Source organism: Macaca mulatta, chromosome 6, assembly GCF_049350105.2.
Source record: "Macaca mulatta isolate MMU2019108-1 chromosome 6, T2T-MMU8v2.0, whole genome shotgun sequence".
Classification (NCBI taxonomy): Eukaryota; Metazoa; Chordata; class Mammalia; order Primates; family Cercopithecidae; genus Macaca; species Macaca mulatta.
Window position 1 is genome coordinate 112,674,013 of NC_133411.1, and position 72,089 is coordinate 112,746,101.

The 72,089-nt window shown below is 35.2% G+C and overlaps 1 pseudogene across 1 annotated transcript; it reads right to left on the reverse strand.

The window, feature by feature from the left end:
- Positions 1-37,483: 37,483 nt before the first annotated feature.
- LOC704012 (large ribosomal subunit protein uL23 pseudogene) lies at positions 37,484-38,041 on the reverse strand (annotated as a pseudogene). The gene has a single exon (XR_013418192.1). The product of XR_013418192.1 is annotated as a large ribosomal subunit protein uL23 pseudogene (transcript).
- Positions 38,042-72,089: the final 34,048 nt, after the last annotated feature.

Genomic DNA, 72,089 nt, shown 5'->3' on the forward strand with positions numbered 1-72,089 from the left:
TGCTGGAAGAAAAGTGATTGCAAGATTCTTCATACTTTGTAGGCATTTTCTTACTTGCATTTTTTCACTGCATTATTTTCTACAGGAGTTTGAACATTAAAACTATTTACATAGAACTTTTTCAATGATCCATCAGAAGGATGTGAACTGTTGATTGTACCATTTTCTTTATTTGCACAGCTGCTATAACCTTCAATCTAAGTTATTTTTTTACTCTCTTTCTCTTTTCTTTCTCTTTTTTTCCTTTTGTGAGCTAATTGTCACTTTCGTAAGTAAATGTTCGTATTCCACCACCAGAACTATTCTTGCACATTACCTTTAAGCCATTGCAATTGCTTATTAGTCAGGTTATTTTCTGTGAAAAGTTCTGAGTAAATGTTAAACAAATGAAAATTATTTACTTTTTCTTGAGTATAATGTCATTTATGAACTTGCATCTTTATATTTCCTTGATTATATGTGTGCATCTATCTGTCTATCTAATCTCATCTGTCTTTCTTATTTAGCATATGAGGTGTGTTAGTCTGTTCTCATGCTGCTAATAAATACATACCCAAGACTGGAAAATTTATAAAGGATTGAGGTTTAATGGACTCACAGTTCCACATGGTTGGGGAGACCTCACAGTCATGGCAGAAGATAAAGGAAGAGCAAAGGGACACCTTACATGGCGGCAGGCAAGAGAGTGTGTGCAGGGGACCTCCCATTTATAAAACCATAAGATCTCATGAGACTTATTCACTATCATGAGAGCAGCATGGGAAAGACCCACTCCCATGACTCAATTACCTCCCACTGAATCCCTCCCATGACACATGGGAATTATGGGAGCTACAATTCAAGATGAGATTTGGGTGGGGACACAGCTAAACCATATCATGAGGTTTAAATAAAGCAGTTGTAAGTTAAAAATGTACTCAATTTTATGAATAAATCTAATAAGTATTTTCCCCCTACAGCAATACACAAGTATAGTTTCTACTTATTATAATTGCCTTGCCCCTGGACAGTGATACAGTACTTATTGCAAGCTGCTAACTGATCCTTAATCTTTTATGAGTAAAAACATACACATTTTCTTCTTCTTTTGGCTTTTTGTTGAATGAAATGCAGAAAAACTTCAATACTGTTTTCTGAAACAATTATAATAGCTAGTTTTTAGTTTATAAAACAGATTACATTATTAATTTCAAAATGTAAGAGATTAAGTATAAGTAGCGGCATTTTGTGTTTTGTTTGTGGATTCTAATATGATACATAGTGAATTACATTAAAATATACAGAAACAGGCTTATTTATATTTTTCCCCAATAGTCTCAGCTTAACTATATCTACATCTATACCTATCAATGTATAAAATGCTATGCTGTTTGCAGAATGAATTTTATAGAACCCCTTTGAACTTGGCAGTAGCTCCAGAAATTGAGTCTGGAATGGTATGATTATGGAAATGAGAAATCAGCAGGACAGATAGCATTTTGAAAACGGAAGAGTGAGGTTCAGATTTCAAAGATGTTTGTAACAGGTTGTATAAAGAGTAAGTGCAAAGTTCTATGATTCTAAATATGCTGCTCTTTCTAAAATGGTGAGTTTTACTTTTTTAAAATATTTTTAAATTTCTTTGAGGTATTTTAAAACACAACTAAAACAATTTTATATGTGTATTTGAGCCTCATAACTTCTCAAGAAAAATAGGAGATTCAGAAAGAATTTCACTTTTGTATTGCTTTTTAATTATATCTGTAACATAGGAATACTTTATAAGCTATTCCAAAACCCAGATGTATATAGAATTAAAATATGAAAGCCCACTTTTAGGCTCTCAATAGCAAATTCTATTTCCTTCTGCCAACATAACTGCAATTTTCTTATCTATTTACCGGTATTTAATTTTCTTTTTTCACTTAAAATATATCTCGGAGTTCTTTTCCCACAATTTATTTTGTTCTTTTTAATTAATTCATAGTTTTCCATAGTAGAGATATGATATAATTTTGAGACGGGAGAGTTCCCTGGCCTTCATTCCAGGACATGCAACAGGTGTGTGGCTCTCTGTTCAGCCGTTGCGAGCTCAAACCCTTTATGGGAGGGGAAGCATGAAGACAGGGAAGTGCAGGAGCCAGGATGAATGGTCTGGGCTCCAGCCCCACGGCAGTGTCTAGGGGTGGGTGTCTGTGACTCCTGAAGGCCAAGTGGGCATGTGTTACAACGCATTCTCTCAGCTTTGCCATCCACAGACAGCTTGTGTTAACCAGCTCAGTGTCCTCTCCGTACCCAGGTCCTTGTCCGGCGTCCAGGAAGAATCAGGTCACACACAGGCTTGAAGGATGAATGAAGAGGTTTTATTGAGTGGTAGAAGTGTCTCTCAGCAGGGTGGATGGGAAGCTGGAAAGGGAATGGGTGGGAAGATCGTCTTCCCCTGGAGTTTGACTGCCAAGAGGCCGATCTCCTCTCCATTTGTCCCCAGCTGAACTCCTCTCGGCTTACAGATGCTCCTTTTTTCTCCTTCTCTGCCACGCTGTTCTGCCATTCTTCTGCTTGCCTTCTCCTGGAGCTTGGGGTTTGGGGTTTATATGGGTATAGGACAGGGGGCATGGCAGACCAAAAGGCAACTTTTTGAGCGCTAAAACAGAAATGCCTGTTCTCACTTAGGGCTGTAGTTTCCAGACTTGAGGTTGGAGCAGCCTATGCTGCGGAACCCCCCTCTTCTACCCAGTATTTCTGTCTCCTGTCCATGTCAATTGTATTTATAATTTCTTCATTGTTGAGAATTTTGTCTATATTTTTGCTATTAATGAACTTCTTTTTCATATCTCTGAGTGCACAAATGAGTTTTTGTTTGTTTGTTTGTTTAGAGATGGAGTCTCACTTTGTCACCCAGGCTGGAGTAGAGTGCCGTGATCTCGGCTCACTGAAACCTCTGCCTCCTAGGTTCAAGTGATTCTCTTGCCTCAGCCTCCTGAGTAGTTGGGACTACAGGCACCACCACACCCGGCTAATATTTGCATTTTTCAGTAGAGATGGAGTTTCACTGTATGTTGGCCAGGCTGGTCTCAAACTCCTGACCTCAGGTGGTCTGCCTCCCTCTCCCTCCCAAAGTGCTGGGATTACAGGCATGAGCCACTGTGCCTGGCCCACAAGTTGAATATTTCTAACAGCTCTATTTCTAGAGACAGGACGATTTGTTTGCCATCATGCTCACCTTTGAGTCTGATACATCCCGCCATAGTACTTTCTCCTATCAACAATGTATAGATGGCCATTTGTCTCCACCGTGCCAAGCCAGATATAACTAATACTAATAATTACATCTTATTTTATTTTTGATTTTCTTGGTTACTGGTTGTGCTGATTAGCTTTTCAAATATTTATTTTCTCTTAGAAGTACCTATCTCTATTTTGATGATTTTTCTATAAGATTTTTTTTTCATGTTGGTATGTAGAAATACTTTTTTTTTTTTTTTTTTTTTTTTTTTTTTTTTGAGACAGAGACTTGCTCTGTTCCCCCAGGCTGGAGTGCAGTGGCATGATCTTGGCTCAATGCAACCTCCGCCTCCTGGGTTCAAGCAATTCTCCTGCCTCAGCCTCTTGAGTGGCTGGGACTACAGGCGCATGCCACCACATCCAGCTAATTTTTATATTTTAGTAGAGACGGGATTTCACCGTGTTGGTCAGGCTCATCTTGAACTCCTGACGTCGTGATCCAACCACCTCGGCCTTCCAAAGTTTTGGGATTATAGGCGTGAGCCACCATGCCCAGTTGGTATGTAGAAATACTTTATATAATCTAGCTGAAATCTAGATATAAAGGAGGCAGAAGAGTGAGGTAACTTCCCAGTCCTATGTTTTTTCTTTTTTTTTTTTTTTTTTTTTTTTTTTTTGAGACAGAGTCAGTAAAGGCATCTGCTTCATAGTAAGGACCGAATAATTTTTAGCTATTTTTATTAACCTTCTATGACTATGTATTGAAATCAACAGTGCTCTTTCTAAAGAAGTCTATTATTAAGATTCTTTACGGAATACAAAAGTACAAAATAGGATAAACATGTTCCAAAAATGTTACCTGTATGTATTTCTGTTACTTGATGTGCAGATACCTAAAGGGAATCATTAAGAGGGTCTGTGGGCACTTGCCACATTTTAAGTAGGAACTCATTATTTGACACGTTTAATCAGTGTTGACAAAGGGAAGTTTTTCAGGTCTCCTCTCCAAATATATATCTATCTGATTTATCTAAATGTACCTATTGTATGGAATAATTTAATCAGATAATTGCTGATTTTTAATGAATTATTTGTAGATATAACTAATGTATGTAGAAGATTTATGAGAATTAACTTGAAATTTGTTACACTTTTTCAGGTTACTGGTAAATTTTGTGGAGTTCCACTATTGTCTATTTTATTTGACTTTCTTTGAAATTTTAGTTCCAGAGTGTTTATTTTATGTATAGGTATGTACACACACACACACACACACACATATAATATACATACAAAATATATATGTGTATGTGTGTATTTGCATATTTTATCAGAAAAAACATTATTTAGAGAAATAGAGGACAGATGAACCTAAATCTGACCAGCAGACATGCCTTTTTCTTGAAGAACAAGAATCTAATACTAGTGTCTATGCAGACAGATTTTGACAGGTAATTTTCTTTTATTAAAGAATATGTAAAGTCTTTTTCCCTTATAACTTTTCATCATTGTAATTCCCTAAAATTACTAATAATCTCCAAAGACTCTTGCATACTTTTATCACCTTGCTCTTTTCATCTTCCTTCAAGTTGCTTATGCTATTGCTATTTTATTTCAAAAATTGCTTCTTACCCACTTTATCTGCCAACTGAGGTTTTACCTTCTGAGGCTCTTCGAGTTGCCTTTTCTTGCCAGCTGACTCTGCATGCTCTCAACGTGCTTCTGTACACTCACTCTCTGCCTTTTCATCTTTCAGTTTATACCATCTCTCTCTTTCCTCTCTTCTTCAGCTGCACTGAGCTTGTTTTATTTTGTGTGCATAGACAGAAAATGCCCTTATGACAAGACATGCCACTGCTAATCTTATTTTCCATTTCTAGTGTATATTTTATTAAATGTTTTTGTTTCATTTTTTAACCTATGTACTGACACAGTGCCAGGCTTATTTCAAGATTTTTAACTCAGGCAACACCAACTGGCATGTGTTAAACTAGGAGAAAAAAAAAAAAAGAAGAAATCCAACAGAATAAGAATTCCTGGAAATCAACGGCACTTTCTGGATGAAGGACTTTGGTAATTGAATTGTTACATAGCCACTAGGCTTAGGGAAAGGAATACAGAATGCCCAAGATAAAACTGAGGAGAATTGCTGAGTCCGTTAAACTAGATTTGAATAATTTGTTCCTGTGATAGAACCTATTTCTATAGAAAGGCATCATATGACTGAACCTGAAAATAAAATTACCGTCAGATATAAAGCTCATTGTGAACACAGTAGCAGTGCTAGAAATGTAGAACATTAAAAAATGTAACCAAGTGCCCAGTTATGATTTACCATCAGCATCAGGAAACAAACATATTGCATAGGCATTAGGTTTAGAGCAACTTTTTTTCTATATATGTTAATAAGAATAAGCAAATGGAGAGATTAATTTTTTTTTCTGTTTCTGACATGCTACTGAATACATTGAGGCCAGCCTAGAATTTTAAAACTTCTTGAAAATATACTTTCAGCATTTCTATTCCAGGATAACTCTTTGAACATTTTGATGTAAATATTTCCTGGTTTAAATAACCCTACACATACATGTGTGTGTGCACTATAAGGTTAAAAAAAAAGGCAAATAGGATTGCTTTGCTCCAGAAAGAACTATTGATATATAATGATAAAAAATAAAATTAAATATTAAATGCAATGAGAAATACGGGTTTAAATTGGTTCGCAGTAACACATTGCAATTATCTTTTCCAAAGACAGAGGTCATTACTGAATTTATATTTGAAAAATTCTTTCTATTTATAGGCCTTCAAAATGGTGTACTCTTGTTTTGAAACTTGGAGAATGCCTTAACACACTATTTGCAGGCCAGATCCCTTGTTTCAGCTGTAAGAATAGGTTGGTTGGTCTTCCACAGAAATAACAACTTTGGTTCTTTAGGGTCTGATGTCTTACATTCTGGAAAAAAAAAAAAAAAGGAACTTTGAGTTTTTTTTGTTTTTTTTTTTCTATAAAAATATGGTAACCTTAAAAATGAACAAAACAAAGTGTTGGTATGATATTTAAGTATATAATTACACAATAAATTTAGAGTTTTATGTAGTCTAGATCACATTAATATTGATCTTTTTCAATCCATTCTATAAAGATGTATACCTCATCAAACATAAATTGCCATTTCTTTATATATCAGTGTAATTTGACTACTTTTATTCAAAAACCACAATTGTCCCATGGGTTTTTTCTAGTTACGTCTCCTGTGAAAGAGGAGAATTTATGCTAAGGCCATCCCAATCTCTGTGCATTTCTTGAGGATTGGAAATTATTTAGTAGATAAGTGATTCTTATGGAAAGCTAAGTGCACATTGAACTTATAAAGATATTAAAAAAAAAAAAACAAACAGGGCAGCCTTGGAATTAAAGTCCTGCTGCGTCTGCTTCAGGTGCTTTTTACTTTATCTTTATCATTATAATTAGGAAGACTCAAGACTGGAATAGCAAATGATTAGTCAAGTGCTCAATTTCAATTCAGTGTTGGAGATGTAGGTGAACATCCTTGTTTGCTCAGGGATTTTTTGACTCCAGCTCTCCTGTCATTGTCCTGTACTTTTTCAAATGTTAAAAACATACCGTTGGAATAACATTCAGTATGACAATATTTTGCGTACAACATGACAATGTCAATACAAAGAAATCACAATATACCAATGGCTGGGTCTGTATATTTTATGGCCAAGTTGAAAGAACAACAGTAGCTAAAGATAAATAACATATAGCTTTTGTTACATGCTGAATTATTGGGAACATTACACTTTCTTATAAATTCTATTGCACAGGTAGGGATTCCGAATACTTTTGATGTGTTTGTGGTTGGTGACGTGGAACAAAAAGATGCAGTTTTATGTATGTGTGTGTGTGTGTATATATATATATACACACACATATATATATATATATATATTTTTTTTCATTTTATCCAAACTGGTAAATGTTTCCTCTCCCTTTTCTACTGACAATAATAATACCATTTAGATCATTGAGGATATATATTTCCTAGGAGCTCAGATTATAATAATATAATATTTATATAAAACCTTACAATTTATACAAATCTTCATATTTATCATCTAGTTAGTGTGGTCTTTATTGTGTGTGCCATGCATTTTTATTCCTTAATATTAAAGAACTAAAAGGAAGACAGTTTACTTAATGTAGCCTAGTTTTCCTCAACCTATTTAATACTGTTTTCTGTAAACCAGGTAACTGATCCCATGAAAAATTCTAAAGGTAAAAATCATAAAGAAAATAAAAGGACTAATCAATAAAATATAAAAATAATTATTTTGTATTTATTCTGTATTTATTCTGAGTGTAGTAACTAAAACCCACATAGAGTAATGAGGAGAATAATGATGCAATAGCATTATATTTTGAATTGTTATCTGTAACATATTTTTAACAGCTTCCTTCTTCTACGGAAACTTTCTTCATTCAGAAGCTCAGCATTCACCTTCCTTGTTTCAGAAAAGGGATAAGACCACAGAAAGCAGAGAAAACAAAGCACATTAATTCTGAATTTTCACATTCAAGTAGCCAATTCAAATTGATAGCTAAGAGTTATGGCTCCTTTTTACCTCCTATACTCCAACAAGAAGAATAGTTGTGCCACAAAATAATAAATATGTAGAAGGATGGATTCCTAAGGAAAGGGTCTTGGGAGACATTGCTTGCCAGGAATGGGCCTGGGTAAAGCAATAATATTTTGGGGCAATTTGGGGACATAGAAGACTTCCCTTTCCGAATAAGGCACAGACAATGTCAGGACCCAGAGAAGGCTGTAAGACATATTTGGTCAGGGATAAACAGATGGAGTGTGGAAGTTTCATGCTTCAGTATGGGCCCCAAATAACAGAATGAGCCCCTGTGTCTCTGGCCAAGTCATATAAGTAAATGAATGGACAGGAGTTTCTGAAGAAGCCCTGCAGTTGGAAAAGGGCTGGTTTAATTGTACCTACATGGACTGATGTTTGTGGACCTACTGGAGTTAAATGTAGCTAAAGCTCTGTTTAGATGGTTGTCCTACCTGCCCTGGCACAGCTTCTTGAAATCTAATGCAATCCTGGGTGAAGAAGCCTAAAATGATTGCAATTATGCCTGAATTGCTGAGTTGAATCAGGTTAATAAGTAGAGGATTTTTTGATAATATAGATTTGGCAGATTAAAGTTCTTACCTAATATAAGAACAAGGTTTTCTTTCCCTGAGGCTAAAGAAGATTCTATAACAACGTGGTAAGGGGGCATCAAGACAAATATAGTAGAGTTTAGACAGTGGTGGGTGTCTGAGAAGAAGGGCCTCACACTACATCTCCCAGCCTGAGCTGGAGGAATGGAGACAGAAATTCTAAGTAGGGTGCATGTACAAGTGGTCCCAGGACTTTATTTTTTCCTCATTTCAGGGTATGCTCAAGGAGGTAGCAACATGGCATCAGGAAACAAGCCCTGAGTAGAGAAGGTCTTAGGAAAACTTGGCGGAGTTTATGGGCACCCGTGATAGCCTGGGAGGAGTGGAAAATGCACACGAGTGGCAGAGGAATAGATAGAAACTTGGTTTTACAGACTTTAGTGGTGCTTGTCAGAGAATAGTCCTGTGGACTGCAGAAGGATACTAATATATTAGGAAAAGCTGGGCTTGACTTGATGGTTTGGAAAGACAGATGATTTAGAATAATGTGCATGAACTAAGATTGAAGGCACAATGTGACCAGGCACCTCAGTCGATGCTCAGGGCATCCCTACCAATCCCGGCAAAGTACACCTTTATACTTTGCACTTCATGCTTTTGATCTGTGAACACATCCCAGAGATAAGAAATGGGAGAATGGGGAGATGGTGGTGAATTGCCTAAGATTAAGTTCTACCGCAGGGAGGAATCTGGACTCCAAATAAAATCATTTCATAGAAACCTATAATTACATTTCTTGATCAACTGAGTTTATGAAATGTGATTTATAATACTTTTTATTTACATGCCATTTTACATTTTTCAAAATATATTCTTTTACTTCAGTTGCACATCTGCAGCAGTAGGTGCTAGCAAAACATATTTTATTTTGCCCATGCTGTTAAAATAGAATCTTTATAATTGAGACCTACTGAAATCTCAGGCATTTTAAAAGCCTCTGAAATTAGAATCTTTGTTCTTTCTTTTTCAGAATTTCAGAATATTCTAGTAGTCTGAAAATATCTAGATCTTAATGTTCTTCAGACTTTTTTGATTAATGGTTGTTCTTGATCAGAGTAATTTAGGATATCAATACAAGGAGCTAGGCATCAAAAGTCAATTCTGATCCTTATATTGTCATTAAATGACTTTTAAAATAGATTATTGTGATTGTTTTGCTTGAATTTCTATTGCTATGAAAAAATTTTAAGTAATAAACATGAATAACTTTATTATAGGGAATTGCTAATTCATCATTTTATGCTTAAAAAAATACCTTCCAAAGCAGGAACATTTTATTTACGCCTGGTAAATGTTAAAATACAATCTACATAAAATGTTATTAACGGCCTGGCGTAGTGGCCCTTTATCCCACCTGTAATCCCAGCACTTTGGGAGGCCGAGACCAATCTGGCCAATATGGTGAAACCCCGTCTCTACTAAAAATACAAAAATTAGCCAGGTGTGGTGACACACGCCTGTAGTCCCAGCTACTTAGGAGGCTGAGACAAGAGAATCACTTGAACCCGGAGATGGAGGTTGCAGTGAGCCAAGATCAGGCCACTGTACTCCAGCCTGGGTGATAGAGCAAGACTCCATCTCAAAAAAAAAAAAAAAAAAAAAGTTATTAATGCCTTGATATATTTACTATTAATTCAAAAGGTTAAAAGGTTACATGAAACTAAATACAAATTTAAATAAAAAGCTGGGCATATGCACTGGGCCGAAAGAGTTACGAGTTACTTGTAATTAAATGTTTAATGTTACTTGTATTTGATGACTATGATGTAACTATAAAGGCATGCTACAAAAGAATGGATAATTTTGATAAGTTGTTTAAAGCAGTATTTTATTAGTCTTAGATATTTTAATGGTTTGGATATCAATTGTATGCTATGCTATAGTTCATACTTCTGAATTTTATTTCATGGCTTGTATGTGGAGTTTAATCTCATATTCTGAGGATAGTCTTAACTGACACAGAATTTTTTGTACTTCTGCTACTGCTAGTTATGCTTTTGTGGAACTGTCTTAAAAATGCACATTCAAATAAATTTGCTTCTTTTAATTGTTCCATATAATGATGTTTCTATAAAAGATACAATTTTAAAAAGGGCTGCCTATGACTTTCGTGTCTAATTTCTTTTCATTCAGCTTAGCTGATGATAGCATAATTTTGAATTTCACAAGAGTACCAGTTGGTTTATTTCAGTTGGAGGCTAAATTTACAGGAACTTATGGAAATTCACATCATTCAATTACTTGACTCTCCCAACAGCCACATCTTCCTCACACAAAAAAAGATTTGTGTAGAGTAAGAGCTAAACACCTGCAAATGGACATGAAAAGAACACGAAAAACAGATAATACATGCAGAAACCTGAGGGATTTTTAAAAAATTTTAAATATAATCATATTATTTCCCTCTTAAAATGTATTAGGCCTTTCCGTGGCTTAAGAATACAGTGAAAAAAAAAAATACTCATCATTACCTATAGGACCTGTCATGTCCTGTTCCCTGCTTACCCCTCAAAGTTCACTTGCCATCTTTTTGTCTCTTCCTGTAGCTTTATTGGCCTTTTATGATAACTTCAGTGTCCTATGCCCTTTTTAGCCTTTGTTCCTTTGCATGTACTGATTCCCAAAGCCTGAAAACTCTTCTCCCTATCCTCTTCAATCTGGCTAACTCTTATGTGTCCTTCAAGTCTCAGCTTCAAATATCGTCTCTTCTGTGAAGACTCTTCTGACACTTCAAACAGAATTAGGTTATTGCTCTTGAATAGAACTTTTTTTGTGGCTGTTCCCTACCACCTACCTCAGATCTTGACACATTAAGGGCATTCAAGAATGCCTCTTGACTGAGGAATCTTAGGAATTATGAGGCCTCTCCGTTTAGATTTAAGTATAGAAACATCTTTATGTGGGAGTTATTGATGTCTCTGCTGTTTCACTACTTCGTCATATTTCTACCTTACAATCGTAAGCTTCCATTCAGAATTAGTATCCAGGTGCAGTTCGAGAGCTCTTGATTATCAAATATGGAGCTGTAACGTTCAAAACTCAAATGCCAAGTCTTTCTTATTTTCCCTTTTCTTGATACCCATCATGAGGACTGATGGGGAAATACAGAGCTGGGAGGAGGTTGAGCAGAAGAGCTCAGACATACCCCTGAAAAAATGTCACATTTATGAGACCCAAACATGAGGCAATAGAACATGTCTCATTTTGGCCATCAGATATAGGATCTACTTCCTAACTTATTTTATGCCCTGATAAAAATGGGTAAAAGCAGTATGAAGACAGACAAGGTTAGATTAATCAGTCTGCAAGTCTACCCAGAGGCTGCATGATAAGCATTGCATCATAGTTTATTTATATCTGTTGAAAAAGAAATCATGATTTTAATAATAATACATTTTCTGTTTTCATAATTTCATTTTCTAGTTCAAGCTTATTTTCTCTCTTTCTTAATTCATTGTGTCATAAGCATCCTGTGAGAGTGGCCCAGTTGGCTAAACAGCAGTCTGGAAACTCAGGTGCTGCATAGCCTATCCCCTGCTGGGCTTTTAACTTGCTGTGTAACCTTGAACATACTTCTTAATATCTCTGTGCTCCAACATCAGGATTTGTAAAATAGTGGAAAAAGAGTATTAAACTGCAGGCATATTTGTGAAGAAACACTAGTAAATGTGGTTGAAAAGCTCTTTGAAAATATAAAGTCCTAACCATAAGAAAAAGAGGAAATCAGCCAAAAGAACAACTGAGAATGCCCTTGAATGTACTTAGCTGTTGATGGAGAAATTTAGGTCTGATGTGCGGAAAATTTTCCTGACAGTGGGTTGTTAAAATAGGCTACCTCTTTGGCTTTTAATATTTTCCTGCTGTTTCACATTTTATTATGTCAATGACAATCTCCCATCAAGGTATATGTGGAAGCTATAGAATAGAAACTGTGCCATACCTTGTTATATGAGACATGGCCAGGTTTTGAGTTAACGGTCTTCATTAGTGATCAATTTTCATCTGTATCTTAGACAATTACTAGGCAGAATCTGTCAAGTAAATAACGTTGTTTGGTGGCTCCAGAATTTCACAGCTTAAAGTATTGGTCTTCCTGAGAATATTTAGTACTTAACAAAATAGTCAACCTAGAAATCCGAAGTTGTAGAAACTGAGGCATTTGAGACCAGGGAAAGGGTATTTTTATTTATTTATTTGTAGTCAGAGGTCCTTCTTGGGGCTGCAGAAATCACATCCTAAGTGATCGCTTGTTTTCAGCTTAATTCCAAATTCGTTATCCGATCTATTTAATCTCTTTATTGAGTACATTTCTGGAGGGAAAGTTTAAAAGAGTGATTTAGGAATTAAAATGTGTACGTAAAATATTGTCTAAAGGGATTTTTAAAATTTACTTTTAGATGTCCTATAATGAATTCATAGAAACAGATTAGTTTCCAGAATGTTAATATTGTTCTCCTAAACTTTAATATTAAAATTTATTACAGCTTCTTTTTTCTATTTGGAACTTTAGTCTTCTATATGTGTGCAAAAACAAATACCCTACCTTAAAAATCAGATGTTTTTGCAGTAATACCCGAACATGATAAGGTAATAATATTGATGATATTAACAAGATATAAAATCCAATGTAAAAATCCTACTGCATAGTATATGGTTAAGTGGGTTTTTGTTGTTGTTGTTGTTGTTGTTTTTCTTCATTTTTTAAGATTTTCCTAAATATGTCCGCTGGGTATGGTGGCTCACGCCTGTAATCCCAGCACTTTGGGAGGCCGAGGCTGGAGGATCATGAGGCCAGGAGTTTGAGACCATCCTGGCTAACACGGTGAAACCCTGTCTTTACTAAAAATAAATAAACAAAATTAGCGGAGCATGGTGGCGGGCGCCTGAGTCCCAGCTACTCGGGAGGCTGAGGCGGGAGAAGGGCGTGAACCCAGAAGGCGGAGCTTGCAGCGAGCCAAGCTTGCAGGGAGCCGAGATTGCGCTACTGCATTCCAACCTGGGTGACAGAGCGAGACTCCGTCTTAAAAAAACAAAAAAAAAAAAAAAAAAAAAGAAAAGAAAAAGAAAAAGAGATTGTCCTAAATATGTCACAAACTCTGATGGATGTGCATGATATTACCATTAATTTATCATAAGTAAATATTGTGATGCTTACACAGAAGAAAGGAGTCTGAGGATTATGAGATCACTTTGGTTTATCCATAGCTTTTATTTCGCAATTTCAGTAATTTATCTCAAGTTTCAGTCTCTAACTTGTCCTCCCTTGATAAAGATTTTTTAAGGAATGTAAAAACGTTATTTTCAATACGTCAGTAAACTTGCAGTGTTTCCTAATTAAAATCTAAACCTTTAGGCATATAGCTTTTAATTATGACTATCGTGAAATAAAATTAAATTTGGCCTAAAGCTGCCTCTGTGGGTAACAAACTATAACCTAACTTACTATATAAGCAAACTGCAACCTAACTTAAGGATGTAAACAAACTGCAACCTAAATTGAAAGCATATTCTTATAACAAATAGCTGAGTTACAGCCAATCACAGCAGCCACGCTTCAGCTAATCAGAGGCCGCCAACTATTCAGACCAGGTTCATATAAGGGAAACACCTAGCCATAACCAATATACTTCTGTATGTCACTTTCTTTTTCTGTCTATATAAATATTGCCTGCCCACATTGCTGGGTCGAGCTCTATGAACCTCTTCTGGTTCTGAGTGCTTCCTGATCTGTGAATCATCATTTGCTCAAACTCTGCTAAATTTAATTAGTTTAAATTTTTAAGAGTATATTTTATTGCATTCTAGTTGTTTAATTGTTGAAAATGTAGTGCAGGCTTTCCTTAAAATCACCGACAGCTTTCTGAGTTATGGTCACAGCACAATCGGCTATCAAATTGAGACAGTTTCCCTTCTTATCCTCAGCTTTGAAGTTTCTTCTTGATAAGACCTTTGTCTTTCTGTTTTCAATTTCCAAATTTTTAAATGGCAAAACTACAATTTTTTTTCCTTTTCATTATGACATGATTGAAAAATCCCTAATCAATACTCAGTACAATATATAGCATTAATAACGTTTTAGGCTTATCATGGATTTTCTTTTGTGATCAGAGTAAGCATGTTATTTTCCAAGAGGAATATACAAACTTTTCCTTTTAAAAGCATAGGTTAAAATGAGGGAATCTTTATGAGAGTGAATGGAAGAAGAGCAGAACCAATGAAGCCAGAAGATATATTTTACTTAGAAAAGCAGACACAAAATTTATAGTGCCCTCTTTAAATAATATATTAGTTTGACCCTGCTGTGCTATATATTTTTATATATTTAATGTGAACTTGGGGACTCATTTAGGTTTGGACCAAGCTAGTCTTACCTGTATCTATACCAGTGAAGTTGTTGCTACTTACAGGACAGAAAGAAGCAGTGACTCATACATGTCAATCCTATGAGACAAGTTGAGTTTTATTAACTGTCACAAAACATTTTCTTGGTGTAGTGTCCAAAGCAGCATTCAATAGGTAGGAGCTTTGTCATATGGCATACGTTCTACTGGTCATTAATAATATTAATACTTCTATATTTTATATGATTGATAACATTGAAATTATGTGCTTTGTTATAATGGAAAGTGAAGAACTGATCATATTTCCTGAAGTATACTCTATTGGTTTAAACATAAATAGTCAAATAAATACCTTGCCTTCAAATTTAAGCTATAGAGAAACTCTTTTCTCTAGACCTGATTTACACATACCATCAGGATTTATTTTCTTTTTCCTTTTTCTTTTTTTTTTTTTTTGTAAGAATTGACTGGTTAATGTTTACAAAGTATTTTGAAGGTGTAAAGTGCTGTGCAAGTGCTAAGCCCAATAAAAAGTATTTCATATAAAATCTGAGAGCTGACTTGTACAGCATCCAGCTTTGTGAGTGAATAGAGCAAAGATGATTAAAATCAACATCATTTGTAATTTAAAATACCGTGAACAACAAAGAAGAGCCAACTATGGCTTTCATTTGGCAGGCTGCAAATATAGATTGCCGAACAGTGGTAGTCTGTCAATATAAAGCAGTTAGCACTTCACTAAGCAACTTGAGAGTTTTCTACTTTAGGAAAAGAAATATGAAATCAGATTTGGTGTAACATTATTATTTTAATGGATTAACTATGTCATTATTAAAAAGAAAACTACAACTCAACAACATCCAAGAAAGTCTTTGCTCTAGAACTTACCAGTGTGGTGAATGTTTAGAAAGGTGAAACTCTTTCCATGAAGCCTTTCCCTAGCTCCACCTGTCTTGAATGTGCAGAGGGATGATGACAGAATTCAACTGAACAGAAGAAAGAAAGCATTGTATTCGTAAGAAAGTATTGAGAATAGATAAAAAGTTGATATTTGTTGATCACAGACCACTCATGTGAAGAGGAGCTTTGGAATGCAGATTTCCACAATCCTAGTTTCATAAAATGAAAACTATTTTATATTACTGTAATAAATGTTGATTGAGTCCACAAAATATCCTCAGAACTTTGAGAGAATGCTTTTACTACTGTATTTTTATAAAACAACTTCTAAAAAGTAATTTAATTCTGCTCTTAGGGAATATACAGATGAATAAGACACAGCTCACGAACTCACAGAACTAGCAGTAGGGAAATTACAATAAAATGTGTAAGTAAACACCTATACTACAAAAAAGAATGCGGAAGTTAGATAATTAAGATATTAATTTGATATTGTGGGAATTTAGAGGGCGACATTCTGCCTTCATCAGGGGAAATCAAATAATACTTTTAATTAAAGTTATATAGTTCTGCCAATTTATATACCTGTCACCTTTGAATTATTTCAGATAAAAGGATTTAAGGAAACAGCAACAATAAAAAGATTAATTAGTTCATTAATTCTACAAGTATTTATCCTAACTCTGATTGTATTTATATTTTTTATGTTTCTGTTGTTGTTGTTGTTGTTGTTTTGAGACAGGATCTTGCTCTGTCACTCAGGTTAGAGTGCAGTGGAATGATCGCAGATCACTGTAGCTTCCAACTCCTGGCTCAAGTGATCCTCCCATCTCAGCCACTGGAGTAGATGGGACTACAGGTGCGCACCACCATGCCTGGCTAATTTTTATTTTTATTTTTTTCTGTATAGACAAGGTCTCACTATGTTATCTAGGCTGGTCTTAAATTCCTGGCTTCAAGAGATCCTCCCACCGCAGCCTCCCAAAGTGCTGAAATGGCAGGTGTTAGCCACCAAGCCTGGTCTCATCCTGACTCTTACAGTATTTAAAAACAAAGATCTTGGGTTTAGAGAAATGCATTGTTTTGTTGGTAAATCAAAGCTATATGTTTATGGTTCAGAGATTAATTAATTTTTTTTGTGATACATTACTTAGATTACTATGCTTGAGGACAATCCACTCATTTTTTTTAAAGTTGCAACAAGATTCATTTCCATATTTTTACCTAAATTCTGGGCAGATAGGTTATAGTCAGTATGTTTTAATCATCCCATTGGCCAATGGACCTTCTCAATAACAAAATGAGATATGACCTGCCCCCAAATGTAAAGAGAACTAGATACTATTGAAGTAGAAAAACTATGCTTTATTACCATTGTAATACCTTCTACTGATAATCTTATTCTGTAGCTTGTGGCCCTCTCACACCCAGGTTCCTCATGTTGCTTCTTAATCTTCTATCATCCATATTCCTGGGACCTTATCGATCACCAGTTTCTTTTCTGCTGCTAGAGTTTATCATAACTCTCTTTTAATGTGCACATTTAATAAAAAGTATTTGAAAATTTTTAAAGTATAAGGACATTAACAAAATCTCTCATGATCTCACTATCCAGGATAATTATTTTTCAAACTATTTTGGTGCATTCCTTCAAACGATTTTTTCCAATCCGACTTCTTTAAAAAGTTGTTATAATATTATATAAATACATATTTACTTAACATCATTTAATCAACTTTCTAAAGATTTATTCTGGAAGGTGCTCCAGGTGCCTTTTCTCCATTATTTAAATTTCAAGAAATAAGAAATACCAAATGCATGTAAATCTCCAACATAAAAAGAAGTTAATTCACAAAGCTCAAAACTAAGAATATCATATTTGAACAATGCCAACATTACTATTTGCCTAAAATATCTGAGTATGAAACCTGTATCCATTCATGAATCGATATTTGTTGAATGCTCATTAAATGCTGTGAGAAACACTGGGAGGAGCACAGTATTTGGCAATGCAATGGGATGTGATGGGCTGGCAGGAGTACTGCCCCATTGCATTACTTGTGTGATCATGGGGTAACCGTTTCTACATATGTCAGGTTCTTCACTAGACTTTGGGCTCCTTGACGTTAGGATACATAATTCATATTTGAATCACTAGCACCTAACACAAAACATAACACATACTGGGTGGCTAATGAATTAAACAACTGGACTATATTGGATAACTTTAATCCAACATAAATTCTAATTTTGATGAATAATTCCTAAGCTATATATCAATCATTCATCACTAAAAAGACAACTAACTTTGGTCTTTCATATATGTCAAATTCTTATACAGTGACAGCCAATGTGTTTTAAATACATTGGCTATAACCTTCACAAACTCTAAGGGGCAAAGGCCCTTGTTTTCACGATTTTATAATAACTGAGGTTTAGAATATTAATTTTCTCAAGTTCTTGTAGCAAGTGGAGAACAGTATGTGAATCCAATTTCAACGCCTACTATAGCAGACTGTTTCACAGATGATACCTTAAAGGAAGGCACCAAAGTTCAGGCAACTAGAACTTTCAGAACTTAACATCATCACTAGCTTAAAAGCAATCTGTAAAGGTCCTTAAATTTATTTGCAGCATTTTTTTTTTTTTTTTTCCGGAAGAGGGACCAAAAATTGTGACATGCTACTCTAGATGAAATAATTCAGCTTTGTTAACTAGGGGTAAAAATGCTAGAAAGTTTTCTTGTACTATATTAATTTCTCAATTCTGCATGTGAAGAAGGATATTTTAAAAATGGGACTTATCCCAAAAGACAGTGAATAAACTGAAAACAACTTCTTTTAAGGTTAAAGTAACAGGGTTTTACAAGCTTGAATATCCTATTCAAAATATTCAAAATATTCTTGAACGATGCATCTGTGAAAGTCTAAATGAAATTTATCACATGTGGCTAGAGTTCAGACTTAAGAACAATGAATGGGAATTCTTAGGGAACTGAATCTAAGTCTTTAAAGGAGTATAATTTTAACAATTATGGCTACCTGTCCCACAAGATGGCAGGTGACTGTGTCTTTGATCTTTATTACCAGGGCCTGGCATCATGTCTGACCTTGTAGTCACCTTTCAATGTTGATTTACTAAGTAAATGAATGGATGTTCAAACAAACAGCATAAAGGGCTAGTTGGTAAGGTAGTGGGTTCCTATTAACAGAAGATTAATTCTCAGTCTTGATGGGGACTTGGCAGTATTCTGTGGAAGGATTCCTGAAAAGCCTAGTATGAGAAAAGCCTGCGACTAGGTCAAGTACAGATACTCAGCTAGGAAAACCTGGCTGCCAGGTCAGGGTGGAGGTTAAAGTTGGACAATGAGCTAAGAATTCCTGCTTAGAAAGTAGATCAGTGCCAGTGCTGGGGGCGGGGAGGAGGCTGCAGAGCTGTACTAAGAGGTTCCAGCTGTCAGGGAACAGGCAGGCCATTTACATGAGTAAGTCTTAGATGCCTTTGAAATAAAAGATTTTAGCATTTTGATGAGTTAAGATTACTTGAACACTTGGAAAAATAAAATTGCAGATCTTTTCATAAACTGTTAGTAATTACTAAAAAGAAATCATTTCCAGAAATAGTATGTTCAAATCAGTGACTCTCAAATATGACAGTATAACTCCCAACTGTGAGTATTAATTCTGACTTAGGAATGGGATGAAATTATTTCTAAGTTAACTTTTTACTTATAAAAGAAAAAAAAAAGAAAAGCCCTCTCCTCTCTTCCTACTACTAATAAAATATAATTATACAGTTATTATAAGTTTTGGGTGTTCTTTGATATATAGAAATATTTCTTCACTTATATTTATGAATGTCAGCAAAATAGTTTAAAAGTGAAAATTTAATGAACACTTTTAACTTTGTTTGCATTATAGTAAATAATAGTCTGATTGTTTTTATAATAATTATATTATTAAATTATCTAGAATTTTAGTTTTTAGGAGCCTAAGGTACCTGTTTTAATAGTTTCTAAAGTTAAAAATAAAGATTCTCTTCACTTTAAATTCAATTTTTCTCCTCTTCCAAATAGTAAGAACCCCCAAATTTAGCTGACTAACTTGCTGCCCCCCTCAAAGCCTGGATTCCTCCTACCAATGACTATGGACAAATGAAAATATTTTGATCAATGAAAACTAAGTATTATATGTAACTTTCAGGAAATACGCTCAAAGGGAATGAGATTCCCTTTCTTATTCCCTTTGCTTTTTTCCTGGGATGTGGATAGGATGACTTGGGCACAAGCAACCATCTTGTGCAATGAGGCAGGACTGAGGATGGTGGAGTATCAGAAAGCTACAAAACAGCTCTGAGCTGTTAAATTTGAATATCTAATACTGAAAGTGAATAAATGTTTATCTTACTTGGCATCTTATACTGGTGTTGTTATTGTGGTTGCCATGGTTAACATCATATGTAACTGAATGCTGATATATCAGAAGATTCAACTGTCATGAATAAACACACCTACGTACTCTCACATTTGTGTAACACTGTTGTAACTGATTTGTATTGGAGGTGCTGAGCAACCTTTACAGCTCTGACAGTTATAAAAGTTTACCAAATACCTTTGGCAATTTGAACCATCATAAACTGACATCAATGACTGATGTATTTCTAAATCTTACCTTCTGGGAAACAGGAAAGCTATCTCAAAATCTTTCTCCAAACTTAGTACTCTGTAAGTTGTTAAAATATATATTTGGAAAATGAATCGTATCTAATTGAGGGAATTTTTTAAAATAACATTTTAAAGTTAGATAAATTGCCATATTGTCATTTGAAGTCTGTAATAATATACAAAATTTGTGATATTATTTTATTTTAATAACACTATAGTTTTGGCTATTCATTCACATGATGTGTAGTAGAGTGCTTGTATTGAGACCTAGCTCCTTGTTTTTGCTCTGTGGTCTGATATCTTTTTATCCCATGAGTTTGCTTTTCAACTTAGACTTGACTGCAATAGGTCAACTGAAATTTTGCTGAGTACCGTTTATGGAACCTGGAGTCAAAGGCTCCTTCCTCGCCTTTGGGTGCTCAGGGCATTGAGCCAATATTTTGATTTGAGGTCATGTTATTCCTTTATTCATGCTATTCACAATGTGGCTATTAAATGTATACCTATATTAAGAATTCCTGCTGTTATAATAGGTGTACCAAATAAAACTCAAATCATGCGTAAATGCTCCATAGGGAAATTGGGCAAAGTCTGTGAAACTGGTTTTTAAAAAAGCATTAGGGATGTTTTAAGAACATCTTTAGTAGAAGCATCTAAATTACTTTTCTTTTTAAGTCTTGTTTTAAACAATAGTTCATCTGAGGCAAGAAAAATGTGTAAAGATTTTGTGATTCTAAGAATATCTATGAAAGAAGATAATTGAGAAAATGCTTTACACCAAAAGTGATTCTAGATAATTGTTCTTAAAAGTCATGTGTTAAAAATAACATCTGAAAGAGTTATGTTGTAGAAAAGATTTGCAAATCACTGTTGTGCAAAAGTTACTAATACATGTATGATTACCATGTATACATAATAGAAGTCTGTACTTACGAACATTCATCTACACAAATGGATCCTATACCAGAGAAAGAAAGTAGGTTTTTCAATTATATTTTAGCTGATTCTAAAGTGGGACTAGGTGCACAGTTTGAAGAAATAAATTTATTTTTCTAATCATAAATAAGAGGTCAATGCCACAGATGTAGATATAGATAATATCTATATGTATGTAATTCACTCACTTCACTCTTTTAAGTTTTCAAATGTAATACACCTATATAAATGTGCATATATCATAAGTATACAACTCAACGGATTTTTGCAAACTGAAAATACTCAGGTAACTAGGACTTAAGGGAAAAAAAAAATGCCAAGTTTCTAGATACCCACTTTTGCTCCCTTCAAGTCACAAGTTCACCACAATGGTAACCACTGTCCTGACTTGTAGTAGCACAGAGATTTTTGCTTTTTGGCACGTTTTTTTTCATTTTGAAAGTTGAGAACTCAAATATTTTCAGCTAAGTGAAGAATGTGAAACAATTTTAAGAGTTCAGCTCAATAAAGTTTTACACATTTATACTTTTGTGTAACCATAATTCAGATCAAGATATAGATTTCTACCATGCCAAGATTATTCTCATGTTCCTCTCTAGCCAATAGTCATTCCCTTTCCAGAAAGAGGCTTTGTTAGCTGCTGTGCTGGCTGCAGAGGCTAGAAGTGGATGAAACATAGTCCTTGTCCCCAAGGAATATATAGTAGAGGATCCAGATCTATAAGCAGGAAATTTCAATCTTGTGTGCTAAGGGTTATGATGGAGATAAGAAAGGAGTGCCGTGGGGTCCCCTAGGAAGGGCAGCTAGGTCCCTCTTAAAACATCAGGCAAGTCAGTGAAAACAATGATTAAACTAAGAGGTAAAAGATGGGAAGGGACTAGCCAGGTAGAGAAATTACCGAAGAACTACATCTGTAGAACTCTAGAGGCCAGAAATCAAATGGCCTGGAGTTCAGGACGACTGTACCTTAAAATGTTAGGCAGAGAATGATAGAAAATGATCAGGAAAGATCATCAGAGACCAGGTCACATAAGAAATATGGACTTTGTCTTGAGGTTGTGGCAAATGTGACATGGTCAAATCTGAGCTTTAGAAAGTTCACTGGCTGTAGTTTAGAGACCGAATTGAGAAGAGCAAGGCTGAACCTAGGGAGAAGAAAGGTGATAGTCTCAGGATTCTAAGTGACAATAGAACCAGAGGCAAAATAACAAGAAATGTAGTCAACATTAAAGCCAACATTAATCAAGCGAAGTACTACTAAGTACTTGCACAACTTATCTCCTGTGAATCCTCACCACAGCAACATGAGTAGATTTTATTACCTCAATTTAACTGATAATGAAACAGACATATAAAACTGAGCAGCATGCTTAAAAATCACACAATAATTGATGGAGCCAAGATTCAAACTCAAAAAGGCTAACTCTAAGATTTGCCATCTTAAGTACTCTCAGTAAAATTCTTCTTTTTAACACATTTAATTCATTATTAGCAAATTTCTTAAGTTTACATGAATTATAAATTTATAGAACTTTTCTCCATGGGAAGAAACTTTTTAATTTTTCTCTTATTGAATCTGCATTCCCATCTTCACCTGTTCTTCCAAACATAGAAACATTTCTCATTTTCGATCTAAGGTATCAACATGGTTTGACTGTGTCCCCACCCAACTCTCATCTTGAATTGTGGTTCCTATAATCCCCTTGTGTCCTAAGAGGGACCTGGTGGGCTGTAATTGAATCATGGGGATAGATATCCCCATGCTGCTGTTCTCATGATAGCAAGTAAGCTCTCATGAGATCTGGTGGTTTTATAAGGGGCTTTCCCTCTTTTGCTCAGCACTTGTCTCTTGACTGCTGCCATGTAAGAGGTGCCTTTGCTCTTCCTTTGCCTTCCTCCATGATTGTGAGGGCTCCCCAGCCATATGGAACTGTGGGCCCATTAAACATCTACTTCTTTATAAATTACTCAGTCTCAGGTATTAGCAGCATGAGAACAGAGTAATACAGTAAATTGGTACTAGTGGAATTGGGTGCTGCTATAAAGATACCCAGAAATGCGAAAACGACTTTGGAACTGGGTAACAGGCAGAAGTTGGAGCAGTTTGGAGGGCTCAGAAGAAGATAGGAAAATGTGGGAAGTCTGGAACTTTCTAGAGACTTCGGGGACTCAGAAGACAGGAAGATGTGGGAAAGTTTGGAACTTTCTAGAGACTTGGTGAATGAGTTTGACCATAATGCTGATAGTGATATAGACAATAAAGTCCAGGCTGAGGTAGTCTCAGATGGAGATGAGGAACTTGTTGGGAACTGGAGCAAAGTTCACTCTTGCTATGCAAAGGGACTGGCAGCATTTTGTCCCTACCCTAGAGATCTGTGGAACTTTGAACTTGAGAGAGATGATTTAGGGTATCTGGCAGAAGAAATTTCTAAGTAGCAAAGCATTTAAGAAGAATCAGGACATAAAATTGGGAAAATTTGCAGCCTGATGATGTGACAGAAAAGAAAAAACCCATTTTCTGGGGATAAATTCAAGCCTGCAGCAGAAATTTGCAGAAGTAACAAGGAGCTGAATGTTAATCACCAAGACAATGGGGAAATGTCTACAGGGCATGTCAGAGAGCTTCATGGCAGCCCCTCCCATCAAAGCCCGGAAGCCTAAGAGGAAAAAATGGTTTCCTATGCCAGGTCCAGGGTCCCCCTACTGTGTTTAGCCTAGGGACTTGGCTCCCTGCATCCCAGCCGCTCCAGTCATGACTGAAAGGGGCCAATGTATAGCTCAGGCCATGGCTTCAGAGGGTGCAAGCCCCAACCCTTGGCAGCTTTCACATGGTGTTGAGCCTGTAGGTGCACAGAAGCCAAGAATTGAGGCTTGGTAACTTATGTCTATATTTCAGAGGATGTATGGAAACATCTGGATGTTCAGGCAGAAGTTTGCTGCAGGGGTGGCATCCTTATGGAGAACCTCTTCTAGGGCAGCGTGGAAGGGAAATGTGGAGTTGGAGCCCCCACACAGAGTCCCCACTAGGGCATTGTCCAGTGGAGCTGTGAGAAGAGGACTACTGTCCTCCAGACCCCATTATGGTAGATCAAACAACAGCTTGCACCATGCACCTAGAAAAGCCTCAGACACTCAATGCCAGCCCATGAAAGCAGCCAGGAGGGGAATGTTACCCAACAAAGCCACTGGGGCGTAGCTGACCAAGGCTGTGGGAAGCCCACCTCTTGCATCAGCATGACCTAGATTTGAGATATGGAGTCAAAGGAGATCATTTTGGAACTTTAAGGTTTAATGACTGTCCTACTGGATTTTGGACTAGCATGGGGCCTGTAGCCCCTTTGTTTTGGCCCGTTTCTCCCATTTAGAATGGGTGTATTTACCTAATTCCTGTACCTCCATTGTATTTGAAAAGTAACTAACTTGCTTTTGATTTTACAGGCTCATACATGGAAGGGACTTGCCTTGTCTCAGATGAGACCTTGCACTTCAACTTTTGAGTTAACGCTGGAATGAGTTAAGACTTTGGGGGACTTTTGGAAAAGCATAATTATGTTTTGAAATGTGAGGACATGAGATTTGGGAGGGGCCGGGGTGGATTAATATGGCCTGGCTGTGTCCCCACCCAACTCTCATCTTAAGTTGTAGTTCCTATAATCCCCATGTGTCCTGGGAGGCACCCAGTGGGACATAATTGAATCATGGGGACAGTTACTCCCATGCTGCTATTGTCATGATAGTGAGTGAGTTCCTGTGAGACCTGATGGTTTTATAAGGAGCTTTTCTACCTTTTGCTCAGCACTTCTCTCTTGCCTGCCACCATGTAAGACATGCCTTTATTCCTCCTTCATCTTCTGCCATGATTGTGAGGCCTCCTCAGTCATGTGGAACTGTGAGTCCATTAAACCTCTATTTCTTTATGAATTACCCAATCTTGGGTATGTTTTTATTAGTGAAGTGAAAACAGATTAATACAGGTATCATAATAATAAAACTCACTAGCAAATTTTTAACTTTTCTGCTACTAATTTGCTACGTGGACTTAGTACATCATTTAAACTTGATGGGCTTTATTTTCTTTGCAACAAACCAATAAACAAAACAAAACAAACTACATTTTTATTCTATGTTGTTCTATTTGTCATCTAAATTCAGTGCACACTCCTTAACATAACACTCCAGACCCTCTGAATTCCTGATGCAGTCTGTGACTACACTGCTTTTCCTCACTCCAAATGCCCACAGATCAGAAGATAAATCACCTGAAATTCTTGTTTTTCCTTGGACTTACCTGATTCTCTCATACTTGGTTTTGTTCCTGTTTTGAAAGCTGTCTGCTTCCCTGTTTAAATGTAAGGCAGTATTCAAGGCCTGGGTTTGGGAATTATCACCCTCTCCTCACACCTATCCTTCAGACTCCATTTAGTTTCCCTCCTCTGCTAAACCATTGTATTTCTGAAGCATTGTTTTTTGTTTATACCTTTATAGTGCTCAATGAGCCCTCTATTTGGTGCACGCTATGCTTTGATTGCTTCCCCCCAAAACTGTGTGTTGCCAACTCAGTCCTCAATACAACAGTGTTGGGAGGTGTGGCCTAATGAGATGATTAAGCCATGAGGCCTCTTTCCTCATTGATGGATTAATGCCATTATCATGAGAGTATATTTCTTATACAAGCCAAAGTTTGAAAGTAATAGTTCCATCTCTCTGCAAAGGTCAGCAATGTTACAGATCATTTTCTGATCTTGTAGTCAAGTTTCAGGAATTTGGTACTTTCCTCTGTTTCTGACAATCATCTGGCCTATTCTAATAACTGAGGCCCTGTTTTGTTTCCCCTTGTTTAGGTCCATGACTCAATTTATCCTACAGAGAATATGGTCTTGGAGGTGTAAAAAGGGACATATAGTTTAGGGAAACCTTTGACTCATACCTCTAGGAAGACTAGATACTGGATTGTTTAAATACATATATATGCATGCACACACAGAAGGCGAGAGCAAAACACAACAGCAACAAAAGACATGAGCACAACTGACAAAGTGAAAAAGGAGAATAATAAGGGGGCTGACTTGCTAAGAGATGGATGAAAGGCCAAAAGAATAAAATGCCTAGGAATACAGCTAGCCAGCAAGGTGAAATGTCTCTTCAGAGAAATACAAATCACTGCTGAAAGAAATCAGAGATAAGACAAACAAATGGAAAAACATTCCATGCTCATGGATAGGAATAATCAATATTGTTAAAATAGCCCTACTACTGGAAGCAATTTATGTATTCAATCCTATTCCTATCAAACTAACAATAACATTTTTTACAGACTTATAATCAACTATTCTAAAATGTATATGGAACCTAAAAAGAGCCAAAATAGCCTAAACAACTCTAAACAAAGCTGGAATCTGGAGGCATCAAACTACTGGACTTCAAACTATACTATGAGGCTACAGGAACTGAAACAACATGGTACTGGTACAAAAACAGACACATAGATAGACCAATGAAAAAGGTTAGATAATACAGAAACAGAGCCACACACCTAAAATCATCTGATCTTCAATAAAGCTGACAATAACAAGCAATGGAGAAAGAACTCCCTATTCAATAAATGATACTGGGAGAATTGGCTAGTCATTAGCAGACGATTGAAACTGCACCCCTTCATTTCACTATATACAAAAATATACTTAAGATGGATGTATGAGTCCATTTAATGCTGCTGATAAAGATACACCAGAGACTGGGCAAAAAAAAAAAAAAAAAAAAAAAAAAAGAAAAGAGGTTTAATGGGACTTACAGGTCCACATGGCTGGGATGCAAGGCACCAAATCCCTAGACTGCACACAGCATGGGGACCATGGGCCCAGCCCACAGAGCCATTTTTCCTCCTAGGCTTCTGGGTCTGTGATGGTTTGGGCTGCCATGAAGACCTCTGACATGCCCTGGAGACATTTTTCCCATTGTTTTGGGGATTGACCTTTGGCTCCTTGTTACTTATGCAAATTTCTGCAGCCAGCTTTAATTTCTCCTCAAAAATGGTTTTTTTTTTTCTACTGCATCATCAGTCTGCAAATTTTCCAAACATTTATGGTATGTTTCCCTTTTAAAATGAAATGCTTTGAACAGCACCCAAGTCACCTCTTCAATGCTTTGCTGCTTAGAAATTTCTTGGGTCAGGCATGGTGGCTCACACCTGTAATCCCAGCACTTTGGGAGGCCAAGGTAAGTGGATCACGAGGTCAGGAGATTGAGACCATCCTGGCCAACATGGTGAAACCCCATCTCTACAAATACAAAAAATTAGCCAGGTAGCCAGGTGTGGTGGCGTGTGCCTGTAGTCCCAGTTACTTGGGAGCCTGAGGCAGGGGAATTGCTTGTACCCAGTACGCAGAGGTTGCAGTAAGTCGAGATTGCGCCACTGCACTCCAGCCTGGTGACAGAGCAAGACTTTGTCTCAGAAAAAACAAACAAACAAACAAACAAAACAGAAAGAAACTTCTTTGCTAGATACCCTAAATCGTCTCTCTCAAGTTCAAAGTTACACAAATCTCGAGGGCAGGAGCAAAATGCTGCCAGTCTCTTTGCTAAAACATAGCAAGAGTCACCTTTGCTCCAGTTCCCAACAAGCTCTTCATCTCCATCTGAGACCTTCTCAGGCTGGACCTTATTGTTCATATCACTATCAGCATATTTGTCAAAGCCATTCAACAAATCTCTAGGAGATTCCAAACTTTCCCACATTTTTTTGTCTTCTTCTGAGCCCTCCAAACTGTTCCAACCTCTGCCTGTTACTCAGTTCCAAAGTCATTTCCACATTTTGGGGTATCTTTTCAGCAATGCCCCACTCTACTGGTACCAATTTACAGTATTAGTCTGTTTTCATGCTGCTGATAAAGACATACCTGAGACTGGGAGGAAAAATGGGTTTAATTGAACTCACACTTCCACGTGGCTGGGGAGGCCTCAGAATCATGACTGGAGGTGAAAGGCACTTCTTACATGGCAGTGACAAGAGAAAATGAAGAAGATGCAAAAGTTGAAACTCCTGATAAAACCATCAGATCTCGTGAGACTTATTCACTACCACAGGAGAGTATGGGGGAAACTGCTTCCATGATTCAAATTATCTCCCACTGGGTCCCTCCCACAACAGATGGGAATTATAGGAGTACAATTAAAGATGATATTTGGGTGGGGACACAGAACCAAACCATATCAATGGACTGAACACTTAAAAGTAAAACCTAAAAGTATAAAAACCCTAGAAGAAAATCTAGGAAATACCATTCAGGACATCGGCCCTGGCAAACATTTCATGATGAAGTCTCCAAAAGTAATTGCAACAAGAGCAAAAATTGACAAGTCAGACCTAATTAAACTAAAAAAGCTTTTGCAGAGCAAAGCAAACTATCAACAGAGTAAACAGACAACCTAGAGAATGGAAGCAAATATTCACAAACTATGTATCCAACAGAGGTCTAATATCCAGAATCTATATGGAACTTAAGCAAATCAAAGCAAAAACCAAACAACTCCATTAAAAAATGGGCAAAGGACATGAACAGACACTTCTCAAAAGAAAACATATATGAGGCCAACAGGCATATGAAAAATTTCTCAACATCCCTGTATTTAGTTTCTTTAATTTGCATTAGAGAAATGCAAATCAAAACCACAATGAGATACAATCTCATACCAGTCAGAATGGCTATTAGTAAAAAGCTAAAAAACAAAACAAAAAACAGATGCTGGTAAGGGTACAAGTAAAAGGGAACACTTATACATGGCTAGTGGGAATGTAAATTAGTTCAGTCACTATAGAAAGCAGTTTGGAGATATCTCAAAGAACTTAAAACAAAGCTACCATTTGACCCAGCAATCCCATTATTGAGTATATACCCAAAGGAATATAAATCATTCTACTACAAAGACACATGCACAAGCATGTTCATTGAAGCACTATTCATGATAGCAAAGACATGGAATCAATGGAATATATTCTGTGTTATATATATATATTTATACCATGGAATACGATCCCTGACAACATTGACGAATAGTTCTAATTGTTCTTCCTTAAGCGGACCCTTATGTATTGCTTTGAAATATTCTGAATCATATTAAAAAGGTTTGTAGCTCTTTATGGATAATGACAACATGTAGGATTTGAAGTTATACTGTTAATACATGGATAACATGATCAGTACATTTCTGTTGGTGAGGCTACGGATGATTTTATTACATCTTTGGTTCTCTCACTCAACCAAATTTTTCTGCATTAAGAATTTTGTTGTCTTTTACAGAAAAGCAAAACTATTAATGTTAAAAAATATTTGGAGAAAGAATATAAACACAAACATTAAAAAATAGACTCAAAGTCATATGCCACCTTATTTACAAAGTCTATCTTTGGATGGTTGAAATATATGCATTTTAAATTTTATTTACTTATTTATTGTTTTACTTTGTATCTATTAACTTATCCAACTTTTCATCTCCTGGCATATATTATTTTTAATCAGAGAAATATGAGTAACAGTATAGATTAAAAATATGGGAAGAAATAATCTGAAATATTAAGAATGGTTATCTTGAGATGGTGGTACTTTAGGAGATTTCCTTCTGTAGACACTTTCTTTGGATCGGTTGCTATAATGGAAACTATTAGATGTTAAGCTTTATCTAAAGTAACTCAACAAGTTGGTATCTAAATATTGCATAATTAGCATGCAATACTTAAATAAAGAGTTATATACCATAATTAGTATGAATATAGAACTAAAAAGTTATATACCATATATAGCATAATTAATTATATACCATAATTAGTATGGTATATAACTCTTTCTAGAACAGTCTTTTTTAGAATGCTATATCACATTAATACTTACCATATGTTCTAAATAACTATCATATTTCCTTTTATGCATGTCTTTTTGACAATGCCTATTTTTAAAATCCCTCAGAACATTCTCTGAAATGTTGGAATAATTAATTGCCTGATGCAGTAAGCATTAAGTTAATAATGTAATGTTTATTCATTTATTCTGCAGCAGTACTTCAAACTGCTTTTATTTGAATGTGGGCAATGTGATAATAAATGAAAATATTTTCAAGACTGATTTTATCGATAGTCACTCTAACTCAAGTGATTAAAGAGAATACCATAGTCTGTAGTTACTAAATGATAGTTTTATTCCCTGCAAAATAGTTATTCATCTTGGTTGTCTGCTCTAGTGGAATTTTGTTTAAGACTCTAAGACTTGTATTAGAAGGCAGCTGTGTCTTAGTCTTGCTTTAAATTCTTATTAATATAGTACACAAAGAAAGGACAACTAGTCAAAGAACCAAAATGTATATATCTTAATCCTAAAAGTGCTATCACTTCAAAGTGAATTACAGCACTATATGGGAAAAGGCTTGCATTGTTATTTAAGTTCATCCATTCATTTCAACAGGATTAAAATAAATGGTGCACTTACCTCACACAGCATTGAAATGCATGGTGATGAAAAGAAAGGGTGAACTTCAAAGACTCAATGTGCAAGATTTCAGATTTGATGGAGGGATTTTCTTCTCAAATTGTCATTGGCATTGACTGGATTTACTAATCAATGAGCAAAAATTGAATGAAATGAGAAGCTGTGCCTAAAACTAGTAAATCTATAATTCATATTTTACTTTTGCTTGTTGAAAGACAGGGCGATTTTGATCGGTGGCTGAGATAGCATTATATATGAACCCTAAACTTTTATTCTGGGCCTTTACCTAAGGCTGGTTCAAAATCACACCTAAATTTGTTTAATAATATAATTATTAATTTAGAAATGTTTCTTTAAAAAACAATATTTAGAATTATACATTTTAATCATGCCTTGATTTTTCTGTCCTTGTGAATTTATGTTCAGGTTTTACATTTTTAGCCTTTGTTTATTTTACATTGCTTCAGCTATTTTTTCAAGCATTAGGTTGATTATCTAGGTCATAAATCTTACTTTGTCACTGAAATTTTGTATTATACAAAATGCCTGATTAATTAAATAAAATTAATCAAAACTACTGTATAGACCGAGCAGGTTTAGTGATTAGTTGTCATATATTTTTCCAATAATTATTTTAAGCCAATTCATTTCCCTTCTAAAAATACATACATGAGTACTAATCATGATTAATTTGAGGTGTGTGCACCATGACTTACAGCAGCTATGAGCAAAATATCTTCTTTTAAAAAATATTTTTTTTTTTCAGAGGTTAGCTTTGGGATGATTAAAAAAAAACTTTTAGAAATAATAGTAATGGCTGTGTAACATAGTAAATGTAACAAATGCCACTGGATACTTAAAACTGTTAAAATTTCATATTTTATACTATATATATTTTATTACAATGAAAACCTTTAAAAAGAAACAATAAAAAAGAAATTAAATTGTGTGTTTGCTTTATAATCACAACTAACATTTTTGAAACTTTAGATTTGGGGGTCAAAGGATTTATGTCACGATATCACAACAGGTTAGTGAAGATGATAGGTTTTTACTGGAAATTTTGGAAAAGAAATAGTTCTTCTTATCAGGAACTTTGTACCAATTCTCCTTGGTTAAATATGAACTGGGCTTTCAAAGTCTGTTGAGTGAAAACTGCAGCATTTTCAGTTGGTAATGTCTTGAAATTTTCCATCTGATTTAGTCAGCTAGGGATTTTAGGAGTTCCCTTTCCAATATTGAGGTTGAGGTGGTTGGCAACTTGATCCTTTTATTGCTTCTGGGTCCCTCCCTCAACTCTCTACAGCAGCCAAATGCTGTTCAGAGGCATGTGGGGAACCAAAAAGTGTGAATCTCACATACTCTTAAAATTCTTTCTTTCTGTTTGGACTAGTCATCCCAATATACAAAACCATCTCTGAGAAATGGAAAGGGAAAAGCTCAGAGTGAGAGAAGTGGGATATTTCAAAATTTTGCCAAAAACAGCAAGGCCGGAAAATCCTTGGCAAAACAGAAGAGCTGGCTACTTTAACACCTTTCTCATTCCTAGGATGCCGGGTGATTGAATCTGGCCTCCCGTTAACTACAGTGCTACTGTCCCCAAAGGTTCTGTTTTTGCAGGTGGAAAAGCAGTCGGAGCAGCGGCACCTTCTCTCCAACTCAAACATTCTTTTCCAGGCCCTCTATGGGGCAGTCTGCTTCAGTGAGCACAGCATTCAGTTATCAAATCCCTGAAGGCCCATTAGACCTTAACCAAATGACAGCCTGTAAAGTTCCTTGGCGCGAAGAATTAGGTTGAGCTGTTAACCTTCCCCATGCAAAGGACAACAAAGAAATTCTAGGAAGAGGTAAAAGGACAGATACTCAATTTACTGTTTTACTATTAAATTCTCATCTTTTGCTCATGGAAATAAATGTGCTCACTTTTCACAGCCATTTTCCTTTGGCAACTGGCATAGGGGGCTACCTGTAGCAGCAGCCTCTTTGCCTCTCTGTCATTTATTATCCCATTCCAGCTTGCTGCCTACTCCACTCAAGCACCTTATATAAAGTGATACCGCTTAAGCTGAAGTGCTGAAGTCTACCCGCCCTAAATGGGATATGGAAATGTGGGAATATTAGCCCTTAAACAGTAGGCTAAAATTTCTTTCATCCATAGATCCCTCAGGCAAACTGGGTTTTAAAGCCAAACTCGCAGGTTGCCTTTTGCTTTGTAAATCAGCAGTTGGATGTGTAACTGGGACTTTTTTTTTTTTTTTTTTAAATGTCAAAATGACTCTTGGGTGTTGATCTGGCAAGTGGAAATAACATAGAAGGGTTGTATAAGTAGTTTTGGAATGGCAGTTAAAATCTCATAATCTGCCTTTAACAATTGGTTTTGCTCCAAATTTCCATATTGGTATTATTCAGCTTTTGGCCCAGGATCGGGAAATGGAACTTTTCCCAATGAAACTCAGACTAAGCTTCATACCGGACTTACCCTGTTCATAGTTTGGGTAGGTACATTTTAAACATCTGATTTGCAGGCCAACTTCTAGAAAAAGAAGATGAAAAGACCATTTCATTTATTCCCCTGGTGGGATGGAACATTTTCTTCCAATATGTTTTCCAATTTACCTTTGAAATTTATGGAGTTTAAGAAAAGTACCATTCCATTATCTAACAGTTCTTGCTAATAGGCAGTTTCCTTAAATACCCAGCCTAAATTTTCCATTGCTCATCTGACTTCAAATCTTCACCATTTTCCAATCGTATGGATTTTATAACTTAATGTTTGCTAAATCCTTAGTTATTAGACATTCTCAAGATTGTAATTTTAAAACAATGCATATTAAGTGATTTTGTTCCCTCAGAAATTCTGTAAACTACCGATTGAATGCCTGAATCATTTATGCCCTATCTCGAAAAGAGTGAAAACTTTCTTTGTAAACAAATGCTCTGGAAAGCGAGAGATGAACCCATTTATTTTGCCTAGCTAAGAGAATTGTTCTGCTTCACTTGATGCTGTCAGAGTTTTTAAGAAAGAATAAAATGTAAAGTGAGCATGCTTGTGGTTATTCTCTGAGATTGAGCCAAGAATGGTATATATGGAAAGAAACAAGGCATTTTACAGAACTGGTCAGCAGCAATTTCTTTCAATCAGTAGTAACCTGTGGGGTTTTCAGTCATTGACCTAGCAGCAAAAGGTTGCATCTTTCATTACCAGTTCTTTGATATATTGGAAACTTTTTGTCCACTCACAGTTCAACTTTTATATTAGGTATTGAAAAGCAATCTTTACTAGACTTGCCAATTTAGCTGCTATATGGATTAAAATTGTTGCAAACCTTTTCTGCATATTCCTCCTGATAATTAATTTCAGCTATTTGGTAATAACAGCTAATATCAATTGAGTACTCACTATGTACCAAACACTATTTAAAGTGCTTTATCTGAAATAGTTTAGTTTCACAGAAATCTTGTTTATTAGATGTACTTATTGGCCCATTGTACAGGTGAAGAAAGTAAAGCACTGATTGAGTCATTTGCCTAAGTTTTCACCTCTAGAGTGTGGCAAAACCAGGATTAGACTCCTTATTTTTGGTCTCCAGAGACCATGCTTTTAACCACAATTTTATTATAGTGAAAATGTGAATATTTTTATTATTAAAGAACACTTTACAGCAGCATGTATGGAGTATTCTTGCCAAAAATATTAAACATGAATTTGATCAAGCCTCTAGATCCAATTTCAAATTTACAGGAAATACAGAGGACAGAGGAATGTGTTAAGGAACCGCAGCGATGCTGTCAGCAAAATCCATACTATGGGAAACTGGATACATAAGGAATCTGGTTTCTTCAACAAATAAATTGCAAGGAAAAGAGAGAGAGAGAGAGAGGAAGCCTATAGATTAAAAGAGACTTAAGAAGCACATATTAACCAATAACAACGCGTGCACCTTATCTGGACCTCTATCCAAGAAAAAAAAAAAAAAACCTTAAAATTAAGACATTATGAGAATAAATTTAAGTTCTATACATTTTGTAAATAATATCACGAAGAGAGTACATGTCTAATGTCATCGCAAAAAATGTTAAATACTTGAGGTTATGTATACGTTAGTTTGATTTAATTTTTCCACATATTAAAAAATCATAACACTACTTGTATCCCATAAGTATATATAACTGTAATTTGTCAATATGTAGTAAAAAATTTAAAAACGAGCGCTAGAGACTTGTTAGTATTAAGAAATCATTGTAAAAATTTTAAAAAGTAATCATGTTTTGGTAATGTTTTTAAAAAAAGAGACCCATATATCTGAGCCTTTTAGTCCATATATATATATATTCAGTCCATACATTTATATACAAACTCTATATACACATATTTGCCCATACATTATATATATATATGCATGTATCTAGATAGATATGAATAAAATTATATGTTCAGGATTTCCTTAGAAATATAATATGATCAGAAATATAATCAGGACGAGCTGCAGTGGCTCATGCCTGTAATCCCAGCACTTTGGGAGGCCGAGGCAGATGGATCACGAAGTCAGGAGATCGAGACCATCCTGACTAACACAGTGAAACCGTGTCTCTATTAAAAATACAAAAAATTAGTGCCGTGTGGTGGCGGGTGCCTGTAGTCCCAGCTATTCTGGAGGCTGAGGCAGGAGAATGGCGTGAACCCGGGAGGCAGAGCTTGCAGTGAGCCGAGATCACGCCACTGCACTCCTGCCTGGGCGACAGAGTGACACTCCGTATTAAAAATAATAATAATAATAATAATAAATATATATATATAAAATCAAGGATGTGATAAGTGGGTAAGGGTATCAAAAATATGTATTGGTCATGTGTTGAAAATAATGATATTATGTAATAGGGATATGTAGGTTTGTCCTATTTTTTATCGCTTTTTGTATGTTTGAAATTTTCCAAAATTAAAAGCAAAGAAAATTGAACTAAAACAAAAATAATAATTAATGGCAGTTCCTGCAATCATTTGAAAAAAGTGATTTATAACAATTTATAAAATTAGTTACTACATAGAAGCCAAAGGTTTCAAATGCTAATGGTTTTATGTTATAAACTGCCAATTCTCCTATTTGAATTAGTGTATATTTCTTTCACAGAGAACCTTGTACAGCATCATGGTGACTTTAAGAGTTAGTCTTTAGTGGGAAAATTTATTTTCAAAAGGGATCTGACAGCAAATAAAAAGATTGGAAAAATCTTTCAGAGCAGAGTATGATCAGATTTAGTATAAGTGGTACTCATTTACCAAAAGTGATTAAATTATAGTCAGGATGTACCTGAAGCACCCACTTCAGTAGACAGACTAGAATATATTTAGGAAACATGGAACACTGCACTACATCTATGCTTTACCTTTCACAAACTAATCTTGTTTCCATTATAGTGGCATGCACTAACTCTGCTTTCATCACATATTTCATTGGTGCTTAGAACATGAAACATGTAGCAAAGACCATGTTTTTCTTAATTTTTTTCTATACATACTGGAAGACAAACTGCCTATGAAAAACAATCCTTGACTCAAAAAAAGTTTGGTATAATAATGAGGGTTAGAAATGCCACAAATGGGAATAGGATCAGCTATAACAAGGGTGTTAACTTTTGCTGGTAATGCATGTCTGGCTTCTTTTAAGCAAGCATAACTATATGCTTTGGAAAAACCTTACCCTAGTAGTTATTAGATGTACTTCCTCCATAAATGACAGAAATATCTGTTCTTAAAATTAACTATTCAATGTAAGAGTTCCTAAATATATAATCTGTCACAAATCATATTCTGGCCTTTGGATACTCTAAAAGAAATCATTATGAATTTATGGGGCCAGAGCTATATATATATACACACACACACACACACACACACACATATATATACACACACACACACATATATGTGTGTGTATATATATACACTCACGCACACACATACATCTACAGTGTACTATGCTTATGAGAACTACTCATTTATCACATTTGAGTGTAGTTAAGCGGAGTACCTCAAAGCTGCATTTGACTTCAGTTTCACTTCTCCACTATAAGTTATCAGCACTCAACAGAGTGAACACATTGAGAGGTGTACAACTCTTGATCTCTTATTGATCTCTGTTTTCTCTGATATAAATTATGAGTTTTCATTTTCACTCAACACCCTGCAGGAAAGAGAAAACAGATTCAGACTAAAGCACGTGCCTGACAATATGTCTGCTGCATTGCATGAGGCAGCCTTGCTGCAGCCAACCATGGTGGAGTAAGTTGCAAATCTATAGCACCAAATTGCTTTACATCAGTTATTTCATTAGATTTTGTGCATTACCACAAACCCCGTTTTCTCTTTTCTTTTTTTTGACAAAAGAATGTTAGTGAAATTCTGTTTCAGGAAATTACTGAAGCTGCCTCATTGCCTGTAATAGTTTAAATTAAATATTCTACTTGTTTTTTAGATGTTCATGATGAGATACAGACCAAAGTCTTTTTGCCAAAAGATATATGAATTTCTAGGAAATGTCATCGTATCAGATATGTAAAGGATTTTTAAAAGTATGCTGTTTAAAAACAATGCATTTTGTTTACAATGTTTTGGGAACTGTTTTATGTGGTCTATCTTAAGGAGACAATGTGAATTTTTATGAATTACTGTTGTTTGCTTTGAATACAAAATTACTTTTCTATTAATTGTGACCCATCATTTTCTTTCTTTCTTTTTTTTTTTTTTTATGTTGAAAAGATATATATATATATATTTAGAATTAGGCAGCTGGACTCAGTTTAGATGATCCCAATTTTGTTGGCAACATCCAAAGCATCATAATCAGGAGCCAGTCGAACATACGCCTTTTTCTCTCCATCAGGCCGAATCAGGGTGTTGACCTTGGCCACATCAATGTCATAGAGCTTCTTCACAGCCTGTTTAATCTGGTGCTTGTTGGCTTTAACATCCACAATGAACACAAGTATGTTGTTGTCTTCTATCTTCTTCATGGCAGACTCAGTAGTCAGCGGAAACTTGATGATAGCATAGTGGTCAAGCTTGTTTCTCCTGGGGGCGCTCTTCTGAGGATATTTGGGCTGCCTCCAGAGTCGCAGTGTCTTGGGCCGCCGGAAGGTGGGTGACGTGGGGATCTTCTTTTTTTTGTGGCTGTGGACACCTTTCAACACTGCCTTCTTGGCCTTTAAAGCCTTCGCTTTGGCTTCGGCTTTAGGAGGGGCAGGAGCTTCCTTCTTCGCTTTCGGCGCCATCTTGTGAAAAAGCTGTGACCCATCATTTTCTCAAGAGAAGGATGGGTTAAATAATTAATTTATGCTATGACAATTGTGATTCCCATGAACATAATTTTCTATTATCTACACATAATAGTGACTACCTTGTTTAAAATGTTGATGATCAATTTCATTTATCTGTCAGTGTCACCCATAAAGTTATAAAAATGGAAGGATGAGACAATTGAATAAAAATTTCCTTCCTACTTTAAAATAGTTTCAAAATGAGAATATATTATGAATTGACTGAGTGGGAAGAGATGGTATCATAGCCAATATAATTTATACAAAGTCTTGATTTTGTGTTTCTGTCATAAACCCTGAAAGCTGGAAAAAGCAATAGTCTGTCACTTTTTCATTTTTCTCAATTCATGTTTTCTTGAAAAGCTGATTCTACTCTAAATGTTTGTGCACATACCAAACAAATATTTTGCCTCACAACCATTTGTTCATCCCAATGTGACCATATTTCTCCCCTGCTTTACAACTTTTATGACTGTGTACATATTATTAGCACATGTTTTCACTCTAAAATATCCTGGGTCAGACTATAAATTATATTATCAACATAGCCCGTATCTGTGTGCATAATTAATTCCAAAAATTCCAGTTGACTTTAGAATGCCACTTTTTATGAAATAGATCTTATTCAATTATGAGCTAAGTAGTGATTTGCAATGCCTTTTCTATGAATGTCAAAAATAAAATAAGAAATGCTGTAAATGTAAAAGGTTTTAAATAAACTTAGAAAATATAATTTTGAACATATTAAACATTTGTATTTTATTAATTTTGGAGAAAAGGTAGATTATAGTGAAATAAAAATATACTTTAGCAATTATTCATTGATACATAAGCATACAGACAGGAGTTTCTCAAGAATTAAAGTATATTAGTCCGATAAATACTTTTACAAAATATTTGCTCTGAAGCCGTCTGTTCAACAATGCCATTGAGGTAAAATATTAAAGGTAGAGAGAATTTAAAGTATTACAATATATTTGTTATGTAAATTATATTGGAAAGTTAGCATTACGCATATATATATTTGAAAGTGGGTCAAGTACAGCACCTTAATTGATCAATGGGGAAATCAGCTTATGACATTTAGATTCACCCATGACCTGATGTAAAAAAGAAATTGTCTCCTCTGTGACATTGGATTGGCATCAGTTATCTCCGGGGAAATGGAAAACCCTGAACTGATGCTTTAAAGGATAAAGAGCCTTTCAGGCACCTCTAAAGTGTGTTTTACTAAACCATGCAGATTGATGTAATAGTATCCCAAATGTAACTTTCACAATGAAATATGATGAATAATTAGGTAAAATGTTATTTCAAGATTTTATTCCCAAATGGTCCATTCCTTTGGTATTCTAAATTCCAATGACCTTGTAGGTCCAATTAGGAAGCTTAATTGAAGAACTCCAAGTTAGCAGACTGCCCTGGCACTTGGAGGATATTGTACCTGATAATGATAGTGCTGAATTGGACAGAAAGAATACTCACAAAGGTTAGTAGAGATACATGTATTTTATAACTTTATTTTTTAATCATATGGAAAATTAAGCCTGAGCACACTTATTTTCTTTTTTTTTAAATCTAATATTAAACTATCCATCGCTTTATTCCCATTCCCTGCCCACCCTGGAATCCCTTCATTCGTAAGTCATGGATAAAAATGCACAAGCAGTAGTAAATTTTAATTTATTATCATTATTTTTCTGTTAATATCTGTGGCTTAGTTTGTTTGAAATGAATGCAGATTGAGGCAAGTCATTCTATGACTTGCAGTCACTCCTTCCAAAATAGAACTATTAGAACAATCGAAGCTAAAGTTTGACTAAGGGCACAAGAGATAGAATTGTCTATATGCATTTGATTTCATACACATATTAGCACCAAGTTATAACACAGCCTTACGTTGTCCTAGCATATTGTCATGATGCACTTCAACCCTTTCATAAGGGGCCTTTGTTGGCATGTCTTTTATCATATTAACATGGAGGCAGGTATTTTCTCCGCTGAGGATGAATACCACATAAAACACATGGCAGAGAGTTCATTACTTGTGTGGTATTTACATTTTTCTGATAAATTGTATGCAATTATTGTGTTGTGCCATTAATATTTTTTCTCTTAAGAATTATACTTACATCTTGTGAGTCATTTCATAAACAAAAAAAGTATAATTACTAATAAAGATCATTAATCTTAGTTTTAAAAATTTAGAACGCAATAGGTAATATATACAACAATAAGATGTATGGTCAAAGGCATTTTAATAACTTTTTAAAGATATAATTGACTGTGGGCTTTGTCAAACTCCGTAATGAGAAACACAATAGTTGCTTTTTTCTTGCAACAAATGAAAAGCTAAAATTGGATATAAAAGTTTTCTATTTCTATCTAAAGATGATTTCTTAGAATGATTGTCTATTGTGTTTTCTTGTTGTGATAGTAAATACTTGTAAATAATCATTTCACTGCGCCCACTGCCCTGCTCTCATTTTCTAAAGCTATCTCCTGAGTTTGAAGGTCATTTTTTTATATCCATTGACATTCTAACCCAGTATTCAAATGACTCAGACAGACCAACTTCTTTAATTTCCATACATTAATATTCTCTGAATTGGCACCAATAGTACTAACAATTTTCTCACTGACCCAGCAAGTGTTACTTGTCTTTAGTCATGATCCAGAAAGACAGTCTTTCCCACAAATCCTGCATATAAAATTAGTGCCTCATTCGTGGGACAAACGGTGAACTTTTGTATTGTTATAAGGTTACCTAATGGTCAAATCTCCGTGTGCTGCAAGTTTCCACATTCATCTGCCTTCTAATGTAGTACATTTCAGTATCATACATCTGGGCTAAACAAATACAGCTCATGTTCAAATAGTCTATACCTGTCAAGAAGTTCAAATACATTGGAATTGAATTTTTCCTTATTCCTATGTAGCTGTAAAGGCACAAAAGCTAGAGAAATAATTAACATGTTTTTGAAGCTAGTGCTTACTGATGTTTTGTTCAATTATATGAGGAATTGAAATGTGGTCTTTTCTTCCTATAGTTGACATTTTGTGTGTCCTTAAAATATGTAAATAAGAGAAAATTGCTAAGAATATAGTTTTGTTATAGCTTAAACACTTCCTGCTGGCCAATCCGCTTTTATTTCACATAGGTTTTTATCTTCTGTAGTTTTCTCTACTCTGGTTGAGAAAACTGGAACTACACACAGTTTTGCTTCCAACAAGTGTTTTGACAGAAATTTTCAAAAGCTGTATGTTCTTTGCGAAACACAGCTTCCACAAGTTGTTTCTGTCTGCCATCTTGTTCAAAACTGTATCCCCTCCCTGAAAGAAAAACTATTCTACCTTTAATCTTCTGAGTTTTAAATGATCAGTGCTTAGTTAATGACAGCTGTCAGGCATTACCAAGACCGCAGGGAACAAACTTGGTGAAATAGAAAGTAGAAAATTTTGAAATATAAAGGAAGTTCTAGAAAATGGTGTATAGTTAATAAGAAGTGTTCACCACAAAGTTATTGCTCTAATTTGCAGTTTTAGGTAATTTTCATCCCAAAAAACTATATCAGATATAAATAGGATACCTCCATTTTTATTGTGTTAAGAATACTTACTAAATATGATCTCTCTTTTGCATAAATGTGTGTTTAACTTAACTTTCTTATTTCAGAGACAGAAAATTATATCATCTCATTTCAGCATAAGTTTTAGTCTGCTAAAGTAATTTTTGTCCTATGACAGAAATTAGGAAAACTTTAATGTCTATCTTATCAAAAGTAGGGCCTCACTACACAGTTTTTTTGTTTGTTTTTTTTTTGTCTGAGCACTATACATTTTCAAAATTAAGACAAAGTATAGGTATCTGGGTTAAACAACTACTGCTCAAGTTGAGATATTCTATAGCTGTTAGGCATTTAAAATAAAAAATTAAATTGCACCTTGTTCAATGCTAGAATGTCACATGTTTATTGTTTTAAAGATCACACACATACATAGTATATAATTGTACGTAAATGTGTGTGTATGAGTGTGTGTGTTTGATGAGGAAGAAATGGCTGTTTAGTTCTTTGAATTAAATCAGATACATCAATGATATTTTGGGGAGATATTTTTGTGTAGTTTTTCAATATTCAATGGCTATATTTGAATTTTACATTTCAAAATAATTTTATGATAAATGAAGAACCAGTAAATTTCCATTTAGAGCAAATTGTATGTGAAACTTTCTTTTAGATTAAGCTTTGTTTTCATTTGCTTTAAGTATCACTTTTTAAAGCTATGGATTAATATTAGCAAATAAAAATCCAGAATTTGAATTGAACTACTATACTGAATTCAACACTTTGGGATCAAGAATAAAATACGGTTAACTACTAAATTGTACCTCACCTAATGTACAAATCTGTTACATGAGTATTTACTTTTTCATTTTAGAAAGCACTAAATCTCTTATTCTTTGAAATTTCTTACAAAAATGAGTATTATCTTTTACTCAAATAGTTGTAAGTAAAATAAACAGTTAGCTTGACCTTAACAACTTTAACTCCTGTGTTAACTTCATACATGCTTGAGAATTATAGGCACAGCTGAGTAAATTACAGGGAGAATAATTAGAAAAACAGAACAACAGGTGACAATTTGGTCCAGCTGCCAAAATCCTAGATTATTAATTTCTTATTTATCTATCCTTTTTCATTTTACAGTTTTTCTCTTGACATCAGATACTGTGCTCATTCCCTATTGCTCATTTTAATGAATACTTAAGCATATGAAATATTTGTTCATTTCAAGGGAATTCCCCCTGGTTTCAAAAAAGAATGCAGAAGCCATTTCAGAGCTTAATTAGGGAGATTTGGAACCTCTATGCCTGTTTAATCAATTTTATCACAAGTAAAAGCATTTTAACTATTCCCTTTGTCTATACAGTCATTTGCAACCCAGCAGAAAAATTCCATTCCCTCCACAGTAAGCTTAACCAAGCAGGACAGTCAGTTGGAGTGAGGTCACACTGGAAAATGTTTTTAAAAGGGTTTTCTAAACCCTTTAAAATTTTAAGTTAAGTTTTAATGAGCATTGCAGAAGAGTTAGATCCCCAGGGGGCAAATCAATTTTGAGTGTTGCACTGCCTGTTCCTTTTAGCCTCTGAAGTACCACCTTAGCTGACTTTTCAGTGGTTATGTTGAGCCAGATATTCAGGATGAAAGAATGCAAATATACAGCCTGTGAATTTCTCTCTCACCCAGGGGTCACCAAATCCTTCAGCCATTTTATTTTTTCAAGTGGTGAGAGGGATGGAATGGGTAGAACAAAGTGGTTGGCTATTTCAATACTAAGAGAGGTGTGAAGTTTAAAGTGGGCTATGGAAGGCTTGGGAAGCCTGGGATATGCTTAGTGAATTTTGTTTTTTCTCCCTTGGGCCTAGGTCAGTTCCTGGTGTATAGTAAGTTGAGGATTCAGCCTGGTACCCACTGTGGTTTAATGTGACAACTGAAATATGAAAGAAAGCTCCCTAGTGACATACAGTGAAGTCCGGAGCCCATGTTTACTTTTAATTTTCTCTCATATATATGCTGTTTAAGGGATTTTTAGACTCTTACAAGCTTGGAGATGTAGGATTCCTCACTACACAGGTTGCACAATTGCTTCTTCTTCACATATTTCCTCAAATAAACTGACACGAGGCATCCTACTAAAAGGGCATTATGCTCCAGAGTGTACTTCTCTGGGACTATTTACTACATTCTGCTATGTCCCAGCAGTAAGGAAATTATATATTAAAGATTAACTGAGCATATCATTTCCTCTCTCTAAGCTGCCATGAAGTAAGCCTGCAGACTGCTGCTCAGTGTTTTTGCAGTGTGTCCCTGTGAAAGAGAAGTTTTGAGGCTGGATGAGTATATGTCCTTCCTTCTGCCTATGAATAAATATTTAGCTTTTGATTCATGATAAATAATGTACAGTATTGAGCTTTTGTTCTAGAAGATATTTTATTACAATTTTTTACCTGTTATCTTTTCAAATCATTACTTAAAGCTCATCTTCTCAAAAAGATCCACATGATAACCCTGTTTAAAAGTACCACACCCTGGCTGGGCGCGATGGCTCACATCTATAATCCCAGCACTTTGGGAGGCCAAGGCAGGCAGATCACAAGGTCAGCAGTTCGAGACCAGCCTGGCCAATATGGTGAAAACCCCATCTCTACTAAAAATACAAAACTTAGCCATGCGTGGTGGTAGGCACCTGTAGCACCAGCTACTTGGGAGGCTGAGGCAGGAGAATGGCAGGATCCCAGGAGGCAGAGCTTGCAGTGAGCCAAGATCACACCACTCCACTGCAGTCTGGGTGACAGTGGGAGACTCTGTCTCAAAAAAAAAAAAACAAAAACGTACCACACCCCACTCTTTTTCATCTGTGCTCAGTTTTCTCATGGCATTTCACCACCTGACACAATATATACTTTTCTTAGTAGTTCTGTCTTTCCCTATTGTAATGCATGCTGCATGTGGGTAGGGAGTTGTGTATTTTGATTACTTATGCATCCCAAGTACCTACAACAGTCTGGCACAGAGAGGGTGTCAAACAAATGTTACATTCTGTAAGTTTATTTAATAATTATTATTAATAAAAATATAGTTTTGGATACATTAATATGAAGTTAACTCATGTAATAATTGCATTCACTTTTATAGCTGAATTTTATAAATTTATTTAATATTTACACCAACCCTATGAATAGCTGATATGGTTTGGATGTTCGTTCCCTTCAAATCCCATGTTGACAGGTAATCCCCGATGTTGGAAGTGGGGTCTGGAAAGAGATGATTGGATCATGGGAGGTGAACCCTTCATGATTGGTTTAACACCATTCCCTTGGTGTTAAATGAGTTCTCTCTCAGTTCACGTGAGATATGGTTGTTTAAAAGTCTGGGATCCACGCCTCCCTCATTCACTCCTCCTCCTCCCATGATTGGAAGCTTCCTGAAGCCTCACTAGAAACAGATGCTGGTACTATGCTTTGTGTACAGCCTGCAGAACCATGAGCCAATTAAACTTCTTTTCTTTATAAATTACCCAGCCTCGGGTATTTCTTTATAGCAATGAAAAATTGGAGAGGTACAGTGGCTATTATTCCCATTTTACTCATGAGGAAACAGAATTTATTCAAGGTCATGGAGCTTGTAAGAGGTCAAGAGGGAATTATTTATTTATTTATTTATTGAGATGGAATTTCCCTCTTGTCGCCCAGGCTGGAGTGCAACAGCGCAATCTCTGCTCGCTGCAACCTCTGCATCCCAGGTTCAAGTGATTCTCCTGCCTCAGCCTTCCTGGTAGCTGGAATTACAGGCACCCACCACCACACCCAGCTAATTGTTGTATTTTTAGTAGAGATGGGGTTTCATCATATTGGTTAGGCTGGTCTCGAACTCCTGACCTCAGATGATCCACCTGCCTTGGCCTCCCAAAGTACAGGGATTACAGGCATGAGCCATCGTGCCCAGCCTCAGGAGGGAGTTTATGTCCATTTCTATCTGACTCCCGTGGGCTATTCTTTATACTGTCCATAGTGCTTTATTTATCTTTGAAAGGTCTAAGAGAATGCCTTGAAAAACACATGTAATCATATTAATGTGGTGAAACGTTGAATTCCAAATGGATTCGTGTTGATTAGAAACTTGCTTTTTTAAATCTGAATTTTCTTTGGGTATTTGAATTCATCTATAGTAAATAATATCCAACTTTGTATAGCTCAGTTATCCTAAAAAAAAGTGGAGTCTATTCACTGGCCAAAATTCAGGCTGAATTTACATCTCCTGGCTTCTTTGCATTTATTTGACAGACTTATATATAATCCTTAGACTTCTGGTAATAAGTGACACCAAAGATGACTGACATCTTATTTTCTTTCTTTTTGCTTTTATTTCTCTTCTTTTCTTTTTTCTTTCTTTTTTTTTTTTCAGACGGAGTTTCGCTCTTGTCACCCAAGCTGGAGTGCAATGATGCGATCTCAGCTCACTGCAACCTTTGACTCCCGGGTTCAAGTGATTCTCCCGCCTCAGCCTCCTGAGTAGCTGCAATTACAGGCACCCGCCACCACGCCTGGCTAATTTTTGTATTTTTATAAGAGACGGAGTTTCACCGTGTTGGCCAGGCTGCTCTCAAACTCCTGACCTCAGATGATCCACCTGCCTCGGACTCACAATGTGCTGGGATTACAGGCGTGAGCCACCAAGCCTGACCTAGCATCTTATTTTCGTACTTAGCTATTTGGTAAATATTTTGTAGCTACTTTGTAAGAAGTTGCTTGAAAGTGTAAGGAGCATACACAACAATAATCATAACCAATTTAATGTAATTTTATCTGGGTGAATTGTCTTAAGTACCTTTAGAGTGACTGTATAATTTATTTTAGACTTTTTGATTGGATGCATCCCCTCATTTAGAAGCACAATAAAGAATACAAGCTATTTAAGGTTTCATCAGTAGTGGGGGGAAAAAGATTAAAATCATTTTTCTTAACATGAATTTTCCAAGACATCATTACGTTTGACAGAATAGGTTAGATTATGCTGAGGTAACAACCTGAAAAATCTAAGTGGTTTACAATAACAAAATGTATTTCTTCTTTGTGGTATGCATCCATTGCTGGTAAGCTACTGTTCAGCATATTCACTCCAGGACTTTGGCTGAGATCTGCCTCTATCTAGAACATTACCACTTGTTCCAAAGAGAGGAAAGAGATGTAGCGACTCACATGCTAGCTCTTACAGCTTCTGCTCAGCAGTGACATTTCATTGACACATCACTTGTCTGTCCCTGAGTTTAACAAGGCAAGGAGGGGCACCGTGAGTCACATGCCACAACCAGATGACAATGGGGAGGGGGATGCATATTTTTCCAGGGAGATGAAATGAATAATTTTACACAGTAATAAGACTGACTTAAATTTTCTTTTCAAATTTGACTCACAGAATTTTTAAATTGTTTTTTATCTCACACTAATATGAGAGTATTTTCCCTCCATTTTTGCTGCATCTGAAACACAGCTAGGTAGATTATGTTGTGCTTATATAACTCTCTAAGATCATCAATGACTTCCGCTGACTTTCAACTTATGTAAAAAACAACATTCCCTTCTACATTTTCTTGAAGGTAACTCTATTTACCATTAGAAATAGTCTTTGTTCTGAAAATTCACTTGTTAGAATATCCCATCCAACACCTGCTCTCCCAGTTATTAAGTTCACCGCGCTTGTTTACACACACGTTTGTTGGCATACCTCTGCTAACCTGTATCAAGTATGCTTTCCAAACTATAGTGCATTTCACATAATAAGAACACAGCTGGCATAGTGGACTGACTCCATGTACTCTGAACATATGGCTTAGAAAAGGACACAGGAGTCCCGATCAGGAAACTTAATTCCAGTTAGAAGAGATGTATTGGGGTCCATAGGCCTGTGAAGAAAAATACTAATTTATAAATATCAGCTTCTTTAGGCACCTGTCTGCACAATTTGCTGAAGTTATTGAAGTTTTAAGTAAGAATAGCAGTGAAGGATTATACTTCAGTTTGAATATCAAAATCTATTTTGACTAAGGTCAGAACTACAAAGTAAAATGACATCTAAACCTCTTTCATGCACCTCTCACTACTGGTAATCTGAAGGTTGACTTCAGTATTCATTTGGGATTCCAAATTTCCAACAGGCTAGTACTGTTCCTCTTTGTCCCATGAGACATTTGGATAACTTTTGTCCTCATGCCAGAGATACTAAAACAGTAAGGATTACAGCCCTATTTCTCTTTATTGTGGTCTTCAAGAATGGGCAAGGGGTGGGAAGTAGATATGTGAGCAATGCCCTATGGGCCTTTCTTAGTCCCAGCAGAGTCAGATGGCCCCTTGCATTGGATCTTTCATCCCAGGCATTATCAGCTGCCTTAGGCTTTTGGATAACTTTCAGAAAAACAAAAACAAACAAACAAACAAAACACAACTTTTTGCTAATGTGAGAACTAGGTGTTGTAGTTCTGTCAGCTGTTTCCACCGACTTTCCCTTATCAGTCTTGAACTCCCAATAGCCTTAGGAGAAAGCAATTCTAAGAGACTACTGATCAATATCAATATGATTCTTTTGGAGAAGTAGCAAGCAATAATCTTGGGGGTGGACTCTTCCCCTCCCTCCTCAATCACTTACTTTATTCAAAAGTTCTACAATCTAGAGTGTCTATTAGGACACTAGAATGCTGAACATTATTCTTTCATGCAGCAACTCCTTTAGGAAGCACTATTTGATCTCCTATGATTGCCTGGTAATGTTAGATTTTGAAACACAGCATGAGATCCTTGTATTCCTTCCACAGCCCATTAGCTTAAGGTGATTTCTAACACTGCATTAGTGTACATTGAATACGGAGTCAAGTTGTTCCCTCTATTCAGTGCCTTTCCTTAAAGGAAGTATAAGGGATTGTGCACAGAACTTGGTGGGTTTCAAGGAATGGCTCTGAGTTTTCTACAGCTTGAGAGGATCCAACACTGTGCTTCAGGGTTTTCCAGGTATCTATCCCTCCGGATCCATCATTCTCCACTTTGTTCAGTCTTAGAGGTGTTGTTATTGTGAAATGCATCAATAGGTACACCTGCCATCTGGCTTCTGGTTTGATCAAGTTAGGCGTGGGCAGGAGATTAGAGGGTGAAAGGAGAGTGAGGTAGTGGGCGTTCACTCCCACAGCTCCTACCTACTGCATTCCTTTACAGCAGCTGCCCCTTCAGTCCTAAAAGTGTAACGGATTCCCATGTCGCAAGCGCTGATATTCTGCACCATCTCTTATTGGTATACCTTGACACTACCCATGTTTATAAATAGTCCCTTTGATACCTCTCATCAGTTACCCCTTTTGATGTAATATCTTTTTTTTCTGCTATGAATTTGACTGATATAAAAGCAGTTTGAATTTAACAAATGGTTACAATTTTGAGTGACTGATCCAAGCAATTATGCATCTCCACTGTATATGGCTCATTCTTGTGATGTTGTTTTCTACAACTTATGGGTGCAATTGCTGCTCTTTAATTGTAACTCACCAACTTTTATTTTACCACTGTGCTCTTCATTTCCTGATTTGAAACATTTTCCTTCCCTACCTAGTTTTCCAGCTTTGATAATATATGTTCCTAGATTAGAATACAGTGGTATGTAGATAGTAATCTTTTTATGCATTGAATATATGTAACTATTTTTAGGAGAGTTGAGAACAAAGAAGAGTGTGAGAAAAGTCAGTTAGTTCTACGATAGATTTTGTAACTCTGAGAAAGACTTTTAACATCTCTAGATTTTAATTTCTCCTTATGTTTAATGAGGGAACTGGACCAAATAAGTGTTTTGTCCCATGACTACAATTTATTATTTTATTAATCCTCATCTATATGCCAGGCACTCAGAGACTGCTTATGGTGTGTTAATCTAGAGTAACTTAGTGGAGAATGGTGCTAGAAGTGTCAATTTGCTCTTAAATGATCTTCCTCGATTCTAGTCATCCTTTGGAAGACTTATGGATGACGGTCTTTAGGTAGGGTGTGAAAGTCCTTGAAACTATGTTAAAAAACTATGTCCCTCCATCTTCTTCTGGGGCAACTGTCCACAGATTTCTAGATTCTCAAAGAACTAGTGACTCTCTTTCTCACAAAAGATTAAGGACCACTCTCTTCTGCCCTTTCCTCACCCCTACCCACAGAAGACATGGGGTGTTAGAGCTCCAGACTGCCAAATACATAATTTGAATATATTTAAATGCTTCCATAAATGCATTTATCATGTACCATGAGCCATTTTCTTTTCACAGGTTTTCAAATTTCTTTAGTATCTACTGATGGATTTTCAGATGAAAAGATCAACCCTCGACTCATAGAAATGAGAAAGAGGCTTTTTGTCTATGTGACTTACTTTATAGCTATAAACAGCAGGTACATTCAAGGACTCTGCTAGGATAAAGAGAAGAAACTGATTTCTCTCACAGAGAAAATCAGATTAGGAGACTTTATTTTAAAATGAAGTGTCTGCGTTCTGTTTCTCAGAGTGCTTTTCGTTCTCGGAAACACTGACTTATCTTACGGAATTCTCATTGAAGCTTCTGTCTTTATCACACTGCCCTATCAAGTCTTTGGTTTTTCTTGCATTGATTTTTTTTTCTCCTGTTTTCTCTTTACAAGAGGCATCAGGACACATCTACATGATAGCAAATGAAATAACACATCAGTGTTTTCATACAGGCTCAAATTCTAGAGGAGGTAGAAAATTGCTTTGACTATGGGTGATGTTTGTGTTTCCAAAATATTCCTCTCTCTCTTCTATATATGTTACCATCCTCAATATTTGTGCAAAACAGATTAGCTGGTTTAATCAATGATTGTGTTTCTGTCTCTCTAATTGCCTATCTACCTATCTTTCATTTTATCAACATACATATATAGAATTTTGAAGCAGTTTTAAGTACCTCACAAGAATTAACCCATACTTAGCAAAATCCTCCAAACCAGTGATTCTCAAAGTTTTTAGTCTCAGAATTCTTTTATACTCATGAAACTACTGAAGAAACAAACAGCTTCTGTTTATGTAGGATTTTTTTGTTATTTGTGTTTCACATTAGAAAATAAAATTAAGACAATTAAACTATTTATTTACTAATTTTTAACAACCATAATGATGAATCCATTACGTGCTAACCTAAATAACATTTTAAATAAAAATAAAATATTTCCAACATAAAAGCAATGTCATGAAAAGAGTTATACTGTTTAATATTTTTCAGATATTTGTAATGCTTGGTTTAATAGAAAACAACTACACTTCCCTATCTTCCTTTGCATACAATCTGTTGTAATTTTGAAGTTTTCAGAAAGCATATGAAGAATTCCAGCTTCATTTAGATATCTAGTTGGAAAATGAAGGATAATTTCAATAAACTAAAGGTTATTTCCAACGTTGAGTCTGAAATCATGTCAATACATTTTTCATAGTCTGTTGCATTTGAATCCATTGGAACATTTTGCACATTGAATGAATATTTTTACCCATGTACAATTTTGGAACATCATGCATTACTTGGAAAATGTAGGTTTACTGAGATATGAATGTCTTGGCAGGGTTTGCACATGTCATTATACAACACAAAATATGAAGATATAATAAAATTAATACTTTTACTATTTAGTGATTCACCAATAACCTCCTTAAAGGAAAATGGCTTTTTTTTTTTTTTAACTGCAAATGGATTATAAGAGAAATACAATGATAATACATTTTAGGGTTACTACCATGGTTTGTGAGAATCAACACAGGGAAAAGGGCAAATAATGTCTAAACATTATTATGGAAGCAGTTTTGACTTCACAAAGCTCCTGAAAATACCTCTGGGATCCCCACATGTCCACAGGGCACACTGTGATAAGCACTGCTCAAAATAGTCCTTTCAGTAGGTTGGCATCCTTATCCTCGTTTTATAGATGGGGAAACTGATGAAGAGAGTTTATGTGGCTTTCTCTAGGGTACCCAGAGAGTAAATGAAGGAAGAGGTATTCATTTACCAAATGCATGCCCTTAAGCCCCATTTTGATAAATAAATAACATTTTTTCAGTCCTCACCTCACTTGACCTATGTCAGTTCTCATTACTGCTGTTTCCTTTCTCAGCTACTCTCTTACCTTTGCTTCCAAAGCATCATTCTCTGCTAGTTTTCCTGTACCTCATAAGTAACTCTTTTTTAGTCTTTTGCAGTAGCATTCTCCTATACTCATCCATTCTAAAAGCTGGAATACCTCGAGGCTTCATTATTTTTTCTCTTCTCTTCTTCTATTTGAACTCTCTCCAGGCAGTATCTATGAGCATGGCTTCAATTACCATTGATATGCAAATGACTCACAGATTTCTATCTCTTGCTCTGAATTTCTCATCTGCAAAATACTTTATTTTTAACTCATTTTACATGATTTCTTCTCGCAAAGGCATCCTAAACTCTAAAATTGGAATGGGCATCCTCCTTCTATGCCTAACCCTAGCCTGAAGCTGGTTCTTTTAGGTTTCTTATTTAATAAATGTGATTACTATCTACCCAGTTATGAGACAGAATCTCAGGAGTTACTCTGTTACTTTTTTCTCCCTCAACACCATTCCTCACTGCCTTAAATGCCCTCATCCTAGAACAAACGGCTGTCATATATATATATTTTTTTTACCTCCTATCCATTCTCCAAGTGCAGCCAGAGTATCATGCAAGTTCAAACCTGATTTATTTCTGCTAAATTTTTTTAGGGACACTCCTTTGCCTTTAAGATAAAAGCTGAAACTTCAAGGTGGTCTATAATGAGGGCAACTATAGGTACCTGAGTTACTTGGTACCTTCCCCAGCTGTGCCTGTTGTTATTAGTAAGAACCTGTTTCATTTTCAAATGTGCCTTGGTTTGTATGATGAACCTACATGGCCACACTATGCGAATAATCTGATCTCTGACGTCATCATGTACAAAGGTCTCCCCTACTCTACACTTCCACAGAAATGTTTTTTTCCAAGTCCATGAGTTACACGCATTTTTATTTATTTGCCTCTTAATTTTTCAGATTTCAGCTCAGTCTTCCCATTTTAGGATAGGCTTCCACATTCTCCCTGTTTCAGTCCCATAGCTTCATAGAAACTCTCTTTCACAGCTGTTGTCTCATTTGTAGTGGGGGGATTGTGATAAATTTCCATATCCCATCTTAGACTAGAAGCTTTCTGAGGGCAATGAGTGTGTCTTTTTAAGCTCACTGTTGTATCCTCCAGTGTCTTTCAATACTCAGACAGAGTGAGTATTCAGTGATTGTTTGAAGGAATAAATTCACAATGCTTGAGATATTGTTAGTAATTCATATTTTTCCAACCTTTGTGGAAAAAGTTAATTTTTAGTTATTTTGAACGTTCTTTTAAAGTGCAAATGTAAATAGCTTTAAGGAATGTTAAGATCTCCTTTTTCTGAGGTGGTTCATCAGATAATTCCTTCTCTCTATAGGAAGAGATCGGGGATAAAACTGGACTGAGAATAAAGGAAAGAATAGGGTAGTGGTAGGAGTTAAAGTGTGTGTGTTTTTGTGTGTGTGTGTGTGTGTGTGTGGGTGTGTATGTGTATGTGGCAGAAGGGAGGAGATTTTCTTTCTCTATTTAACTCCTGCCTTGTAGTTCTGTGGAGTAAAGTGTCAAGTAAAATGTGGACACCTGCACTGGAGAAAAATATTTTGATATAGGCAAGCCAACGGGACTTGTTTTTCTATTTTTCCCTGGTGAGGGGTTCTAGTGTTGGCTCACCAGTCTCTCTAGCACCTACAACAATTGCTGTCCCTCTCTGCAGAAGAGGCAAGGGAGAATAGTGCAGGATATGGCAGGTATAGAGGTAGTCTGAGAGGTCACTGTAGCTTTGTTTAATGAGCATATGAAAGACACAGCCTCTGCCCCTAAGTCTTCAGGATTTTCCAGAAGTTCCATATTGATATAATACTCTGAGTCACAGGTAATCTAACAATGACCTCTGCTATAAATACCTTGAAGAAAGCTTTCTTAAAAGGGGTCATTCTAGGATGATGCTCAATTTGATAAATGTTCTCACATATGTTAGCCTATTGTTTGTCAGGGGATCTGAAAGTATAAACTCTGGTTCTAGTGGCAGGGACGTCGTTTAGCTAAAATTATGAAAACACCAAGTGACCTTTGATCTACTTAGAGAGCAGGAGATACTTCATATTACTTTGCTGACCCAGGAAGTGGCAAATGACTACTATAATTACATGATTCAAAGCTCCTCCTCAGCCTCTGCTTTCACCTTGAAGGCAGATGATGTAATAACCACATGTCAAAGCATCTGAGAATATATCGAAGGCCTATGGTATGTAATTTATTTAGTCCCAAGACAAGACCTGTAATCTATTCCCTTGAAAGATACCAGACACATTTGAAACACAGTATTGTGTTGTTCATTTTCTGTGACTTAATGGTAGTTTTGTTGAGCAGTTTGAAAAATCTTTCCAATGACGAATATTCAGTCATTAATACAATAACTGACAATGTTAGACCATTTTATAAAATAAATAAAAAATAAAACTTATTCATATCAGTCACCAAAATTTTCTTTCCTCATGGTTTTCTTCAACTTTACTTTTATGATTGTTTTATTCTAACTTTGCATATTTAATTTAGTCATCAGTGTCAATATCTAGAGAAGGAAAACTTTCATTTCTGTAGTCTCGTTGTTAAGTGTAGCAATGAGGATTATTCCTTCAAATCTACAAAACTAGTCAAAGAAATCAATTTCAATTGACAGATTGCATCATAAATTCATTAACTTACTGTGTACTTTTGAGAAAAATTTTAAACTTTGCTTTACTTTATAGCTTTTGTTTCATAACCCAAGTTGTTAAAGGAAATCTACTATTAGGATAAAGGATCATAAATACATAAAATAATGTTGTAAACGTAATAACTCAAAGCTTGATTGTTTTGAAACTTGCGACTCAAATTTTATAAACATAATATTTCTTTACTCACAATTTAAATTAAGTGCCATCTAAGAACATTTTCCACAGTGAGTGATTCTCATCTTGAAGTTTAAATTATACATATACATGTTAGCTCATATACTTTAAAATAGATGCTCTATTAACTTTTTTTTTTTTTTTTTGAGACAGAGTCTCGCTCTTTGCCCAGGCTGGAGTGCAGTGGCACAATCTCGGCTCATTGCAACCTCTGCCTCCCGGGTTCAAGCAACTCTCTTGCTTCACCCTCCTGAGTAGCTGAGACTACAGGCACCCACCACCATGCCCAGCTAATTTATGTATTTTTAGTAGAGACGGGTTTTCACCATGTTGGCTGGGCTGGTCTTGAACTCCCGACCTCAGGTGATCCACCTGCCTTGGCCTCCCAAAGTGCTGGGATTACAGACAAGAACCAGTGTGCCCGGCCACAAATTCCATTTTGTAGGTAAGATTTGATTAAGTGGTTTTAGAGGTTTCAGTTTAAATGATTTTCTTGTATGCTGTCATTAGAAAAGGAAGAGAATGAAGAAAGTGCACAATAAATAGGTGCTGAATGAAGTAATGAACCTTTAGGATAATTGTTCTCCATTAAGTCTATGTTGAAGAAAAATAAAATAAAATAAAATGGAGTTTGTATCCTTACCACAGTACATTCTCATTGGTTTTGGGATAGTAAAATCTTAATTTTCAGAGTTATGGAGTTGAAAGGCTACCACCACAAAATGTGCATGATGACATTTACACAGCCTCAGTGACACGACACTTTCAAATGAGAGCTCCAAGTCTCTTGACTGAGGCCCACCTGCAAGTCATTATAGACCATAATATGGTTCTCAGAGCCTGACCATATTATTTATAGAGCTTGACCTGACTGTCAGGAAATAATGACAGCATTTTATACTTCTGCTGTGCCCTACTTCTCCGTGTTCCTTACCAACATGAATAAATTCTTATATCACTTCTGTGCGGTATTGGATAAATATTATGACATCAAGTTTTACAGATGGGGAAGTAGAAAATGAAGCACAGATGTTCAATAATTTTCTCCAATTTCCAGTCACTATGTAGGACTTTTCCATAAGCCATTTAAATAATATCAAGGATAAAGACCAATGTATAGGGAAGTAGAAATGGGTGGAGGGGAGTGGGGCACATTTGAATCAATTGAATATGGACAAGCCACTGTGGGAGTAGTTAAGCTAGAAGGTGATTGAAAAAAAGGTGGGGGGATTAAGTTACTGTGATTTATTTGTACCTTCTTCCCTACTAATTGCCAAAAATGATTTGAAATTGGAGAATTTAGTATATCTGTTATCTCCTTCGGTATTCCTCCCGGAAAAAAGAATGATAACAGATTCTACTAATAAAATTGTGTAGATTCCTAATGAGGGATTATTGCTCAGTTGGACTGATTATACTCTCTGGGAATGAGTTTGAGGATGGACTAAAAACGAGTTGGTTGGGAATTCCTATTTTTTGACATATTTAGCTCTAGAATTATCTTCCTAATTTTTTTCTCTCCCTTAATCTTTATCAACATCTGCTCATAACTGGTCACTTAATCACTCACCAAACAATATATATTTAGAGAGAATGTATTCATATACATATATTATATATATTCTAATGTGTCTCTCTCTGTATATATTTTGTACCTATACACATTGTACAATGTATTATATACAGGTGGCTCTCCATATCCATGGGCTCTGTATCCATAGGTGCAGAATTCTTGAATACAGAGGATTGACTGGGAGATCTGACATCTGCAGATTTTGTTATCTGTGAAAGGTTATGCAACCAATCTCTGGTGGATGTGAGAGGTGATTGTACTTAAGGTGAAAGTCAATGGAGAGGCCCCATATTGGAATATGGCCAAATCAAGGTGACCCTGCAAAGAGGAAGTTTGGAGAATAAAAACCCTTTCCATGACTAAACTGTACTGGAAGCCAGAAAGTCAACTGCTGTGATCACACAGATGAGACTTCTGGCTTGGAAACAGGAAAAATGTGAACAGCAAATTGAGAGGGACAAATAAAAAATATCTAACTTTTCCTTCCTACCAAAAATTTGAATTATGCCCTGATCTATTCTCATCCTGAACTGAGCTCTCTTTATTCCAATTGTTTTCAATGAAATTCTGACTTTGTTTCAGATGCCAACAGAGGTTATCAATATGAAATGGATATAAATTGATTACAAATAATATTCAAATAAAAAATACTTTTGATACCTGCTGAAAAATGTAGTGACTGACATATATCTTAAATATGCATATCCTTTAATTTGGCCTTTTTATTAATAATGTGGTAAGCTAAAGGCTAAAGGTGGTCCAGTCTATGAATCAGGAGTAACATATGCATGAGTTTTTCTTATGTCTGCATATACACTTAAAAGTTGTTTTTTTTTAGATATAACTTTAAATCTCATAAAAAGTATTGTTACACAATTTGGAACTGAATTTTTTCTTGTGTAAAAATGAAAAAGTAGTGAAACTAGGCAAAAACAGAATGTAGTAAAAGATACTCTCACCTTGCCATCAATATGGAAACATTTAATTTAAAATAGTCAGTTTCCGGAAACATCAAGAGAAGATACATATTAGTGTGTTAATTATTCTCATTCTCCATAGCAGGCACTATGTTTTATTCATCCTTATACTCCTGAAAGCCAAGCTGGCCAGTACAAGGTTTATAGAAAATGTCTTATTAATATGTTTGCTTTATTGTACAACTTTCTGTCTTATTTATATAAAATGTATATATAGAGAAGTGATTTTTTCCTATTACTCATAAATATTCATTTCACATGTAGATGATGTGCAATGCAGATGTAGATCCACATTTGACCAAACTTGTTCATCACAGAGTTATCACAATCTCTGGGTCTAATCTAAGAAATATACTGTTCTCTTATACTAAGTCAAAACTCTATGACCTGCTCCTCTACCTATTTTCACCATTCTTATCTTCTCCTATTTAGAGCTTCAACAATGGCCTCCTCTGCTAAAAATGCTCTCTGATTAGTCATTCACTGCTTCCTGACCTATGAAGACATCTTCTAGGAATACTCAAGATCTTTTGCTACGTGGCTTCAATTAATTTTAAGATTAATTCCTCATTACCTTCTCACACAAAGTCACCACTAGCAGCTGTACGAATTTTAAAAAGGCCAAAAGATGTATCTGCCAATTCTAGGAACATATAAACCTGAAGGCACAAATCTGGGCTGGAGCACGTGGTTGCCCTTGTGAGAAGAAAAAGCCTCCTTCCTCTGAATGGACACACCCTGCACACCAGGGCACAAGGTTTGTGGAGAAGAGCACAGCTGAACATCATAAAGTGCAGAACCACACACCTGGCATCCTTGTCCCTACACAATGTATGTTGCTGTTAAAGTACAATTTATTACTCTCCAAAACACACTCACAATTCCCTTCTTGGGTGCCCTGATGCATGTTACTGCTCCTCATTTATGTATTTGGATGCTTTCTTATATTTTGCCACAACCTCTACCTCATTCAGTTAGGCACTCAAACTATAGTTCACATACACCTATGTAGCAGGTCTTATGACCAGAGCTGGGGATGCAGAGAAAATGCAGATTTCTTATTCGTGACATAGCTTCTCATCCCCACAGATCAATATGATAATTCCTTTCCCTAACCACCCCACTTCCCAATGCACATAGTATTTTATCTGTACTTTCCTTTGGGAATTTGCATTTCCTACTCTTTCTAGTACTGTTTTGGCAAACATATGTTTTCTTTGCCATTAAACTTAATGGCATGGACTTAAAAATCTTGATATCTAGAACAGTGCCTAGCCCTGTAACTTGAGGATATAAATTACACTTAATTGAATTATTCATTACCTTCCTTGTAACTTTAACTGTCACATTATGACTGTAACTCAATCTGTGTATTATATGTCAGCAAAGTTGAGCGCCTTTTCCGTGCAGTTACACTTTGAGTTACTTAAGCTTCTTTTATTAACATATGCAGCCAGACTCTAGCAAAACTCACTACATCCTTTTGCTAGAGTTCTCAACCAGCATTTAGTGGCATCTTTCAGATATGTAGCACTTGCACAGCTGGAGAAAAGATGGTAGAATTATATGTCTTTTCCGTTTTCTTCTTCTTGGCAGCTCTTTACCTAATGATGTAGACTATATTTTATACACTATAACTTTCTTATTCTGCTAAATTCCTCATCAACACATGACCTCAATAGGTATTGCCGTCAACATCTTCAATTTCTTCTTTCTATTTATCTTGACAAATCCCTGGGTGCAGTATTAATTTTATCTACCTTAGCATGGAGGTGATTATTTTAGCTCATTTTCATGCTCTTTCTAGAGTTGCCCCTTAGTGTTTGCAAGAAGTTGGTTCTAGAACCACTACTCCCCGCTGCCTCACTGCAGATACCGAAACTTTCAGTTCCTTATATAAAGTGGTATTTGCTTATAATCTACACACATCCTCCTTTAAGTCTTCTCTAGATTATTTAAATTACCCATTATGATGTAAATGCTCTGTAAGTAGTTATACTCTACTATATATATATATATTTTTTTTATTGTGGCATTGTTATTTTTATTGGGTTTTTAAAAATATTTTCTGGCCGGGTGTGGTGGCTCACACCTGTAATCCCAGCACTTTGGGAGGACCACTAGATCAGGAGAGCTAGACCATCCTGACTAACAAGATGAAACCCTGTTTCTACTAAAAATACAAAAAATAAGCCTGGCATGGTGGCATGCACCTCTAGTCCCAGCTACTCAGGAGGCTGAGGCAGGAGAATCGCTTGAACCTGGGAGGCAGAGGTTGCAGTGAGCCAAGATTGCACCACTGCACTCCAGCCTGGGCAACAAGAATGAGACTCCATCTCAAAGAAAAAAAAAATATTATTATTTTTTTCTTTATCCATAGTTGGTTGAAACTGCAGATGAGGAACATGCAGATACAGAGAGCTGGTCATCATTTCTTCTTTTTGTTCCTTTGGACCTACCAAGGGTGGTTACAATTCGGCCTTTACTAGGCCTGGGTTATCTCAGTCTCTTTGTAGTGTGATGCAACTTTTATAAATAATCTCTTTTTTAAACCCTCTTCAAACTGTCATAATGTAAGAATGACATTTGTTTTCTGGAGGGGAGACTTCATGATTAAAAAGACAAAAACAGAATTGAAGTTTGTAACTATATGTGCAGTCTTAAGTGGAAACGACATACAGATACTGCCTAGAAGGCAATTATTCAGACATTAAGTTTAAGATCACTCAGCCAGACTGAAGAACAAACCTGTGGAGAACAGACATTACTAATTAGAAAAAATAGCGGGTCTAAAATTCTATGAAAGCACCAGAATATAAGAATGAAAAGATTATGTCAAAGCATGCAGCACAACAGACATGAGACTTGAGTGAGAAGTAGGGTCTTGGCGTTAAAGGTGATTACATCCTGTTCCATTTATACTAGGAACTGAAGAGATAGGGACAAGACATGTATCTGTAACTGGTTGAGCTGCTGGTTGGAAGCACATAATTAAAATAATGGGGTACAGCACTAATTTTCTTTTATTAACATATTAAAGCAATTAATTTATTCATCCTCTGAAAAGTATGCATTTTAGGGCCATATATGTATATACTGATCCTCCTCAAATGTCTTCCAGTTCTTCTACCAAGTCTGAACCCCCACTATTACATAGTGATCTGAGGATTAGACAATCAAGTTATAGGAAATTAGATTTAGAATTATTCAAGTGTTGTGACAGGCATAATGATTACCCCAAAAGTTGTCCACGCCCTTATGCCCAGAGCCTGCGAATATGTTACTTATCTGGCAAAAGTGTTTTGCAGATGTAATTTAAAGTTAGGACCTTGAGACTAGAAGATTATCCTATATTATTCACTGGGCCCATCTAGTCACATGAGTCTTTAAGTGCAGACAACCTTTTCCGGCTATGGTCAGAGAAAGAGATATGATAATGGAAGAAAGAAAGGGTCAGAGACATGTGACATTCTTGGCTTTGACAATGGAAGAATGTGGGTGGCATCTAAATGCTGGAAAAGGCTAGAAAACAAAATTTTCCCTAGAGCCCACAACAAAAAAAGTTGCAATCCTGCCAAAACCTTTATTTCAGCATGATAAGACCCCATGCTGGACTTGTGATTTATGTAAACATAAGATAATAAATGTGTGTTGCTTTAAGCTAATAAGTTTATGGAAATTTTTGTTACAGCATTAATAGAAAACGAATACCAATATCAGTTTATAGACTACAGAACTTGGGATACTTTGGATAAGGAAATAAAATATAACAGAAAATCCCACCTGTCTTGGAAGACTTGATAAGGTCAAATGCCTATAAGGAAAGATCCTATAAGGGTGAAAAAAAATGATAAGGAAAAACAAGTCAGTAGGTCAACTGAGTTTGGCCAGTGACCTATATAAAAAGTCAGCAATTTATGAGTAGAAAATTTGGTATTATTTAGAAACTCAAGACTATCCACTTTTTTTTTTTTTTTTTTTGAGATGGAGTCTCGCTTTGTTGCCACGTTGGAGTGCAGTGGTGTGATCTTGGATCACTGTACCCTTTGCCTCCTGAATTCAAGCGATTCTCCTGCCTCGGCCTCCTGAGTAGCTGGGACTACAGGTGCCCGCCACCACACACAGCTAATTTTTGTATTTTTACTGGAGACGGGGTTTCACCATGTTGGCCAGACGGTCTCGATCTCTGGACCTCATGATCTGCCTGCCTCGGCCTCCCAAAGTGTTGGGATTACAGGCGTGAGCCACTCTGCCCGGCCTATCCGCCTTTTTGTTTTGTTTTGTTTTTTTGACAGATGAGAGATGACAGTGATGGAGATAGCTCACTTCTGTGTGCTCTTAACTGTTGCATAGTACACTTGTTTACTTTTTTTTTTTTTTTTTTTTTGCCATTGGCAGAAACTGAAGAAGCCCATTCAGTATACAGACCTGAGGGCAGCACTGGCAATGATTACAGGAATACTGGATTTTGATCACAACATGTTAATAATATCTGCAAAATTAAAATAATTTAAATGTTGAGAAATAATGTTTTCTCCATTTCAGAAAGATAAATAAAACTGGATATGTTGTGAGAATGATAAATCTGGATGTGCTGTGGGAATGATTTTCAGATAATGACCCGTAAATCCTCTCTAGCCAATACATTTAAGGAGATACTTTAGAGTTGGAGAGTATGATTCTTCCCTTATTTAGGGCTAGAGAAGAAAAAGCTCTTCACATTTGAAAGGAAAGATATGTTAAGGTATACAATGAATTGTATCTTTCCTTTGAAGTGTGAAAGTCAAGATATACAATTAGTCAAGGTATACAATTCATTTCAAAAGCAGTTATACCATAATAAAACAAGATTGAAACATTTTCTAAAAGCCTTCAATATTTAAAAAAAAAAGATGTTTTAGATTTTACGATGAGTATGCATTTAAAAAAACAGAAGTCAGCTGGTTAATTCAATGAATGTAGATTTTTCTCACATTGTCGTGTTTCAATACAATTCACAGCTGTATAAATAATGCCATTCACAAATAGAACTCAAGCAAATTCTATTCTGTTTCTATTAATGTGAAACGTGCTAAAATTTTCCACTTTTGTTTGCCTAAAGAACATGTATGTCTTGGCACACAAAAGCTCTCTTGTGTTTCTATAATTGTAAAAAAAAAAAAAACAAAAACGTTAACCACCACCTCAAAATCCTACGAGCACCAAGCAATCATCTTTCCAAAGAGGTCTATATTTTCAGACATGACGTATGTTACTGATTGTGGAACAAAATCCACTGTATAATTTCTGCGGTTGTCTAAAACTGACAAAGCAGCTGAGAGAAAAAAAACTGGTTGCAGTTTCCCCAGATTTTCTTTCATCTAGCTCGGAGAAATTCTTTTTCAGATTATACACAACACAATCCAAAAAGAGGGGCTTTTTTGAATGAAACATGTTTTGTCTTAAGCAAGTTCTAAAGTGATCCAAATGTGAAGCTTTAGAATCTGATGATACCTACTCCATGGAGGCCTGACAGTAAGTCATGTAATACATCGATGATTTTATGGGTTTCTCTGTTAGTAATTCCAGATGGTGTGTCTGTGCTCTGGCTATGCACTCTAAGTAAATCATCTCATTCATAATCAACAGATATCCAGAAGCACTTTAATAGGAAACACTTGTTTTTACCAGTTATTTGTAACTTTTAATACAATCTCATTTAAGAACATGGAGTCCCTTGTTTTTCATAATACTGAGCTCTTTTTCTGGAGAGCAGGTTTTGGATGGATATGTGCTTTCTGAATCAATGGTGTTTTCTGAGAAGTTGTGTGTCCCATATATTTGTGGTTCAGTCCTCAGAAATGCTGCTATAGCATCTTCTGCACCTCTCAACACCACCTTCTTGCCAGCTCTTATTCTGGGCTAAAAAGGACTTCAAAAGAAAAGCATGTTTGCCACAGTTGACAAATGATTGCTGTTAATGCCAGGGTCTTAGTATCAGCTCTTCAAACCACCATCATTAATCTTAATTAGAAAACTAAATCAAATGTTTTTTACCATTTGCAATTAATATGAGACCTAATTTGAATTCAGATTCCAAACAGAACTCACTGTCTGCCTGTGTTGGAAAGTGTGTTTTATACCTGCCGTTACCAATATTGTTTTAGTAACCGAGGAAAGAACAGAGCATTGACTGACATCAGAATAATCTGTGTCGACCATAAGCATTAATCTTATTTAGAAAGTCAAGCTGAACTTTGTCAAACAAGAAAGGTTTACGAAAAAAAAAAAAAGTTTACTTCAAGGCTATACAGAAGTATCAAAACACAGAGGTTCATCTTAGAATTTCTTCCACTGAGGCAGCAGATATGGCCATTCATAACAAAGACCTTGTCTTTTGTTCTTTCTGATATTATTCCACATTGAGATAAACATGTGACAGGTAAGCTCTTCACAAGAAAACTGGGAGATCTACTCACGCTACCCTGCATGGAAATGATTTTTTAAAACTATATAAAACAGCAAGTTGAAAGTAATATTTATAAATAAAAATCTCTACATATTTAGAGATATTTAGAGATTATTTAGAGATATTACCTCCAACTTTGTAAGCATTTCAAGTAACTTTGAATTTTAATTGAATTTCACTGAGTTACTAAATCCAGAAGTAACTCTAAGGAGATATTGACCAAAACTAGACATAGTCTGGCTCTGTCGCCCAGGCTGGAGTGCAGTGGCATGATCTTGGCTCATTGCAACCTCCGCCTCCTGAGTTCAAGCAGTTCTCTGCCTCAGCCTCCAGAATAGCTGGGATTACAGGCGTCCACCGCCACGCCCGGCTAATGTTTTTTGTGTTTTTATTAGAGACAGGGTTTTGCCATCTTGGCCAGGCTGGTCTTGAACTCCTGACCTCGTGATCCACCCGCCTTGGCCTCCCAAAGTGCTGGGATTATAGGCACGAGCCACCGCGCCCGGCCTCCTCTTTTCTTTTCTAAAGGTCTGCAAATGAAGGCTGTGAGTTTGAGGACTTCTCTGTAGTATAATGGTTGGCAGAAAATCAAGCTTTGGTGCTTGTATCCTAAATACAAATTTTCTGGTATTAAGAATATTTTATTTTTAAAACTTTTACCAACTGCTATAGTAAACTGATATTCATATCCATGTAAATAAACATATATAAACATATAAATATAAATAAATAATTCTATTGTTTTAGAAATATAACAATTTTACTCTTATATAAATATATTTAAACATATAAACATGTTTATTTACACAGATAAAAATAACAGTTTACTCTCTATATAGTTTATACATATAAAAATTATAAACTGATATGTATTAGTTTGCTATATATTAGTATTTACACGTGTATAAATATTGGTTTATCACAGTAATTGTGTGTGTGTATATACATATCTGTCTACTCGTTCACTTGTCTTTATACATTTTTCAATTGTGAAAAAAGAAGGATAAGAGAAAGTATATAGTAGCAGGCAAATAAAGGCTAAAATTCTTAGTATTTTTAGTATTTAAGTTTTAATAAATTAGTAACTAACCTGCCTTTCAGCTTTAACACCCTCCTGTGAACAAAGCTAAAATCTGTATTTGAGTGTTTGACCTAGTTGTATTTGGCTGGGGTAGAGAGGTGTGATTGCTAAGCATTGCCCTAAAAGGCTTATAAATTTCTGATGCTAGTCTCATATTGTGCCTATTTAACCACACTTTTTGTGTCTTGACCTTAACAAATAAAGAATACAAGGTATTAATATGGTTGAAGACGGATGTTGTATATGTGAGAATTCATCATACTAATTTCTATAATTGTATCCATACTTGAAAATACCAATAATGCGATATTAAAAGAAGCAACATGGCCAAAAAATATTGATGGATAAAAGAATAAAATGAAATTGAAACTCAAACATGACCTCTTGCTCTATTGACATAAAAATATGCCCCAATATATAAACACTTTCCTCGGAGTATATCCTTCTTATCATTCCTTTTCAACCCAGAAACTTTTTCCAAACAAATAGAGTTCAATTTTCCCCATCACTAAATACTTTGGTAATATTAGAATTGTGGGATTTTGGCAACTGTGAAGAATTTTGCTCTTTCAAAGAGTATTCACTCTCGCCTTGTCAATTTCAGCATGGGAATGCAGTTTTTCTCAGGCTTTTATATAATATGGTTTTATGTGTGTATACAAGTGACTTTTTAATGTTAGAGTATCAGAATTCTATTAAAATAGTTATATTCTGGCTCTAAAAGATCTTGGATGAATTAACATGGGGATCATTTATGTAGGCAATATTCATTATTCTTATTTAGAAAGTCGTATTTGCTGATGGCCATGAAAGGGTTTTATTTTGTTTCTGAATTTTCAGTTGGCAACTAAATCAAAAACCCATTTTCAATAACTGCCAGTAAATAGCTCACATATTTCTATGCTTCATTTTCTTCAGCTAACCTGTAAAGTTTAAGTGTGATAAAGCTGCAGAATAATCTTTTCTTGCAAAGGGCATCAGTAGACACCTAGTTTGTATTTTCTTATCACCTCGTGTTTCTCACTAAATACAGCATTGTCTTTATCTTCTAATCTCTAGTTATAAACTCCTTCATTAAAACCTGAGGGGAATTGTATTAGTAAACATGATGAATTGAGAAATGTCTTTGAAATCTGTACTCGAGTGAATAGCTCCAGCAGCAGGTGAATACTTCGTAATAAATTTGAAAATACTTTAACTGTGGAACATATTACCATCTGCTTTCAGTGTTTTTTTTAAGGCTTGGAATCCATAAGGTTTTAAAATAGAAAAGAAGAATGTCACAGAAAAAAATTTTTGGCAGTCCCAATGGTAATCCCTGTACTGCGTTTAGTGCCACATGTCGAAAGACACTAATGCCAAACTGCCTATTGTGGCAAGATATACATTTTTCCTATTTGTTGGAGTCCCCCTTAGAATCAATACTATTTTTTCTTTATCAGAATAGGGAACAGATCCAATTTACTAAAATACAGAATGAAGTTGAAACAGTAATATATTTTGAAGATATGAACTAGCTAGTTCAATATTTCTTGATGAACATATTAGTAAATTGATTCACAAGCCTAATTACTCTGCCATTTAAGATCTTTCAACATATAGAGATTATAGACCAAGAAGTGAGTGGACATTTTCCATACTGAACACAATATAGTGACATTAATTTTGCTATCTCTCCATCAGCACATTAATTCTGTCAGATCTGGTATTAAGGCTTGTAAATAGAAGCCTCAGAATTTTCGGTAAAAAATAGGTAATCTAAAAAATCTATTATAAATTACATCTAAATTTTGAGTTAAAGGCAAAATGCCTAGAAAATTCTTAAGCAAAATTTTAAAAATTGATTATGCTCTTAAAAATAATTTTTATTATTCAAAGAAAACATCTTCTTATAAATTCTAAATATTGGCACTGATACCTGGGAAAAATTTAAGAAACAATATGAAGAAAACCAGAACAATTATTTTCACATAATTTTCTAACAAATATACAGAGAGGGATAACAGCAACTTTAGATCTGACGGGATACCAAAATCTGAAACTATCAAATAAGAACAGCCTATGAAGTCAAAGTAATGTATATCTAATTGTTTTAAGTTAAAATAATACTCAGCATCTTTTAGAATTCTCAGTCTTGTGAGATAGACATGTTCAGGTTTGTAATATTCATCGTATGATATTTCTACATACCACTAGAGGCCACACAACTCCAAAAATGAATGAATAATTACATGACCTGCTAATCAAAGCCTGAAAGAAAATAGAAAGCTAAGTGGAAAGATTTACCATTGTCTGAATAGCAAGACTTTATGTCATGGGCCTTTCCCTGGAAGAGTTTAGATTGCCCTTGTGAAGCCACCAGAACTTGTAGACTTTTTACTGCCCTCTCTATTTGCAGCATATTCTTATTCTACCACCAGAATGTATGAGATGTGTTCGCATGCATAGCATATGAACAATGGAAAGAAATATACCTCTGAACCTTCTGGATACTCTAATAGAAAGTTGTTAGAAAAAAATGTACATACGATCTTATAATTTACAATGCTAAATATTTGCTTTCTTTCCTGTTAGAAACTTTAAATAACAATGTTTACTTCTGTAACAAAAATATGACATTCTCTGTGTCAAACTTTACATTATATCACACACAATTTTATAATAATTTGGTAAACATCCATGGAAACGAGCTGCCTTCTTCCTCTACAAGCCCTCCTCCTCCCAGATGATCTGAGAATTAAGCGTGGGAATACATGTTTCATTGCCAGTAAACAGACCAGTCTTCTGGATCTCTTCTTACATCCTAAGTAAAATTAGATGTAGCATTTTCAGCCTGGTTTCTAAATGTTTTGTCTGCCAGCCGGCAGCTTGTCACCTTGAGCAGACTTAACCAATTCGTTTATTTCTCTGGTTCTTGGCTAGATTTGAATCAGGTGAAGCTTTAATGCCATCTCAGCAAAAATTTAAACTGTGACCTCTACTATCAGTAAGTATTGTCTGGGCTCTGGAAATTTATTTTGTGAAAAACTGGTAGCACCTGTGCTAAGTTTTATGGAAGACATAATAGTGTTAACCAGCATTTCACTAAGTGCCTTTACTCTGAGAACTTCTGACTGTTTTCCTGATGAAGAAACACAATGTTCCTTCTTTTTCACTTAGAGACAATGTGAGACAGATAGGTTAAATGGTAGTGTGATAGCAAACGAATATCTAAGATAAAAGGTCCCAAGAATTTTAAACTATAACCTTTTACATGGACAATTCATAAAATATGCTATTTCAGGATTAATAGATCAAAATTCTAAAGGCTTTCTCTAATATTCAGAACAATGTAGAGATTGTTCAGGGGAGACAAAAACATCTAAAGGACAGTTCTTCCTTCCAAAAAGCTAACAATCTAGATATAATCCTAAAAATACATCTTCAATAACAATCCGACAACCTCTGTTTGCAGTATATATCAGAAAGAGTTAAAATGAAAGGCTGGTCAAGGATATGAGGTTATCACTAGAAAAATAAGAACAGAGAGTGAATTCTTCTTAAACAACAATTCGAAGCATAAAATATTAAACCAAAAAAGAAATGTTTACCTTATATCAATAGAAGTGAATACAATCTTCAATGAAGCTGAAAAATTATTAATATTTTTTCTTGAAACAAGATAGCTTCATGACACATAAAAATGCTGCAAACAATGAAACACAGATAAAGAGTTTAGTGGGATTCTTTAAAGCATCATCAATATTTTACAAATCAACGGAGTTTAAAAACAGGTATATTAATTATTTTTGTCATATAAATAATTTTAATATAAGTATGTTTATATATGTTTATACAAAGCCATCAAATATATCTATATTATATTTACAGAAAAAAAATCTATCACCAAAAAATGGTAGAGAAAATAATCAATAAATCCTAAAATGTAGATCTTTGTTGCAACAATATTAAAAAATAACTGTAAATTAATAAAAGCTTTAAATAATGCTAACTGTTAGCATTCACAAAAATTACCATGCAGAATAACCTTTACATGAAGATTTATATAACTTGAGAGGTATTTAATGTTCATGCATAGACATACTTAATATTTTAAATGTGTCAAACTTCCTAAATCTAGAGTCAAACTACCTCAAACAAGCTTCTTGAAACAATAAACTGTTTCTAAAATGTACATGGAAATGCAAAGGATCAAAAACATGAACCCTCTCCAGAAAAAGAAAAGAGGGAAGAAAAGTAGATAAGAAGCCTTTTATAAAACCAAAATATTAAAGACTGTGTTGGGGTCATTCAGAGATAGGCAATCACCAATAGAAGAGAATAATCACAAAATAGACCCCATACTTACGAGGAATTTTGCTTTAGGACGGATATGGCATGGCAGGTTTTGGGGCAAAGAAGTGACTATCCATAAGAAGAGTTGGAAAATGTGGATTTCATTAACTAGAAACAAGGAAGCAACCATACATAAAAGATTGACAAATTTGACTATATAAAAATTAAGAACTTTAGGTCATGAAAATGCATTTCAGAGAAAATGAAAAGACAAAACACAAACTGACATAAAATGGTTGCAACGTACATAGACAACAAAGCATTCATTTCAAAATATATGAGAACTCTTATGGAACCATCAGAAAACAAGTGAAAAGAATAGAAATAATATTCGGACATAATCAGATATTTTGTAAGAAAAGTAATACAAATGGCCAATAAAGATATGAAGATGTGCTGAACTCATTAGTAAGAATAAAAGTATAATTCAAGATAACTATGAGATATTATTTCAGTCCCATTCAAAAGGCAGAAATTAAATCTGACCATACTGAATTTTACAGGTGATGTGGATCACAGAGGTCCATTATGCTGGCAGGAGCATAAATTGGAACAATCAGTATGGAAAACAATTTGGCATTGTTTTGTAAAAATGAGCTTTTGCTTCCCCTATAACCCTAACAGTTCAAGTCCTAAGTATTTATCCAAGAGTAACTCTTTCAGAAGTCTACAAGGAACATGTACAATTAAGGTTCAGAAAAGTATTTTTTTGAACAGAGAAAATTTAAAACATCATGAATCCCAAGAATATGATAAATACATAAATACATTGCATTACAATCATACAATAGAATATGTATCAGAAAACATAATGAATGAATTATAGTTATTGTAATAACATAGGCAATCTTATTATAATAGTATTGGATGGAAGGTCACATGCAGTATGATCACCTTTATATAAAATTTGAAAATAGGTAACATATACAATTTGTTGTTCAGTTGTATGTAAATACGCAAGCGCACACACACATATTGGGAGGAAGGGCAGTTGAATAGAAAAAAAGCACATAGAAGAAAATCTCACATAAGTTAATGGTGATCGTTTAATTCTTGTGTCACATGCTGAGTTGTCATATGTTCATTACATTATTTAAAAGTAAATAAAATAAAGGAAAAGAAGGGCATTCATGGAGTAATGATACTAATGTATTGTGACTAACGGATTTGATTAATTCAATCATATATGCCTTGGATCCTTTTTATTTATTTATTTATTTATTTTGAGATGGATTCTCACTCTGTCGCCAGGCTGGAGTGCAGTGGTCCAATCTCTGCTCACTGCAAGCTCCGCCTCCTGGGTTCAGGCCATTTTCCTGTCTCAGCCTCCCTAGTAGCTGGGACTACAGGTGCCCAGCTAATTTTTTGTATTTTTAGTTTAGATGGGGTTACACCATGTTAGCCAGGATGGTCTCGATCTCCTGACCTCATGATCCGCCCGACTCGGCATCCCAAAGTGCTGGGATTACAGGCCTGAGCCACCACGCCTGGACACCTTGGATCCTTTAAACGTAGTGTATGGTTTAAGGAGGAAATTTGGTTTAATATGGTTTATGGAAATATTAATCCAAACTGTTTAATAAACATTACATGTGAACGTTGCACTTTGTAACTGTTCAAATATACCAAATGATTCATATTATTAATTAGAACAAAAAGTCCAAAAAGAGAAAACTACAAATTCTATTACACTGTTTAAAATAGCATACAAAAACAATTTTGAGCAAAATAATATAAATGCAGAAACTGATAAATAAAAAAATAGAAACATAGAATTAATTCAATTTAATCCTTGTATCATTGGATACACACACAGACATCAAAGAGAGAGAGAACACGAAATATATTAAAATATTAGGTATGGGAAGAAGGTATATATCCAAAATTAAACATAAATTTAACTGCTATCTGGGTTATTATTTTAAAATCTCAAATGAATCTATATCTGAGCAGATACAAATTATTTACATTTTTCTAAAGAGTTAACTGATAAATTCTCAAAACATTTCAACTATCAGAAAAATCATCATACTGTGTAAACAACTGCAGAAAACACAAAATAATAAATTCTCATGTTTTCAAACTAACAAAATTCTTCTCTTAACCATTTCCAAAACACATAAAAAGAAAATGACATCATTCCTAATATTTATTCAATTTTTTTAAAAAATTAACAATATAATTCAGCAGTACATTATAGAAATAATAAGTAAAGTTAGTTCTAATATGACAAAGGTGATTTAATATTTGAGAATATGTAATATGAAGCAAGTCATTCCAAATGAAAATTTTGTAAACATATTTATATTTTTGTAATGGCATTTTAGAAGATTTCAATTATTCTGTAATTAAAAACTTAACTATTTTAGGATAAGAGAGATTCCATGAATATAGTGAATAATAAATAACCTACATCCTTGTTCATTTTAATTCAACTTAATAATAAAATGATCTTACTTTCTTTTACCAGAAACATTCATAATTGTTCTGGCAATTCTGATCAGTGAATGATGAAATAGAATTACAGTTCTGTTTCCAATTATTTCAAGGAAAAGGGTGAGGTTGAAGATATCTAAAACTTTATGTAAAATATACAATATATAGATAATATATAGATATCTATTATATCTAATGGATATATAGACATTACATAAAGCCTTAGTCACTACTTGTTATTTATATAAGTTCAGTATTTTTTTGACTATAAATACTCAAATTATGTCATCAAAGATGGAAAAATAATTGTGTTTACAATTGTTCCTCCAAAAAGTCACAAAAATGACATTGGAATAATTATAGAAAAAAACTAATTATATAATAATAAATTACAAAAATTTTACAGTTATCAATTAAATTTAAATATATGAATAATCACAGTTTAACCTTAGATTTTAAAAAATCAATTCTTTCTAAATATTTTATTAGTTTACACAAAACAAAGTAAAACTCCGTGGTACTGATTTTGTCTCTTACCAAAGTTTTTGCCAAGCTATCTGGAAAAATTAATTTCCAGGAATAATTATGAAAAAATAAAGTTAT